This window comes from Polyodon spathula, chromosome 7 (genome assembly GCF_017654505.1).
Source record: "Polyodon spathula isolate WHYD16114869_AA chromosome 7, ASM1765450v1, whole genome shotgun sequence".
In the NCBI taxonomy this organism is placed as follows: Eukaryota; Metazoa; Chordata; class Actinopteri; order Acipenseriformes; family Polyodontidae; genus Polyodon; species Polyodon spathula.
The window spans coordinates 17,018,593-17,090,681 of record NC_054540.1 but is presented as its reverse complement, the minus strand read 5'-3'; positions in this window follow the sequence as shown (position 1 = coordinate 17,090,681).

The window sequence follows — 72,089 nt, the reverse complement described above, 5'->3', positions numbered from 1 at the left end:
TGAATAACAAGTAAGGAGATTAATAGAACAAGTAGGAACCTAATAACCCATACGGGATGCTGGCCTTGCTACATCTTTTTTCAATTTTGGGGAACTTCACTTTGTAATTTAGACTAATAACTTGCCTAAATATATGCAAATGAAAATTTGAGAAATACTATTTATGCATGGAGAAGGCTTCTCATGCACATGAAGCAAAACATTTGCATAAAATTGGATGATAAAATCTTAATCCCAAAATACATACATGCATATCTGACTGACCCATTTAGAGCTTAATGTTGTTTTAAACCTGCCCTCACTAGGTGACAACTGGAACCATGCATACTTTATACTCAGATTGATAACAGCAGGCCTACACAAAAAGATTGTGGTGATTTATTCATTTAAATGAGTAAAGTACATTCTTATCCTAGTCTGGCAGTAGAACTGTCTTGTTATTATTAGGCTTCCAAACTGTTTTGTGAAGCATATGTTATTGCTGGGATTCTTCTTCTTCTTGTTCTTCTTGGTGTTTGTAAGAAGGTTGTGTCGTATGGCGATGTCACAGAGACGGCCGAAGTGGGCGGCGTCAGAACCAGGAAAGGTAATGCAATACACAAAACACAGGACGGATGAAATGAAATGATGAAGACGCCTGTTGGCGCCGGTTTAATACAAAATAAAAGGTTTAACAAACACGAAAAACACAGGACACGGCACTCTACGCCAAAATAAATAGACAAACAAAAACAGACTAAACTTAACAAAACGGTGCACGAACAGACACTGACAAACACGGTGAGCGGATACTTTCTCCTCTTATTATTATTATTATTACTACTACTACTACTGCTGCTGCTGCTGCTGCTGCTGCTGCTGCTGCTTATTTCCTCCGTCTCCAATCCCGTTCTCCGCTCACCGAACACCCAACCCCAGTATGTGCCAACGTGCATCTATATATACTATTGTGCTGGGATTCAATTACCAATTAATTATTCACTTGAATCCCAGCACGTGAATTAATAAAGTGCAGTTCCCCGTGCTCACATATTACTACATTTTACTTGCACGTGAAGTGCTGTGCAATCCTCGTGCCTAAATACACATATACATTTTTAAACACTCGTGTTACAGACCCGTTTATATCCCGTGTACCAATGTCTATACACCAACATTTAAACACACCACACGCAACACATAACAGATAATATACACAGGGGCGGGCACTTTGTTACAGGCGACCATGCTGCATGATGTCATAATCACTCGGTACAGACTTCATAATCACAAACTACAAAGATCTTCTCCGAAACTGCTAGTCCGATTGAACCAAAAATGATCACACATGAACCTACTATGGTTGTCTTAAAGATGTGGTCAAGGGAAGTTGCTACAATAAAAAGCATGGTGGCCATGTTGGATGACACCATCAACATACAAAACTGGCTTACAAAAACCTTCTTTAAAACAACATTAGTTGAAAAATGATTTATTTTATTAACTCTATAGTTGACAAGCATCATCACTGTGTCAATACAATTGACATTTTCCAAAATAGTGTTTGTACGTAAATCAATATGGCCATCTGATGCATTTCTTTGAAAACCTTTCAAAATCTTTGGTCAAATGTAAAACTAGCTTATAACTCCTTACAAAGTGCAGATAGTTTAATGGTTACTATGGAACACATATATGCGTTACTATGGAACACATGTGTGCTCTATCCAAAAATCACCTTGCCTGTGACTTTTGACTTCTCTAAGGTCAAATGTAAAACTATCTCATAATTCCTTACAGTGCACATAGGGTTATTGTTACTATACAACACATTTAGGAACCCATATATGCTGTATTCAAAAAATACCTTGATTGTGATCTTTGACCTCTCCTTAAGGTTAAATGTAAAATTAGCTTATAACTCCTTATAGTGTGTAGATAGGGCCATTGTTACTGTGGTGTTTAAAGTTATAAAGCATCGTGAGATAATGAACTAATGCAGGATTTTGAATTGAAACTGCTCCATAAAACTGATCTGTTATTGACTTTGTGCTGCGATGCTACAGCTTGCCAAAATTGCCAACTGGTAGAGCTTAGGAGCCACTGCCTGGCAGTTCTAGTTATTATTATTATTTGTTTATTTAGCAGACACCTTCATCCAAGGTGACTTGCAGAGACTAGGGTGTGTGAACTATGCATCAGATGCAGAGCTACTTACAACAACGTCTCACCCGAAAAACGGAGCTTAAGGAGGTTAAGTGACTTGCTCAGGGTCACAGAATCAGTCAGTGGCTGAGCTGTGATTTGAACAAGAGACCTCCTGGTTACAACCACTGGACCACACAGCCTCTTACAGTTATAATGGTTTTTGCTCTCAACTTACCCATTCTGATGGAGGAGGACATCTTCAGCTATGGCCGTTTTGCTTTACCTAGAATTTTAGGATTGAAACATAATAAACAAACAAACAAACAAAAAACAAACAAAAAAAACTATATGAACATAACTAAGATATTTTATTTAACACCATGTAATCATAGAAACTACAAAATTATATTGCAAAAGTCTACCAGAAGCCATAATAGTAGTATGGTATTTCATGTTAGATTTTGAAATGTCACATTTTTCCACTTATAGAAGTTTGCCGTTAAATATGGAAAACTACAAAGTGGTATGTAATTCAATATGTTAACATAAAAATTATTCAGCAGGTTTAATTCGACTTTATGAAGCAAATTTAGTTGACTCTATAGGGTGATGCAAAACTTTTGGCCATAGCTGTACTCTATTAGGATTTTTGGAAGTCAACAACTATTGTACCTATTGTCATTTCTTTAATATCACAGTAAGTCAATCCCCTTTCACTGATCAGACCAGACCACTGTACTTCAATAGACTGATGGCAACATTCTGACATATGAAATTGAATAAATAGCAGAAATGTGGGTAAGAATTTTTAGAAATGAATGCCTTCCAAATGTAACCTTTCTGAATTTCAACAAAGTCAATAACAATTTACTATTTATTCTACACTAATTTGAAAGCACATTTCCGATTATACTTGTTACATTTAACAAATCTGTTCTGTTAAAATCAGTTAAGGGGTTGCACTTTTACCTTCTCTACTTGGTCATTCATATGTCTTCATCCAACAAAACCCTCCAGGGGTTTGATTAAGTGGTCTTCATATACAATGAATTACTCCCACAGCCAACACCTCCGAAAACTAAATTTGAAAACCGTTGCATTTTAAAGTAATCCATAGGGCTCATAAGACTCCAAGTAAACATTTCAAAATAAAATATATTCTCGACTCAAACTGACCTAGATGCCAACTTGGTCAGTCTTGCAACAATTTATTTATATGTATTTTAGGAGTGCCACTCAATGGGACATTTCCAGTCTCAACTGCCCTTAACTCTATCAGTCCTGCTTGGAATGAAAGTGTCTGTATCTCTTTCGCTTTTAAGGTGCATATTCGAAAAATGGGGATCCTAATTTACTGATCGGGGTACTGTTCAATTTTGAGGACCCGCTGAATGTGCCTGATTCAGGGTCTCCAATCATAGAATACTACATGTTCAGAACTACTTTTCTTTGTGGTCTATTTAAAATTACTTATATAAATTGCTTAACTAAAAAAAAAAAAAATCATACATAAACATGATATAAACAAAAATCTGTAACATATTTAACTGAGAGAAATGTAAATACAGGATGATTTCATTATTTTTATTCTTCTATCAAAATATTGCAAAATATATAATCAGCCCATGTCCTAGTGACAAAACAAAACATGCATGTAGTTGTCGTTCCAGAAAAGAAAGAAATATGCTGTGTTAAAGCTGTAAACATTTGGCAGTATACTGTAGATTAAGATGCAGACTATTTAAAACTCAGTCTATTTTATTAATGGCAACATTATTTAAAAAATATTAAATTTTACTTCAAAATTAAACTTAGTCGATCTGCTTACAGTCCCAGCATATACAGTGTTGAGATATGATAGCCTACCAACCTCCAGTTTAGTCAGAAGAATCCAGACTTGGATGGCACTCTGTCTTCAGAGTCTTATTGGAGTGCTGTATATAGTAATGAGTCTGGAGTTCCGCCCATATTATTTCTTTGGTCTATGGTGCTATTCAATAAAACTTGTAGAACACAACTTAATCATACCTCTACAAAAATAATTAACCCATGTAAACATCCAATATGTTCGAATACATTCTTTTTTTAAATCATTACATTTTTTTATTGATTTCCCCCATTGGGTTTCACTAATGACAATTTTCTAGCAGGTACAGTACCAGGAACAGCACTGTAATAAAGATTACTATATTGATGTGCTTTATTAAAATGTCTGTTTTACCAACATTGATTAGCTAAGCCTTCAATTCTTGGAGAGTCTGAAATGTTATCACAAGCTCAAATAGTGTAATGCTAACAGCTCCTCTTCTCTATTCTTACTGCTGATGGATATTCTAGTTTTATTAAAGGTCGCCCATTGCAGAAAATAAGGATCCAAGCTTAAATGACACACGATTCAACTCCATCACCTTTTTTTTTTCATTTATCAGCATTTCTGTTTTTATAAGATATGCATAATAACCTGCATTGCATTGCTGAGCCATGTGGAGAAATAACTTATACAGTTCCCTGAATTCTTTATAGGGTATTTTGTATGTATATTGCAACATAAAATAAAATCAGGAGGAATGGGAATACTTCAAATGTTACAAGAGTCCATGTGGGAAATGACCTGTACATGAGATAAGTTGACAGACACAGTAGGGGATTTCATTACAGCCTGGGAACTGACTGACATTAACCTCTGGCAGTGCTTGGAATTGAATCTGTAAATGTTAATCAATATTTCAGCCCTATTAAATAAAGGAAGGCCTGGTGGAAATCAAAGTGCCGCTCTTCTACTAATGGCTGATGTGGTGCACTGGTCTTACTCTTCAGCTGTCAGGCAGGGTGTAGGAAAGCAAATGAATGAAAAGCTTTCCTGCAGGTTTTGCATTTTAATACCCACTGTTTTCTTTCCAAATTGAAATCTACAAGACACATGCTTGTGGAAACAGCAGTATTTTAGCCTAATAAAAGAGATAAAGAAAAAAGTAATTAGAGCGTAAAGGAAAAATGTCATTCTCTGTTTAAGAACCACCTTACAACTCACGTCTTACTGCTGCTACACTGTAGTAACACATGTATGCTGTGCTATAATGTCAAAGTGGGATCGATCAGCACTTTTCCTGGCTGGGATATTTAAATGATTTGGAATTGTGAGTATGCAGCACTGCAAACCAGCTAATGGTGTTTCAGTTTAATGATCTAAAATGAACGTACTGTGCTTTGTGAAATTTTCCATTTTCAGACACATAATAATCCAGGTTTGTATAATTTACACCACTGAACAACTCAGAAGATTAATGTAATTGTTTTCTCCTACAAATAGGATGTTTTCAACTAGTTTTTATACTGGTACAAATATGTCCACTCTGAAAATTGGACTTTGCCAATACAATTACTTCACAATAAGAACATTGGGGTTTCTGTTTCTCTGCACAAGCAATGTCATTATAATATTCACAAGGGCTGTATCCAGCCATTAAAAATGATTTGCTTATGTGCATTGGAATATTAATAAGCTGGATTTGCTAAAATGTGGACTACCAAACAAATGTATTATTCCTTATTAGGCTGATATGTACTTCTTTTTAATCAAACACTATTACGTTGCCTCACCTTGTAAAAAAGTTGCTAATAAGCCTTGGTCATTTTGAAGCCATGTGGCTGTGGTGGTATGAACTGAGTTCTACAGTGTCACTGTAGCTCAGCAGGACTTGAGAATTCATGTATGCACACAATGTATACACATGATTTTAAGCGAGGCTTGTACCTCAGTGCCAGACTGACGTGTTGCAAAAACTGGTTAAATAATGTACCTGTAATTTCTCTTTTCTTTGTTAACATCTTGACAACTTCTGGAGTGCAATTCCACAGTGGCGTAATCAGTCTACAATGTTCTGCAAATTATTCTCCCATTTCTGTAACTGAGTGGATGTTAGACTGACACTATCAGTACATTAGAGTGGTCATTTTCAAATGAGCTTTGAAACACACTTTAAAGTTATAAGTGTAAAATGTTGTCAGGATGTTAGCAATGAAAAGAAAAAGTACAGGTACATTATTTAAACAGTTGTCGCAACACCTGTGGACATTTAACTTTATATTTTATTACAGCAACAATAACATTAATCACATTCCGTATTGTACTGATACAGTTTCTGTACCCAATATAATCTCTTGTGATGGGATGTTTACCATAATGGAAATAATGAATCCTTATTTTATTAATATTGAAAAATCATAGAAAAAGCAAGCGCAATAAGAAGTATTCATTGTTTAAGGGGAAGTATGTTTCTCTTGATTTTGTGACGGGACGCTACCACCCAAACCAACAAGGGTGGGGGTGAGCCTTGCCAACTCGGAGTCTGAGCAAGAGTTTAATAATATACTAAAGTAGCCTGACTATGCCAGCGTGGGATTTCACTGTACAAAATAGTAAGAGGTGCAATAGATAATTGTAATATACAATTCCCGATAAGCACAGGTTTGAGAAATACTCTATAGGGGACTGTGACAAAGTGCCCGCCCTGTGTGTATTTTCTATTATATGTTGCGAGTGGTGTGTTAAATGTTGGCGTATAGTCATTGGTACATGGGATATAAACGGGTCTGTGTTTTACTGAGACTCCAATTGAATGATTGATTGGCAGTCGAGTCTCGGTACAGCTGCATAAAAGCTGCATGTTTTCACTCTCTCTGGGTTGTGTGTTCGGTGAGTGGAGAACGGGATTGGAGACGGAGGTAATGAGAATACATAATAAAATAATAATCGTTAAAGAAGCTCACCGTGTTTTGTTTAGTGATAGTCCATTTTGTTTATCTCTTTTGTTTTGGTGAATGCGCTGTGTCCTTGTGTTTTTGTTTGTTACCACCGTTTATTTTCTGTTCTGTTTATTTATTATATGCTGAGCGAAAACATTCGCTCAGCTCCATCAAACTCCACTTCTCTCTTTGTTTATTTTCCTGTTTCTGGTCGGACGTCACCCACTCCGGCCGTCTTTGTGACACGGACCAACACCACTTCAGACCCCCCACCCAAACCGGAGAGGAACACAATATTTGTAAAAAATTTAATACAATATAATGACGAGAAATCTGACAAAAAATAACTTCAAACGGATCTGTAACAATAGACTACTCTAAAAAAATACAGACTAATACTGTTTTGCCTTAAAGTAACTTAACTAATAGAATAGTGCAGAATATTGTTATTTTCTTTTCAAATTAATTCACTGTATACGATAAAGGCATAAAGGCATCATCTTTTAAACAGCTTTTTGCAAGGATTACGTTTCCCATGTCAGATTCGCTTGGTATCAAAATAAAGGTTATTAGCTACTTTGAAATCATATGTAAAGTGACCTCTGGGACGTTGAGGTTTGATAAATTTGAGGGGTGATCTTGCTTCCCTTGCCACTGACTAATTGTGAACCCCTTTCCCATAGTAGAACTTTTCAATCTGCTTTCTGTATGTGCCTCTATCTGTTACACACACACACACACAGGTTTCCTTTGTAACTAATAGTTATTTATTTATATTTATTTAGTTATTTTACTTTTTTTATATCTTTTAGTGTTCGCTAGTGCCATAGGTAGTTTTAAACAAAGGCAACTGGGAGACAAAAATATAAGAAACCCTGGCATTATAGACTCAGCAGGAAAGACATCGTTAAAATGGAACTGAACCTTTAAGGGTTAACAATCTCTGGGGAGAGGTACATTTTCCTTTTAAAGCACACAGATTCATCTTTTGAAAAGGTTCCCCTCTGGTCTGGAACCTGTTTGATCAGCAAATTGTCAAGAATAAAATGTAAAAAGTAAATTACTTTTCATGCATGCGGATGCGGATAAAATTGGATGGTTTCTTTGGTATTTTTTATTTATTTAATTGCTATAGGATAATCATCATTATTCAACAAGGTAAGCTCCATGTTGCAGCATGTATGTACATATGCAGCATATGTATATATTTTTTTCTGGTGTTTTCATTTAAAAATAAGAGATTGATTCAAGAACATACAGGCTGGATTGAACAAAGAAAACCCTGAATATGTCTCAGTATACAAAACGTAGGTTTTCTTTATTAACACCCAACATCCTTTCTGTAAAGATCACAAGCTCTAGCCATTAGGTGACCCCCTTTGGGTTTCAGTAGAGCTTGGTGTCCTAAATGAGGTTGTTATATTTAATATCCTCCATTCTTATAAAGGCTTAATTAAAACATATGCTTTGCTTTTATCTCCATGGTCCTTAAAAATAAAACTTAAATTTGCTCTCTCAGTCCCACCTGTCAGACATTATTTATCAAAGAAGTCATAATGTTGTACCACTTTCGGTCCCGAAGGCCACATTTTCAACCAGAAATGAGCCAGCTAATTGGAGCCCAGGCTTTGTTTTACAGCCACAATAAATAATGTATTTGGCAGGTAACTTTCAAAATTGTTCCCTAGGTGACCTTACTGCCACTTCTACCTTTCCTCCCTAGTGACTATAAAGTGCATTTCCAATGACAGTGATGTTTAGTACATTATTCTTAATCCCATTCACCCCAAATTTCCTAAAACAGGCATTTGAACTGAAATATATAGACTGTAATCCAAAAAAAATAAAAATAAAAAAAAAGATTGTGCCAAAAAAAAAAAAAAAAAAAAAAAATGCTTGTGCCAATAATAACATACATACTTCTGGTCAAACTATCATTTTATTATAATAAATTGGTATAGGCTTTGGACTGCTATGTTGCTAAACAAAATCGAACACACCTAGTGGAGAAACTTGATCCCTGGGGTTCCAGTGTATTTAATTAAACAAACTGGAGTGCTTATTGTTCATCCTGATATTGCTGTACATAGTTACAAAAAACAAAATTGGATCCTTTGAGAATTTCACTGTTACCATTTCCTACAACATGCCACGCTGCTAGATGTTAGAAATAATCATTTGTACCAGCTGTCTACAACATATCAAAGTGCTGGTTCAGTTCTATTTATTGAGATTCATTATACAGTACATGTACAGGCATGTCACTACATGAGTGTGCAATAAGCATTTGATTGACTAGAAAAAAAGTTTTTTGTACACAAAGAGATTTCTACATCTTCTATTGAGCATCCTAGTTTTATGCAAAAAGGACAAAATTGATTCTTGCCCTTGCAAGGCCTACATGAAGAGAGTATATTCCGATGTCCAGTATTTCCTTGAACTATGGTTATTCCATTTATTTTTCTTTTTACAGAATGTTTTAATTATGGGTGTGCTGTTAATTACTTAGTAATTGGCTTTTAGAAGTATTTGTCGGCAAGTATTAAATAAATCCAAACACACCTATTTATTGATTTCAAGACATTTATTGATTTCAATAGTGTGCTTCCATCCATTTATCAAGCAAGTTCGTAAGTTACTCGGTACAATTGCTACAGAAATAGTAGTGACATAAGGGCGAAGAAAGGAAATTCCCTGTGATGTTTCTTGATGTCATAGCCTAATTTGCATGTGTCACTATGTTTTGTGGATAGTTGCAAGAAATATACTCACTAAATGATTTTCCATACATTTTCTTTACTTGCTTGCTAGTCTAGCACATACACCCTCTACCAAGTTGAGCTCTTTTAAAATAAATAAATAAATAAATATATGAACCTTGACCCTGTTACCACATATGCAGTTCACAAAATCAACAATAAAATGTACATCCTGTATGGGAGAACTGAACCTGCAGTGAGTGTCAAAATGATGTCAATAAGTGTTGCTGCATAAAAGGTACTTACATATTTTCCCACTAGTTTAAAGGTCGCTTGTTCTCTTTCTGCTCTTTTGTTAGAAGTCGTCCAATTTTGCGTAAGCAGAAACAAAAAAGAAAAAAAAAAAACAGTTGTATTATCATAAAGCCATTTAAAAAGTATGTGTGTGCTGTATTATATATATATATATATATATATATATATATATATATATATATATATATATATATATATGAAACTCTGATTAAGAAAAAATACAAAATACATATTGTAATTAAACATTCAGTTTGTTTAACTTAATTTTAAAGCTCAGGGAACATAGAACCACTTTGTCGCTTGGAACTTGGTTTCAGGAGACTAGGTTTCAAACCACTGCATGGCACACCAGTGGAGACTGGTGGTGCCAAATCAGCCAATCAAAAGCCCACTTTTAAAATGGGAGAAAATAATTAATGAATAAAGAATAACAAGATTAACAAATTCCAACATTATTTCCCAGTTTATGTTATTATTGCGTACATCCGAAATGATACAAAATAATCCTGAGAGTTCTCTCACTTACCTTGTGTGATTGTCAGGCAAATCAGCGCATTTTTGGCAGCGACACAATAAAAAAAAGAAATAAAAAAAACCCCTAATACTTCTGATTGATTTAGATTTGGAGACACCCCCACCCTCGATATAGTCCATATATGGATAGTATTCATCACATGTTTTGAATTAACGTATAATATGAATCAGAAGGATTCACTAAAATAGTTAGGGAGCACACTACTTGTTTGTAGAAAACAAATTCATGATTTCAAAAGTACATTTTAATAATATAATACACATTCAAACAACTCAAACACTATTGGTATTTTTTTATTGAAATGAATGGGTAGAAACTTAAAACGTAAACTAATCAAATGCAGACAACATCCTGTTCGTTCAGTAATTGTAAAAATAATTGTGTTTCTTCTTTGCTCCATGTCTGCCAACTTGTTTTTATCATCAGAACTTGAGCAGTAACAATTTGACGTCACTGAAATGGCAAAGAAGTGGGCTAGGACCAGAAATACGCCTGTTATGGTTTTCCATGCAAGTGTCGAATAAAATGTTGCCGCAAGTAAAAAATAAAACCACCACTAACAAGCGAGAATTAAAACTTAAACCGTTTTCTATAGTGTTTGTTTGATATATTTTCTTATTTGCATAAGTTTTACTGAGCTTAAAAGTTGGATGGAAAAAGGCCTATTGAGTGGTTTAAAAAAATGATTGGATTTTCTAATTTTCCTCTTATCCAGGGTGCTGATATTTTTACTGCTATACTGCTGTACCAAGGCCGTAAACTTACTATTTAAATATATGGCCTACATACTATCAACCCTACCGATTTAAGCGGTAGACTAATGATTTTTAAACCCTTTTACCACATAGCAATTTTCAACCCTAATCATAAGTCTGTATAAAACTATTGAAAAAATAAATAAAACAAATGTGAAAATGGTAATAAAAACTGGCCCCCCAAATTTACATTAAAACCTGTAGATCCGCCACAGTCATTGCACACCCTCCAAAAAAAAAAAAAAAAAAAAAAACTTTTATGTAAGATTCGATTTAAGGTCAATCTTACCTGGTTCTCAGTGTCAGCACACTGCACAAGACTAGAGTGCAGTTATCAGCCACAAGGCGGTTTGGAGGTTTGCTCATTCACGCTGGTTACAAATGCCAAACCAATTATTTATGTAAAAGAAAGAAAAATCACTTTCAATATGTAGAGGTGATGTGTGTGTGTGTGTGTGTGTGTGTGTGTGTGTGTGTGTGTGTGTGTGTGTGTGTGTGTGTGTGTGTGTGTGTGTGTGTGTTAATTACTGTTCTAAAGGTTGAACATTAAAAACAAAACAAACAAATAAATAAATAATAATAATAATAATAATAATAATAATAATAATAATAATAATAATAATAATAATAAAATATCTGATTCTGCCATTTAATTATGGAATACATTTTTGTATCCTTTGATAATACCATATGGAGGTGAAGCTTCCAGCTCTGTGAATCCCTACACACATCTCAGTTTATTTTCCTTTGAAAAATAATTTAATTAGAAAGTTGTTTAGGTTAAATGATGAGAATTTTGCCATGTATATGAGTATGATTGGGTCAACAACTCTGTGAAGACTGTCAGTAATAATATATAAAACTGCTGTGTTATCTTTATCCAGTAGACTGAACAGAGAGCATATATTGTCTACATTGAAAATACTTGATTCTGCTTAAAATATCACTGTCATTTGACAAGATGATATTAAATCCCACCATTTAGGTCAAATGAATAGCAGACTGGAAATTGATTTACTGTTAAATTCAAAGGATCATAACTGTGACATCACCAGAGGAACTTTATTTAACAATTTAGCAAAGCCATGAATACAGATCATGTAGATTTAATGTGTAATCAATTGCTGACATAATTACTAGTAGATTCAATTTACTTTTGGTATTTGGAGATTATTGTTTTCCCTTTGGCGAGTACAAGCCAATATTAAGGGCCATTTCTTGCCTGCATTAAAAAAGCATAGCTGCGCACCTCTTGAAATTCCTTTGAACTGTAAAGTCCATTAAAAACTGTGATATCACAGTCGGCCACCTACCTCAGCCACTTACTCACTAGTCCTGAAGTCACACTAAGGTCGCTATCATCCACAAAATCATCCAAAACAACAGAGTAAGCCATTATCGCAGCTAAATTAACACTACTTGATGTAAGCGCCATATTTGAAATGTTCGTGGAGCACAGAAGTATTCAACTAGCGTTGTTCATAGTGAACACGGTTTGTTACAAATGTTCTTTTAGTTGAATGCACCCCCAGTATTCACTTCATCAACCTTTTTATTTCTTAAAGTCTGCTCATGAAAACAAATACATACATTTTTAACAATTAATAAAAAAGCTGTATTAATTAGTACAGTACAGCTGATACAGTAAATTAAGGGACAATCCCTGGCAAGAACTACACAATTCCCTCCAAGGCTGTAAGCTGGTTTTAAAAACTTACGAAATAATGGTTGGCTTATGCTGTGCAATACCATGGTTTCAGGACTTTATCTTTTTATTTTTATATTGATTTCTACATGAAGAAGACGTCCAACAAGGGCCATTGACCTTCATACATTGTTCAACCCAAGTCTTCCAAGCAAACTGAATACTGTTGTCTTACCTTTGGGACCATAAATATGTTACCTTTTTACTTCTGAGACTCGTTCAGCTGAAAAGCCCTTTAGTAAATGTGTGCTTAGTGTAGAAACGACATAAAATAAAAGGGCAGTTTTAGAGCACATGTTTCCAGGACTGCAATGTAAGCAAAACTAAAGAGGGAAGATCACATCACTTATTTATATAATTTCTGAAAGGTCACCAAAAGCTTGTTTCTAATGAAGTGATAAAGAATGGCATTTAATTTTTTTTTTTAAATTAAAAAATCAGGGCTGAGATTGTTATGTTTTATGCTTTTTTTATATGAAGACCTTTAAAAGTATCTTTATGTTCATCATTAAGGTACTGTCATGTGAAAAGAGTCTTTACATTAATTATTACCTCTTATTACCACCAGACACTGAGCCTCTTTTTTGTGTTAAAGAGTTCTTCGATCCCTATCACACCCTGTTCTAATCGTATAACTGCAATCAGACCACATGACCTGAAGAAAAGATTAGTACTCAGGTAAAAAAAAAAAAAAAAAAAAAAAAAAAACTGTATAGCAATAGCAGGCGTGTGTACTAAAATACAGTAAGCAGTTTTGTCCATGAATGACACCCGAGTAAGAATGCAGGCCTATCTGCTCCCCTGTGAGTTCAGAAGATGTGCTGAGCCTGAGAGTCTAAAGAACTGGAGCGGAGAACAAACAAAGGCTTTTAAAATGTAAAGGTACAGAGTGTCATTATTGTAGGGAAACAGTCATTTCAAACATCAAATGTACATATCAATGTGTATAACACATAAGTGAGCATTTTTCTTCTTGTATTTAGTTTACTTTACTTTAAAGAAAACCCATACATTCAAGCAGCAGTATGAAACTAAATAAATAAAATTTAAAATCTACAAAAAAACCCCAAAAAATAACAATTAATTCAAGCCAATTTGTAGTCTCTACAGCCAAAGTATAGTGGTTGTTTTGCACTGCTGGAAGTGACGACCTTCCTATGAAACTTTCAATTATATTACAGATATATATATATATATTATATATATATTATATATATAATGGTAAAGGTGTGTTTCGGTAAAATTTCGGATCGAATAGCTGTGGGTGTAAGTCAGACATGTAAACTACATGCATTTGTACTGTTGCCGTGTGAACATACAGGAGGCCTTTACACATGAAGGCACTTGGCTTCACCTCGTGCCTCACCATACCCAAGGCGCCTGTATATTACAGTACAAAAAACTACAACCATACAGCTGGTCGGGTGTTATTACCAAGTTGCTGAATTAAGTCAGCAGGGAGAATCTGAATGGCTTTTAAATATTTGGTCCTGTAGAGGTGTAGAGGTCAGGATTGGTTGTGAACAGACAAAAGACCCTGGGCCTCAAACATTACTTCCCCGTTGCAAAGAATTATAGCGTAATTGGACAACCAAACATATAGGACTTAAGTCTTCCTGCTTGGAGTTTTACTATAAAAGGGTGTACACTGATTTTAGAATAAATAACTAACAAAGATTCAGTGGTGCCTATGATAATGAGAAAACAGAGTCGTTTCAGTAATTTCTCTAAAATACTGAATATCGAGAAAAAAACATGCAGCACTGTTAGAGCAAAAGTGCTCAGAGGTTTTGAGTTTCCAATTCTAATCTAGCCATGTGCTCGCCATGAGACTTTGGGAGTACAATTTACCTCATTAGTCCCATTCACCATGAAATCTCCATTAAATTGATAGATACATTTAAAATGATCTATCTAATCTTGTTAATTGGAAGAAACCTTTTTAGTCTTTGCACCTCAGGCTTTGTGTACACTGCAATTCCGGATTACTTTATTGGTGGCAAGTTGGCCTTTGCAAGTGAAAATTTTAATGAGGAGCTATCCTCATTAGTTATACTGTGTCTTATCTTTGTCATTAAATAACAAGACAGAACTGCTGAAAAAATGGAGAAAACATTTATTTTTGTTTTTTAAAGAAGCACTCAATTTATGTTTCATACAGTATGTTAAATATTTAATTTGCACATTCCTTCACAATGTATCTTATAGGTTCAATACTGAAATATGTGGAAGGAAATTCAAAGGCAAATTTTCTGTGAAGAATAAAACAAAAAAATTGTAGTTCCTGCAGGAGCAGAGGCATGAATTGATCAAATTATACCACTGCGGAATCACATATCCTACATATTTTTTACACTTACATTTCCTTCAGGGTTTTATTTTTTATGCTTTTTAAATCATTTTTAATTGTTTTATATATTATGGACATTTTAGGACTTTTATAATGAAATATTTTGTAACTCATCTGTGTTGTCTGTCCCCTGGGTAGGTTGTTCCTTGGTCTGGGTCACAGACTTACAAACCTGGTAGTTATAGCAGTGGAGAAATCTCATGTCTTGGTTCCCAAAGTTCACTAGGTGGCATAGCAGCAATGACTACAAGTGTGACATCTGCATTTAGAAATCAAAAGTGGTGAAATATTATTGGGATTCATTTGTTTGTCTTTCATTCTTATTTACACCGATAAACAAAAAAATAGTGAAGGAAGAAAGTTGCTTACAGAACATGCACAGATCAATGTCAACTTTTTTGTTTTAAACCATCAAATGTATCTAGTGCATAAGGCTGATGCAGAGCACTGAAAAAAATTGTATAATATTGGGTATACTATCCTCTTGTATGATTTGATCCAAATTTAAAATTGTCAAGATCACAAATGTCAATTTTTTTTTTTCTTGGGGGTATAGATGATTGAAATGACTGTTGAAGTACTGTGGATAGTTTTTAGATAGTGTTAAATACACTCTTTCATGTTTTAATAACCCACCAGTATTTGACTGCTTTATTAAAAATTTTATGTATTCAGAATTCTCAAAAGTGGTAATTAATACCTTATTCCAAAGTATAAAACCTTTCAGCTTGCATATGTCAAATCGCTTTAAAGTCTAGTTGTTATTCCATATGTGTAAATATGTTATTGTTCAGTCAAAGAGTACTAGATGTACTTTTAATTTTAAAAAAATCAAGTTCATTAACCCAGTAACAAATAAATCATAGATATAATTTGTTTTCTTTTTTTTTTTTTTTACTGACTTTTTATATAACTTCTGCATTATCTATATCAGGGATCTCCAACCCTGGTCCTGGAGAGCCCCTATCCTGCAGGTTACCTAGGTATCTTTACATTATCAGAGCTAAAGATGTGGAACACCTGTTAATCTTGACTAATTAAGCCAATAATTAGTGAAATTAAGTAACTGAGAACTCTGTTAAAATGAAAACCAGCAGACCCAGTAGATCTCCAGGATTGGGGTTGGAGACCCCTAATTTATATTATTTGCTTTCTATTTCTAATGCTTGCAACCTTTTTTTCTTTCATACATCCACTCGCACACTGGATATATATTGGCAATCGACTGATACTTCCTTTAAAATGCCCTGTGGAATTTGATCACAAATTTGACATTGTTCTATTTCTAACTATTAGGAAGTGCTGTAAATAGTGACGGTCGGGGTGGTTGGTGGACTGGAGGACCTCCTTGGTGGCTTTGAGGACTAAGGTTGTTGCCTTACCTGTGGGGATTACAGAGACAGTGGCCTGCTGCCCTCTATGGGACTCCGAGGATGAAGAGCCACTGTGGTCCGAAGAACCACTGCTGTTCCCAAGTTCTAATTCAATTCTCAGTCAGTCCAAGTAAGAAAAATATAGACTGCTGGTGGTGAGCTAAAGCAATTAGATGCCTGTGGCCTGTCATCTCGATATTCACAGGCCGCTGGGTATGCCTGCAGCCTCCTAGCTAGGTGTAAGAGACACTAATCCGGTTGAAATATGTAGGTTATTTATAGAATAAGCTCCTGGATCCTCTTCCACTGTGACCTTAAGACAACCATTTTTTTTTCCTGTCTAGAAATTAAATATGCAAGCCAAATCAGTTTGAATAAATACGGCTATACAAATTCCATTAAAAACCAATAAGGCTCATTAATGCTGGCAAATAAACAGGAGAAAGTACATTTATTCTGAAATCTCATTTGTAGCAAAACAGTTTTGTTAAAGGAAAATAAAACTGTTGATGTTTTAGAACTGATAATGATTGATGTGAGATTTAAATTAACCTTCCACTGTATCTGTTACAGTGCTAATTCTATTTTTCTGGGTGCAATTTGAAGTAAAGTCATTGTGGTTTTTATTTATTTATTTATTTATATGAAACTAATGAATTACTATTATGTGCCACCTATGTGTTTACTGCTTTAGTCAAAAAAACATTTGCTGGATATTTCTCTTTTATAGGTCAATTTAAGCTGTGGAAAAGTGAACATTCTGATACAACAGGAAGTGTGTGTTGAACTACTGTTAGCCACTCTGAGCCCTGCAGGTGAGATGGTGTTAAACTCTATAACAAGTCTCTTTTAGACGGTTTCTAAGCAGCTACGGGAAATCTGTAACAATCTACTCATACCCTGACTATTGGACCTTTTATTATTAAAACTAGAATAACAAGACAACATTTCATCTCTGCCACACAGATGTTATAGCTGGATTTGTTCAGAGAATTTTACACCACTGGGGACTAGGACTGCATCGACCACTTAACTGTGGTTGTCCCAAAATGTACCTAGGAAATAAGTGGTTGATGCTGTCCTGGGGGATTCCCTGGTACAGTAATCCTCTCTACAAAACTTGGCAGGGTATAGGTTGATCAGATCATCCCCTGCTTTTAGGACTTAGCACACTGTAGATTACATGCCATGATATTTAGAACAGTTTAAGATCCAAGGTTATTGGTGCTACTGGATAATTTAACAATGTATAAAGGTGGTATAATATTTTACCCAAGATCGCCTTATAAACAGTTTTATAATCCATGGCTTGCAATGGAATGTGAAACAAGCATTGTGATTGGTTGAGCAATGTTCTAGCTGTCCATATATTGGATGGATACGGACAGTTGGAGCCTTGTCTCATATTCTAAATCACTCCGCTGCCTCACAGAATTTGAAGTATCGGTAGCCATCTTGCTTACAGTTACATATGTACAATAGCTATGAAACTGAGTGATCAATTACCTGCAAAAAAATCCCCAAAGTAGTAAGTAGATATGCCGATTTGGATGATAGAAAAACAGAGAAATAAAAAACAAAATTTTAAAAAATGTGACGTTTTTATACTCAGTCACCCTGTCTTTCTCACTTTAATGTATGTTTTGCGGTTAGTAAATGCTAAAAAAACCCATAAAGCTACTTCTGTACATTATCTACCCTTCTCTGACACAGGCCTTGAACAAATTACTGAAATCCAAGAGGTCGTTGAATTTATTTTTATTGTTTTATTCTGCTCAATGACAGGAAGAAAAAAAAGTATGTTCTTTTCAATGGCAATGTGCACAATATCAAAAATAAAGATGCACTTTTTTTGCATGTTTTAAATTAATTTACTCAGCTTAACTTAGAATGTAATTCAAAGTTATAAATGAGAGTACATTATTAGTGTGTGGATATTTAATTAAAAAAAATTAAAAAATCATTTTTTTACCCTAAACATGATTTCTGCTTCTTTTAATCAACTGTTTTAACTGGATTATAAATGCAAAAAGTCTTTTTACGCTGTCTGTATATGCAAACTTCATCTCGTGCCTCCAACGCCCTGAGGCATCTGTTTATTCGACGTATGCGGACACATTGTTGGCCCTTTTTGCATACATATAACCATGTTTTAGTTTTTCAAAGGGTAAGTCAGACAACCCAATTTATACTGTATACTGTCAATGATGAGTAGAGCAGTTGGTTAGAAACTGCAATACAGAGTAATACAGGACATCTGGTTTCCTCTATTGTCAACCAATGGCCAAAAAAGTGGGGCAGTCAAGCTCTCAGAATTCTTGTTTGTACTAAAAAACAAGATATCTGTCAATAAAATTCCTTAGTTGTCCAGTTAGGTTTGCAAGTAAGGACCAACATCATTTTTTTAAAAAAAAAAATTATTCTGCTTGGAGTTAGTGAAAATCACGTGTTCTGCGGCTGGCATATCTGCGGATCACTAACTTATACAAAGGTAAAAAACATTCCAACATTGCCCATTTTTACTATCATGGTTATGTGGTGTTTGTGTGTATGTATGTCTATTATTTATATGATAATTTGGGTGTGTGAGTTTTTATGTGTCCCACACTTGCCAACATTTGGAAACTGTTTATGTTTTTTTTTTAAACTTTTTTATTGAGTTTAAGGGCAGTCTTATTAGAGTTCATTGAATACTTGAAATAGAAACCTCCTCCGAACTAACAAAATACTTTTAGAAAGGGATGTATTGCCATGTTAATAATACTTGGTGAAATACCAAATAGAAATGTTGATATTTCTGAATGAACAGTTATTATAATTGAAATATTTGAAGTGTTAATTTGTGGTAATCATGATTAGAAAGCCAAATTGGAGTAGTGGAAGATATGAAGAACAAAGTAATTGACGACAGAAATGAAAATGAGTTGAGTCTGGAAAATTGAAAATTCAAGGAAAACATTTGAGCTTCATCTGATTGATGTGTTTTAAAGGGCCTGCTGTGGTATAAAAATATTTTTACATTTCAGTGGCGCAACAGTGTATATGGTATTTAACTCTTCCCACCATAGAGAATGATGCCACATTCAATAGCCTGTGATAGATACAAGCAAGCCTCTTTTTGGCTTTTTTGGCATTTTGCATTTTATCTTTTGCTCATTTTCTTTTGTTCATGTGTGTCGCAGAATGCCGTTTTGACTTCTTAGGTTAGCTGTACCTGAGAATGCAGTGGAAACGCAGCCAGCCATTTTCAGGTACACCTCAGCTGGACGGATCAGCTGAGGTGTACCTAAATGTCACTAGTGAAAGATATCTTGATGGGATCAATGAGTAAAAACAAAATGAGCAAAGTATAAAATTCAAAAGGCCAAAAAAAGCCCAGATTAATACCAATGTTTACCAAGGCAAAAAGAGGCTTGCTCTTATCTCACAGGTTAGATAAAATAAATCGTGGCCAATCTGACACTGTAAGGTAGATATTCAAAACTTTGAAGTGCATAAGTCAATGCACAGGAAAAAGGACTAATAATTATCTTTTTCCACCACACAATTTTCAGCGTAGGGTACAGGCAGTACAAAATTTGTATAATCTGTGACAATATCAATGAAAATTGCAGTGAATCCTGTCTCAGGTGACAAAAAACACAAACTGACCACTGGTGACTTTCCTTCCTTAATTCAAGATTGGTGAGTCCCAATCGTTTCACTCTGTGCTGTATGCTTTTACTAGGTAAGCCTTTAGGGACCCCTGACAGGTGGGAATCTAACAGCAAGACACTTGCAGATTGTGAACTACAATTCGTAATTGGGAGCCCCCATGAAGCCTGGAAACATCTTGGTTACCACAGCAAACTCTGTATATGTGTGTCTATGAACTGTATCTACAGGCATCTAATACAAGCCTAGTTTTCTCAAAACATCATCATGAGCAATGCTGTGCTATTGTACTTCCACATATTGGTTAGATGATGAAGAGTTCAGTTCACACATACACATCAAGGGGAGATTAAAGGTACCTTGTAAAGAAAAAAATGCACTATGTGTATTAACCCCAATAATATCAATACATTAACGTGAACAATGTATTTTTTGTCACATCCATCTCAATTGACTTCAATTGAAGGCTAGAATTCACAGTAATTCCTAGAGTCACCTTTAGTAAAACAGCATCTATAATGAAACTGGTTTTTAAATGCTTTTGTTTTTTCAAAACCCCACTGTTTGTAATTTTTAGAGTAACTAGTTTTAAGTTTTAAATATCCTTGCAAACAAGGTTGAATGGTGTCACACATCTTATAAATTAGAATTAAAGATCGCTAATAAATTTAAAAGAGCATATGTCTGTGATTAGTCTCCCAGAAGGCATCCAGTTTATAGATTTGTACTCAACAGTGTGGCAAAAGATTACACTGTTTGGAAAGGTAGAGGGTCTTGCTTACTGATTGTACTGATTGATTCGTTAAAACATGCTTTCTTGTATGCTGAAAAAGTAAAAGCAAAAAAATTCTGATACTCTTATTGTTATGCATGTTATCTTACATTGGATATAGTGGATATATGTAATCCTGGCTAAATAAAGACATTTGGATGTTACACAGAGTTCTATATACAGGAACTGTATTTGATGAACTGCCTATCTGATTGTAAGGAAACTTGGTATTCTTTAGCACAAGCTGATAATATTAGAATTGGGGATACAAGGAAGTAAATGTCTCTATGGATATGCATGTAACAATTATATTTTTTACTGAACATATTTTCCATGATGTTGATACTCTAGCTTAGTATTTACAGCTGTGTAAGGAGGTATGTTTAGGGTTACTATATGACTCTATGTTCACTGGAGCAGTTTTGGAGAGTTCAGGCTTTTCAACTCGTTGCGCACTGCATTCTAGTATTTTAACTGTCTCAGGGCTATACTTACCAGAATGCATTGGGGTGTGTTAAAAATCCTGAACTGTCCCAGTGGAAAAATGGGAGTCTCCAATTCTAACATCTTCACAAAGACATTAAAAAATAAATTGATATTTCATAAAGGGTATTAGCAGTTTCTTTGTCAACATGTATTTAAAATGCAATTGGCTGCTGTTTTATTTTAAGAGTGTTAAATGCTGTTGTATTTTCCTTCTTTAAAGGGGCCAGGATAACATGTATTCAGAAATCTTTTCATAAAATATTTGAATCTGTATATCTTTTTCAGGGTTGTTCCCTTGTCAAGTTTCATTAAAATAGTCTTACTAGAAGCAATAAGTGAAGCAAATATTAGCTTGGAGATCTTCAAACGTAGCATTTATTATACCTCATGAAAATGTTATTAGCTGATAATTCCATCTTGTCTTCTGTACACAGTGGTGCCAAGACTCGAACAGCAGATGCATAATTGATCTATAAATGGAAGGGTGACAGAAATACTGTAGTTTATTATTTAGAAACCAGCTTTGTACAGGTACATGGTTAAAATATAGTTTATTCTTATAACAATTAAAACGTTATTTTCAATGTATAATTCAAATGTGCATTATTTGTATAATCTTTAATATTAATATCAATAAATAGAACTGTATCAAATACATTGGAATACAAATAATTGAGTAATATCTGATTGATAGCTTTATAAAGACTTAAAAGAGAAAAAATGTGGTATGAAAAACAAATAAGAAAAAGAGACTCTTATAACCTAATTCCTTCAAAATTGTTTCTCATCATTGCATTTCCATTCTCTTGACGCCAATATAACAAGCATTATCTTTTATCAGATGTAACCAAACCTGCATATATTTACAAACCCAAGTGAACTGCTATTGATCATTTTGACTTGTGCTTTCTTACTGAACATACATACGACAGATGAAGATAAACAAATATTTCTACATTAGAAACACATGAATTAACACAAAAATAAATAAAAATAACAATCTCTACAAAAGCAGAAAGTGAACAATAAACACAGTTAAGTGAAATTTAGATTTGCAAAAATAAACCGAGAACTTTTGATTATCTTGGTAATAAAATTTTAAGTGTACATGAAATAAATAAAAAAATAAATATATATAAAAGCATATTGTCTTAGCACAGACATGCTCCTAGGTTTTGTGTCACTATGCAAAATAGACTATATGGAATTTGAATTGCAGTTGAATGTGCAAAAACTGCCATATTAAAATTGCCTGCAGTGTGATACCATTTTTTAATACAGTTTAATCCTCCTCCACGCTGAGCAGGTGCAAATTCCCTCCACAGCTGCTGCCTGTCAATACCCTCTCTTGATTTAGGAGAGTAAGCTATCTTAAATTCTGTGGGATATATATCTCATGTTCATGTTTTCCTTTCCAATGGAAACATTACCTCCAGGTCAATGCAGCTGGTATCTGGAAACTAGCAGAGTTCTCATTGCAGGTTTAAGTTTTCTGCTGGCGCTTAGCACTCACAAGGTGCAGTGGGTCATCACACTAAATCGTATACTTTGAGCTAAATGTATATATATATATATATATATATATATATATATATATATATATATATATATATATATATATATATATATACACACTCACACATTTTAATAGCAGGGTTAGGGTTTAGAATGAACATTGGCTGTGTCCCCTGGTTCGCATTCCACTTCTACACACCCGTGAAAAGGCAGTTTTACCGGTTGTTCTAAAAACCCACCTACCCTGTGTATTCTGAAAAGTTCTAAAAATTACACACTGCTGAAAACATGGTGGGACCAATTTAGTAACGTTCGCAAACCCCAAAGGCAATCTCAAATGCAGACAGTCAGCGCACCAAACCACCTGGCAAGTCAACGTTAGCGCTGGACATGGGGTGAACTTTAGCAAGTGTCCTCATTTACATGCAAATGTAGCGATTTAGCAAACCATCAACATTGTTAGAGAGAGAAGAAAAACAGAAATAAAAGAAATATGGAGTGTGGACTGGATTTCTACATGGCCAGACAAAGAGAGAGGAGGAGGAGGAGACTTCCCCCAATTATTTAGAAGTGATCTCTTTTCTGAGCCTGTCTGACACAATGTCTGCAGCAATTCTGCCTCAACACATAAACAATCACTGACATCTGCCAACTGCTTCAGGCTGATCTGGAAGGAGACATGCGGAGAGCACACTGTTTGCCTGTAGCACTAATGGTACCTGCTGCTCTAACATTTTATGCCACTGGCTCGTTCCAGCGTACCTTGGGTTACTGTAAAGCCATAAATATTTGTGACCAAAATATTTGGTGAATCACACCCATAAAACCTATTTTGCTCCAGAAATGTTGGCTACCTGTTGCAATATATGAAGTTTGTATTATTAGTGGAGTTTGATTTCTTGCCAAAAATGTTTGTGATATTTTTTTTTTCATACATGAAAAATGCATAATAAAGGCTCACAAATATTTATGTCTTTACAGTATACTGCAGAGATGAGCCCGTCAGCTGTGTAGTGTGAGATTTGCCTACAGCTTTACTAAAGCGGGCAGGAGAATTTATTCATTTTCCTGTCTCTCATGAGCTGCAAGAAAATACAAACAGGGTTTTCTTGGAAGGTATGGGTTTCTTGGTGTCCAGGGAGTCATCGATTGCACACATGTGCAGCTACTCGCAACACAGAATAGGCACCTCTACATAAATCTTAAAGGGACCTATTCTGTAAACATGCAAGAAGTTGTGTATACAAATGTGTATACAAAGTTGTGTACACAGATGTGTATAAAAACCATCCTGGCTCTATTCATGCCTCGCTTATCCTCACTAATTCATAGGTGGCATCTGTGTTTCAGAGGGATGAGAGGCTGGTTTCTTCCAGGCTATGGAAAACACTCCACCTGGCATTAGTGTAGCACCCTGACCATTTAACATAACCATTGTACTTCAAATCCTGTCTGGCAAAGAAAAAACTTCATTTCCCACTAGCCCCTGCATCAAAAGACTATATGATGGTGTCATAGCACAGCATGTCTTTTCATACTACAAAACCGTTTGTAAAAAATAAGTAAAGAAAGTGGAAATATAGCAAATTATATAGCCAGTGCAACATGGTAATAGAGTAAATGTGCTTCAAAGAATATAATAAATAGAGAAGAAAAACTAAATATGTATAAATCTAATCTAAACGTGCACACAAAACAAACTAAGGGTAATCTAAGGTCCTTGTAACTTGTCACCGGGTGACACATTCCCCTACTTTTTCTGTGCCCGTCCAATAACGACATTTTGTAGGACTTTTAAGTTGGGTACTCGCTCTTTACTGGGGAGATTTCACAAAACATTTACCCTGGTGCTGGGTTTTCACACACATTTTTATGCCTAAACAGCTCTTATATGCACTTAAATTGTTTCTTTCGAGTTGAGTGAATGGCAACATTTCCAATTCTACCCTTTTATTTGATATGGCCCTTCTGTGGCAAAGTGGTTTGCAGTGTGCCGATGTAGAGGTGATGCTATATCAAACAAATAACAAACAAAAAAGGTCACGGTCCAAACAATCTTTTATAATAGTAACTGGCAATACACAACAATATGTACTGCCCAGTTAAAGCCATGGGATTCAGTTCCGAAATAATAATAAGAGTATAAACATACTCAGAACACAAACACGATCACAAGTCCAGAGTGAGTGCTATACATGCAAGTGGTGGAATACAATTTATAGTGAACAGCAGTTCAGTGTTATCCGTGTTTGGTGCTTGCCACATCAACGCCTGGTGTACTGTGGCTCCGCCCCCCCTTTCTAGATGGCTGACTTCCACTTTTCCCTAGAATGAACTGCCAAACCATTCTGTCCGAGGCATACCTGTTCATTTACACAGCACCCTCGCAGGTCGGTCACACATTCAAATGAATTAGTTTGACCAAATACCAACAATGAAAACTGTACTTAATGTATAGATATATTAGTAAATATTCAAATCAACAAATGCATTTGAAATGTCTTCAAAAAAAAAAAAAAAAAACTCATATATACAAATGTCTTTAAAGGAGTGATAATCTACAATTTTTAAAGTGTCGGCTCGCTCTCCTTATTCATTTTATTGACTGAAGTATATAGCTATACCCCAACATTGATTTACTTCCGAAATTACAACATGCAGAGGTTTTGTTAAGTTCATCTGGGTTAAACAAAGTTCAGTTTTCTTTTTAAAATAATGTAGGCAGATACAAATAATTAATACAATGTCTACCCGAGGACCATTGGATTACTTTTCATATTGTATAAATCTGGATAGAAGGGAATGTACTTATACTGTAAAACAAAAACAGCCATTTAGGTTTCTCAGTCACTAGGTTATCTTAGTACACCATCCCTGTCTACTCAACCTGTCTACTAACTCCATCTCAGAGAACAGTTCAGCTATAAGAACACTTTGCTTGCTTCCCAAAGGGTGTTCTCTTAGCTGGCGACTACTGTATTTCCAATAGCCTAAGTATTACCTCAATATAAAAACAACAAAAAAAATCTTCTACTTACATGGAGCTGTTCTTCACTTCAGGTAACTCATACAGAAACATGAACATGGCTTGTGAACTGTTTGTAAAACATATAAAAGAATAAAAGAACAGTTAACCGTTTTATTTTTTAATAAGGATTTGAGTGCAGATTCGTGTAATAGTGTAACTTACCGTTAGGTCCTCCAATGTATTTGGCGAAATAAAAAATTGAAAGTTTTAGTAATTAAAAATATATGTTTGTCTATGTGCTAATGCTGATCATGCTGTTTGTCCAGTAATGTGTTCATAAAGTTTATTCAAAGCCTCATTTGTGTCTTTGTTACAGAAGACAGCAATGTTTCTTCAGCAGCTTGCCTCGCTTGCGTTGCAGGCTGCCTTTTCTTACTGTTTGTTGTATTTGAGCGACTGCCTGTGCAGTGTTGATTTAAAGTAGTGTGTGTGTGTGTGTGTGTGTGTGTGTGTGTGTGTGTGTGTGTGTCTTTTCTGGCTACACTTTTGGGGAGAATGCAGTTCCTCCACCGGGGCTAGGCCTTGCTGTAAGCCCGCTGTTGAGTGATTCAACTGACTGCTGTGCATGTGTAACGGATGTGCAATGGATTGTTTTTTTTTTTTTTAATGTAATTAGATTGAGTTTTATTGTGTGATTTTTATTATTTCTTAATGTTGCACTGTCCCTTTAAACCCCAGGGAAACTAATGGTCTCCATGGTAACTGCAGTGCTAATTTGTAATGGGGCCAGCTGTATAAAAACTAATGGGGTTAATCAAACAGGAGAGCTACCAGGTTCTGAGAGATTTGTGAGCTGAGAGCATGGGCCGGGGAACTACTGTTTGGTAAGGGTTCTAACTTTTGAAGTGTGATACTGATGCGCTGTGAATTGGCTGAATTGCTAGAAGTTAATGGTAAACTACGACTATTCATATTGAATAGTTTGGTCCGCTCTATATTAGAGTGGTTTCAGTGAAGTAACCCTTGTGCTGTCAGACTTTGGTAGCAATTGTATGGGTTTGATTATGAAAGAGAATGTGCACTGCCTGTATCCTGAGTTTGTAGTTACGATCTTGTGAATTTCGGTGTAATAGCGCTGTATATGAATTCCTTTCCTGTGTTAGTGGTTGTTTTAGACTTTTAGAGTAGTGTCTTTGTCCTGATTATTCCAGTTGTAACTGTGATTGTGTCTACAATATATATTTACAAGCGGCCTGTTAACTCTTGATTGCACCCTTGCACTTTATCAACCTGTGTATTAACTAAAATAGCGCCTACTGAAATGGTTAGGCATTTTTAGATTGCAATAAGCTTTTTGTCTTTCTTTTTATATGAAAATCACTGTCTATTACTAGTTTTTAAAGTCTGTTATTTAAGTGTTTCATATTTTACTGTTTGGAATTGTGCTTGTAGAAATCACTACTCATTCTGAAGGGTGTTATTTAAGTGTTTAAGATTTTACTTTTGTGCTGTGAAAATCATTATCTTTTTCTTACTTAGAAGTGTTGGTTGATTATCTAGTTTAAAGTATCCTAATACTTAGGGTCTGATGGGATCACTCTTGGTTAAAAGCCTGCTGTTATAGTTAAAGGTTGCTGCTATCGAATCTGCTGCTATAGGTAAAAGCTGTAACATTTTGTCTGAACGTTGTTGTTGTTGTTGTTGCGTGACCCGGTCGCACAACCCAGCTTGCCTGCATTGTGCTGTGGATTGAGCTGCAGTGCAGTTTAAACAACCAGTCAGCTGTGTGTTTCAATCCATCAGCGCTGTGTTTTCACCTGCCCCGCTGTAGAGTAGACCTTGCCGGCTGCCTCAGCCTGCCCACCCTGGTATGTTGGGCCTTCAAAAAAAAAAAGTGTGTCTCCCTGGTTTATGTTGTGTGCTGTGCGCCCCATCCTAGACCTGAGACTCCTCAATGAGTCTTTGAAGGAGAGGAGGTTCGAATGCTGACTCTGTCACATTCTTCAGTCAGTCCGGCCGGGCGACTGGTTTACCACGGTGGACAAACGGGAGTACAGGAATTTACTCTTGACGAAGCATTTACGAGATTTCTGTGCTGCTGATCGGCCTCTCATTTGCTCCTTGTACGTTTTCAAAGTGTGTGGATGCTATCCTGGCTCCCTTGCAGTTGCAGGGGATCAGAGTATTGAACTGCCTCAATGACTGTTTAATTTGTTCCCAGTCGCTAGAAGGAGCAGTGGCCCATACGCAGATTATTACAGAGTATCTGGCGAGGCTGGGCCTCACCATCAGTGACGCAAAGAGTCGGCTTACACCGTTGCAGACTGGACTCCAGTACGATGCGCGCATATCTGTCGGACGACAGAGTAGCAGCTATTCGAGGTTGCCTCTCCCTGTTTTGACAGGGATCGGAGGTTACTTTGGTGTTGTGTCAAAAACTATTGGGCCTGATGGCTGCAGCTGTATCAACCACCGAGCTGGGCTTAGTCCACATGCACCCTCTGCATGTGTGGTTCAATGCGTTTCTGTCACAATGCTGGCTGAGTGGTGACATCAGACCCGGAACAATAACACACAGGACAGAGACGTGGAGTTTGGTGAAGCTGAGCGCTTGCTTATGCTCAGCATTTAATAAATGAACAAATGGAAAATAAAAATTTGAACAAAAACAGCACATGGCACTTGAGCCAAAATAAATATTCAAACAAAACGTACTAACACTAAACACAGTCAAACCAGTGGATGAACACTAGAGACTCTATTGCTAATCAATCATTTAATTGGGGTCTCGGTACAACTGCACGTGAATTAATCTAGTGCAATTTCCTGTGCTCGCATATTATTAAGCTTTACCTGCACGTGAAGTGCTGTGCAATCCTCATGCCTAAATACAGATATACATTTTAAATTACTCGTGTTCATAACCCATATTATAGCCTGTGTACCAATTACAATACACCAACATTAACACACTACACACAACATACAACACAAATAAATAGCCCTGGGGCTGTCGGCTTACAGTGTCCCGCTTGTGTTCTGCAGCCCTGCGCTGGTGGAGGACGACCTCTCACCTGCATGAAGGTGTGTGGATGGGAGTAATTGAGCCGTCTGGTGGTAACGATGGACGCCTCCGTCTTGGGTTGGGGGGCAGTCTGGGAAGGCAGAGGGGTCTGCGGAACCTGGTCAGGCCGTTGGATGTCCTTGCACATAAACATGCTGGAGTTGCAGGCTGTTTTACTTGTCATCTAGCACTTCCTCCCAGTGCTGCAAGGCACACATTCCTCCCGGATTGTCAACATAGCAGCGGTGGCATATGTCAATGATCAGGGTGGCCTCTGGTCACCAGGGTTGCATCGCCTTCTGCTCCTGACTTGGGCACACCAGAACCTGCTGTCCCTACGGACGACACATCTTTCTGGAGTATCAAACTGGGCAGCGGACCACCTGTCGAGGGAAGATGCGCATCCTTCAGAGTGGCGGCTCCACCCTCAAGTGGTTTAGCGCATTTGGGAAGACTCAGGTTGATCTTATCGCCTCGGCGGACATGACACATTGCCCCCTGTGGTGTTCCCTCCACTGCTTAGGTGGTCCACTACACGTCAATGCCCTAACCCACGAGTGGCCCAGGATGCTCCTTTACATGTTCCTACCGATACCGTAGCTCCTGGCTTCGAAACAAAAAAATCGAAACATTGATTCAAAATCGAATTTTCAGAGTTGTGATAACTCAAGTCAATGACTCAATGACTCGAATCGACATCATATCAAGTCATATTTTTTTGTGACTCAGCTCCAGTCATTGCCATCAAATGACTTGACTCCACTGATTTTCAATGGAGACTTACGCGTCACTCCGTGCAAAGTGTTGTGGTATATAGAAAGTTAGGCAAAAAAATTATATGGAGAGTCAGTGCAGGCGTACGAAATGTTGCCTTTCGTATTAATGAATTGACAAATGAATTAATGAATTAACAAATACATTTATGAATTACTGTATGAATTGACAAATTTTTGGACGAATTACTGGACAAATTGACCAGTTCACGAATTGACGAACTAACGGCTGGATAGTTTTGGCACAAGTGGCGCTTCATAAAAAGACGTGACTCGAGTCAGTGTCTTTATGATAAAATCAATAACAAATGTATTTCATTTTCAATACATGCAGCCCCTCTTCATGCAGTCATCTTGTCATGTTGCATTTCATAAACAGGTTCCTGTCTGGTTGTTGGTTGTTTCTAGCCTATAGCACCATTATGTGATCATAATGTCACAAGCAGCAGGGAGCGGTGGGAAGCAAAGATGGATCATCCTGCCAGCACTGTAAAGAAACAATATGAATAAACTGCATTCAAAACATAGCACCAGTAACTGCCACTAATTTAAACAGGTATTTATTTATTTTTTTTTCTTTTTCAATGGCTAAAATGAGAATCTGAATTAAAAACTCAGGCACAATGCAAGCGGTTTCCAAAATGAGTAGGTAGTCGATATTCAATATTTAAAAAAATAATGCCAGGGCTGTTGCGTTTGGTTGTTCTGTATTTTGTTGCTGTTCATGATGTGTGTGTGTGTGTGGATGTCATGCTGTGTGGTTTGTTTGTGTTGCCGTAAGGTAGAGAGCGTTCTGCTTTATGGCAAGGGATGACATGTTCTTTTGGTAAGATGGAAAGCTGAATAAAGCGTCTTGTGAGTTCATGATAACGACTTGTTGGAGTCAGTTTTTACACCATAACATTGGCGACGAGGATGGCTGAAGTTGCGCTTTCACCCCCGCCTGTCTTCCTGGCACTACCCGGTGAGCCGTCTGTTCCCTGGACTCGCTGGATTTCGTCTTTTCAGACGTACCTGCTTGCTCTCGATCTGGCTGATGTGAGTGACACCCGCAAGTGCGCACTGTTGCTGCACTGCCTGGGGACTGAGGGACAGCGCGTATTTTACACTTTGGGACCGGCAAATACATACAGTGAAGCTGTCGCTGCACTCCAGGGGCATTTTGCCGCCGCCCAGAGCGTCCTCATCCGGCGTTTCAACTTCAGACAGCGGGACCAGCGGCCTGGTGAGTCCATTCTCCAATATATAGCGGCATTGCGGGAATTGGCGCTGCCATGTAAATTTGGAGCACTGTAGGACGAAATGATTCGGGACTTCCTTATTGAGAAAACCTCTAGTGTGCAAGTGTGTGAGAGACTATTGCTGGAATCTGATGATTTAACTTTGGCCAAAACCATTCAATTAGCGTGCCAAGTAGAGTCTGCTGCTGCCTGTGCTGCTTAAATTACTGGGGCTCACTCTGTTGCTGCAACTACTGAACTTGCAGTGCAGAAAGTCCAACCTGCCTTACTGCAACAGGACACAGAACCTGGTCTCCCTGTCCGACAAGCACAGCAACTTCCTGCTCATTTAAGGCAGCGTTGTGGTAACTGTGGGTCCACCAGGCATGAGGCCAGAGTGTCTGACTATCCAGCACGGGTGCAAACCTGCAGGAACTGTAATAAACTGAACCATTTTGCCAGGTGGTGTCGCTCCGCCCCAGCACCAGCATTAGCACCAGCCACAATCCATACTGTGCTCACAAATCCTACTGAGTTTAAGACTTGTGCTGTGTACCTTAGGGATGTCTGCCTTCCCCTGCTATTGGACACTGGGGCTAAGGTGTCTCTGCTTAATTTAAACACCTACAAACAGTTTTTTTCAAACCTGCCCCTTCAGCGCCCCTCCACTGCTCTGAGTGGTTATGGACAGGCTAGAATTGAAGTCCTGGGCTCCCTCCAACTGCCAGTGCGCTATGGAACCAGGTCTCTGCCGACCTTCCCATTCCACGTCACATGCAAGGGGGCCAACTTCCTGGGTCTTGACCTCTTCATGGGGCTCGGTTTCTCATTGACCGACAACTGCGGCACGGAGATCCTACTGGTCACCTCCCCCCAGCAACGTCAGTGGCCAGAGCTGTTTGATGGCTTGGGCTGCCTCGTCGCCTTGCCGTCTTCATTCACCAACCCAGGGTTGACCCTGCGGTGACCCCAGTGATCCAGCCACTGCACCGCATCCCCCTCGCTCTGCGGGATCAAGTGTCAGCTGAGCTGAAGGCACTACTGGATTCTGAGATTATTGAGCCCATCAACACCTCACCCTGGTCACCTGTGATACCTCTGCCACGACGCTCGGTGCTGTCCTCTCCCAACTCCAGGACAGAACGGAGAGGCCTATTACTTTCGCCTCTCGAGCATTGAGCCCTACCGAACAGAGGTACTCAGTGGGGGAGCATGAGACACTGGCGTGCGTCTGGGCATGCAAACGCTGGCACATGTACCTCTATGGCCGGGCGTTCACGCTCCGCATGGACCACCAGGCTCTTACAGCCTTGATGTCCACCTCAGGAAGAGGACACAGACTGCTCCAGCTGTACAAGTGGGCAGGACGCCTGCAACAGTACAACTTTAAGCTCCGGTTCACCCCGGGCCGTGACAACGTGGTAGCAGACCTGCTGTCCAGAGCCGTCATTGCCGCTGACCCTGTTGGCCAGCAGGTGGACACGGAAGACGACCTGATTCAGCTGTTGCACACCCCTCTTCAGGCTGCAGTTTCTCTCCTTGAGCTCCAGCAGGCCTCAGCGGAGGACCCCCTATTCAGTACTCTGCGTTCCTAAATCACAAGTGGATGGCCTGCTCGGGTGCTTGACGAGCTAGCGCTGTTCGCCCAGATCAAGGAGGAGCTGTCGTGCTGGAACAATACTTGTCTGGCCCGGGGTCACTGCACAGTCGTTCCGAGCGCTCTGCAGGCATGAGTGCTGGCTATGGCACACGAGGGACACCTGGGCATCGTCCGGTTGAAGCAACGATGTTGGGACCTCGTGTGGTGGCCTGGTATCGACCACGATATTGAGGTGATGGTCAGGGACTGTACGGCCTGCCTGCTCAGTGGGAAAACTGGCCAACCAGCTCCGCCACCCCTGCAACCGCTGACCTGACCATCCAAACCATGGGAATACCTGCAGATGGACATCTGCGGGGAAAGCCATGGCATACCCCACCACCAGAGCTTCCTTGTGGTCATCTATGACCTCCATTCCAAATGGCCTGAGGTCTTCCCAGTGGGCTCAGTCACATCCCAGACCATTATCAATATCCAAGACATCGTCATCTCCCGCTGGGGGCTGCCTCAGGCAGTTACCGCTGATAATGGGACACAGTTTGTCTCCGCTGAGTTCTCCGCTTTCCTCAGTGACAAAGGGATCAAGCACAGCTGTCTATCACCCACAGGCCAACGGGGGGGTGAGCGGTTTAATCAAACCCTCAAGAACGGCATTCGAGTGCACCTGGCCCAAGGTTGTGCATTTCAAACAGCTCTCCTTCAGACCCTTCTGCATTACAGAGCAACCCAGCATACTACCACAGGGGTTTCGCAACTGTTGAACCGGATGGGTTCGTCAGCATCCGGGCTACTTGCAGGACTTTGTGACCTCCTTCCACACCTGAACCCTGTGCGGGGGAAGGGGGGGGGGGGGGGGGGGGGGGGTAAATGTTGCGTTTGGTTGTTCTGTGTTTTGTTACTGTTCATGACGTGTGTGTGTGTGTGGATGTTGTGCTGTGTGGTTTGTTTGTGTTGCCGTAAGGTAGAGGGCATTCTGCTTTACGACAAGGGATGACATGTTCTTTTGGTAAGATGGAAGGCTGAATAAAGCGTCTTGTGAGTTCATGACTTGTTGGAGTCAGTTTTTACACCATAACAAGGGCATTAAACAACACAGCAGAAAAAGCACTGATTTAGAAGTTATTTTTCAGGTTTGTTAGCACACAAACAAAAGTAATGAATGCATCTAAAATGTTTCTAATAAGTAAAATGTTGCGTAGTGAAAGCTTGAAAAGTATTGGGAAGTATTTGGTGCTCACTATTCTCTTTATTGTATGTATGGTTGTATGTATTTTATCAATTTATTTACAGACACCATATCTCTTAAGGGAGTTGGTGCTTTGTATTTATTTTTAAATTGCCCTTTAAATCCAATTCTGAGTAAAGCATTGTTTTATAGTAGAGAATAAAGGATTAACTTTTAACCTATGTCAGTATATTTCTCAATAAACAAACCAAAACTTTTTTAAATGTTTTGTTTATTTTATTTTTTTAAATTGTGGCCTACGGTATTCATTGCCTTTTTTAATGGTGGGTGTAGTTGTTTGAACAAAAAAAAAATGAAGAAAATGTTATTAATCATTATTAACAGACCAGAGTTTGAGACGCCTTAAAAATTGATTACACAGCACAACGAGTCAAAGACTCGCACATCTTGCTCTTTTATGCAAGTCCACCATGACATACTTGACAATCTAGATCAGGAGTCTCCAACCCTGGTCCTGGAGAGCTACTGTGGTTGCTGGTTTTCATTTCAACCAATCTTTGTTACTTAATTGAGCAATTATTGGCTTAATTAGTCAAAATTAACAGGTGTTCCAGATCTTTAGCCACTAATGATGTAAAGACACCTATAAAATCTGCTGGATAGGGGCTCTCCTGGACCAGGGTTGGAGAACCCTGGTCTAGTTGTTGTATCCCTTATGAGGAATTTTGTAATTGACACCTGAGCGCACATCACTTTTTGGAGTAGTCTAATCTAAACAGATCAATTTTGTTTTATGTACAATTAAGGAAGGGTTGATATTTTTTTCCTGACATGACACCTGTTTTATTCTATTACTGTTTTTAAGAGTAATGCATTTGAAATAAAATGTAAGCTTTTGGGATATTGTTTCTATAACTGTTACAAACATTTAGGTTCTTCTTGTTTTTCAATAGGCTACAATGTAGCTGCTACATATTGCAAACAATACATTGCAATGGTATGCAATTGTTCAGTTTGTGAATTGACAAAGTTTTGAACAGATTTAAAGCATTATAGTGCTGAAGATGAATGTATTGTATTTATATATTGGTATTTTAACAAGTCATCCAAGGAGGTTGTTGCATTTTATTTATGCAATGTCTGTTTTGTAATGTAGTTATTAATGCATTGCCTTGTTGGTTTTTAATGTTAGGCTACACAAAGTACATTTTTTGACTCAGGTTATTGAGGTTTTTTTTTTTTGTTATTATTTTGTGCCACTGTTTTATGCTAAATTTAGAAGGGAACCCAAATAATTAAAGCTAATGTGTGCATCTAGAATTGGCAGTTTAGTTTACCGAATTGGACTTGCAGAGTTGTACCTATGCGTCCAATTAATCAATACAGCTAGTCCCTAATAAATTATATAAATATGACAGTAATGTATTGTGCAACAGTTTAAATGCCATGAAAAAGATATTCCAATTAATAATAGGTTCCTTGACCTGTACTGATTAAAAAATTAAACTGGAAAAAATCTTAATCTGCATATACTTTATATGTTTATTATAAAATAGGAATGATCAAATATGATTTGGATTTAAATCCAGCATGAGATATCCTAAAGCATAATTTCATTTTAATAGCATTTCATTTTTAATTATTTTACCATGGCAGCCCTGTGCAAGCAAGGACCCTGACTGTTCATTATTCCACTCAGGCAGGTGACCTCTAATTTCTGCAGAATAAAATGTCACTTGCTGGTAGGAAGCTTTTTAAACTAGTCAGGAAGGACCCGTTGGTGTGGAAAGGGAGAGGGTAGGGGGAAGTCATAGGTTAGGAACACCCAGATGAGGTCTTTGTTAAACCTGTTTCTTGTTCATTGATGGAGGAAGTAGAACATGGGGGTTTGAATTAGAGACAGGCACAAATCAATAAAACTGCAAGAGCTTATCCTTGCACAGCAAGGAAGTCTGAACCAGCTGCCATTACTTTCTGCTCCTTTTGTTAAGCAAAATAAATGTATACACAAGCCTATGGATTTGTGGGTATGTGCTAATACAGTATTTACACATTTACAACTAATAAATGGTATATAGGGGGCATGCAATGTATTTTAGGTAGCTCTTCAAATACAGCATGAATAATGTATTTAACACTCAAGAGTGTTAAATTTTGGAACATTCCCCTCAAAAATGATCTAAAAATCCTAGAGAAGCTGGTCAGTTTACTAGGTTAGAGAGCATGCCAGTAGCTCTTTGCTATTACCGATAATCTTAAGTCTTGTTATTTTTCACCTTTACATATGTTTTATCTTTGGGGCTGGTTAATTGTACAAGGAAATAAACGGACTGCCGAATGGACAAACAAACACCCAAGACCTGTTCGAGGGCTGTTTATAATGTACTAGCCATTTAACGACAGGATGCGATTTGAATCTCTAACTAGGAACCCCCTACAGTACGCCAGTACTACATTTTAACCTTTAAATTTTAGAGAAATATGTCTCATCACAAACAAACTGGACCAATTATTTGTATCTCAACTACCTGATTTGTGGTTCTGAGGCATTTACAATAAACTCCAAATACTAAACAATCACTTTTCATTATAGCAGTGTCATAAATCTTTGAGGTATAAACTATACACAAATCTAAATTAATCATTTTAATAAAGGACCCTGAAAGTACTGTAACTGGTTTTCCATTTCTATTTTTGCTTCATGGATTAATCATTTAAAGAAAATATCCCCAGTATTTCAAAAATGTGCCATTTTAAGCTTGACCCAAATTTAGTGCTAATTTGCGGACACTGCATTCTTTGACTCAGAGGGCCATAATTCCATAATGAGAACAGAGTGATATTGTTTAGGGATTCTATTTAAAGTACCATCAAATTTCCCCCATGTGAGAAATCAAAAGAATCAAAGATAATGAGGTGGGGATAGTCTAGAAAATTGGTCCAATTAGAATGCTCTGACTCACATGGGAAATGCTGTACATGCTTTTAAGGGGTCTAGTTTCAGTAGGTGTTCATGTTTTACGAAGCCATTTTTATATAAAGGTCTTATCCTTTTATTTTGCAACTTTGCCTTTTCCTGGCCTATACAACACAGTTCTATAATTGTGGCAGGATGTTCCAATTCCATAAATCTGGTCCTTTTGCATTTTTCATTTAAGTTGTATTTAGCTAATTTAATCATGCCATGGATGGAGTTAGATCATCTTTACACCCGCAGCTCAACGACCTGAGGAACATACTTGTGTTACACCTAAGCCCTATACCAGATTACGTCCCTTACCATAAGGACTGGTTGCAAAACGGAAAGCTTACATATTCTATTTTAGAGGACAGCTGGTATTAAGTTAAAGGCCATTTAAATGGTAAGGTGAAAAAAGGAGCGTAACATCAAATACAGGTCACACCTGTTTATCCACCTCTCATTTAGGTCGGATCAACGCTGTAACTGATTGATTCTGTTATAAAATACTGGGTAAAACTGTCACATGGGTTTTCCAACCCTGTCTTTTATTATTTTGTTAGACTAGCACTATATTGCTTTTTATTAACAATTGCCTGGGTTAAAAACAACCAGGAAGCGGTGGGAATGCATTGTCAGTAACTCCTGAACTGTAAGTAGCCGACTCCACTTTTTAGCTTTTTTTTTATGATTTACTATGAAGGTTGTACTAGTTTAAATATCATTTAAATACCGTGGATGCTGTTTTCCAGCACTGTAACTTCAATTGCAGTATAAAGCGTATGCCTGTTATTGTAAATTTAACATTGTTTGGAAATTACATTTTTTATGCAAAACATACATTTTGTTAGTGATTATTTCTGGAAAAATGATGTTTGATATCTTATTTCTTCCGGTTCAGCAACGCACTCAAGTGGATGTTTCATAAAACCATCATGAGAACCTAAGACATAAAGGGTAGTATGCTGCCTGTATACTATTTGTTACAATTTGCCATCTAAAAATACAATTTTGACACTTCACAATATAAGCTAATGTTCAGCCACCATTACTTTAACCATTTTTGAATTTAAAAAAACATAACAGCACCGAAAATGATTAGCTACAATATCTCCCATTCTGAGGGTGTAAATTACTGTTGCAAATTATTTTTTAAAACGGTGCCTTAAGATACAGTTCCCACAGCATTCAATATCTTTTAGAATAAATTGTTTTAAAGTGCAGGTATTCATATTGAATTATAGAACATTTAGATTTTCACACCACATATTTAGTATTTAGCTTTACTTGCCAATTTTCACGTTTTTCCATCCTGTAAAATTGCTAATTAACAGTAACAAATGACAAGAGCTAGAGTTTAAAGGCTAATTAGCATATAAGCCTACACATTGTATTTTTATCATTCTTAATCAACACCCTCCCACACATTAATTTTTAGATCTGGAGAAAATTATTCCATGCAATTAAAAAATAAAATTTACTAAATCATGCTGGAAAAACTAGCTTTTTTCCTTACAAAGACTTAAATGAATGGTTTTAGTAATGCATCCTCCTCAAAAAAAAAGAAAGATTTTATTTAACGAGGTCAGACTAATTGAGAACAAGTTCTTACTGCATTTACAGTGGTGAACTGGTTTAAAGGAAAATAATTCTTGACCTTCCTTAATCAAAAAATCCAATGCTCAATTGCAGTACGCAGCTGTCTTCAGACAAATTAGTCATTCTGAGTTAGATACTAGTGACCTGCCATGTGCATAATACCACTCATTTTGTAATATGGGGACTTTTCTTTAAGAATAACTCTTCCTTAATTTGTGCACCTAATCATAGCTTATCTGTGCTGTACCATGAAACTATTACAAAAAGCTATGCTTCTAAAAACCTTCGCAATTGCCAATGGCTAGCAAATAAATTAGATGTACTAAAGTGTTGCAGCTGTCGCAAGTCAGTTGCAAATGAGTTGGAAGTCTAGGGTGAAATATAAGAAACATGTGCAATGCTTTTAGCGACTTTTTAGGGAATGTTTTGCAGCAGAAGTTTTTCTTTGTGGTTCAGGGTTCACAAATATTATAATGAGATGCACTAAAGCTACAGATAATTGCGACACTTACAATTTCATCAATTTAAAAGCATATTTTAAACAGTCGCAATTGTTGCTGGCATTTCCCAGTCCACTTTTTCTCATACGTAGTCAGTTGTGCAATGCATTTTTGAGCATCTAATTTTCACTAAAGTCAGGGTGTACTTACAAGCCTTAAACTCATTTCTAGAACACTTTTGGTTTTCCCAGCGTTTTGGGAGCAGTAGACTGCACAGATGTGCCACTAGCCCCTCCAACTCATTCTGAGCATCTGTACAGGACCATGATCTACTGTGTGTTAATTGTCTAGGCTACTAAGTAGGCCAAATTAAAAATAATAATTAAAATAAAATTTAAAAAAAAACCTAAAATCATTTATTTTGTGTTAACAGTAGGCTGAAGTAAAAAGAAAGTGTGCTAGGTATTTGATTTTGTTACTTTACTGTATACTGTATAGGCCTACTATAGAGATTTATATTTTTACATAATGTAATTTTGTATCCTACCAAAAACACATTAGTGCTATTTCAGCAGAATGATTTATAAGGGGCTACTTAAGATTATAAAAAGCTTTTTGGGGGTATAGGTTGGAGCCCCACTATAGAATCTGATGGGATTAAACTGCCTTTCATTATATATATATATATATATATATATATATATATATATATATATATATATATATATATATATATGATATATATATATATATAATCTATTAGATTTGACTTATGACTTGTACTGAACAGAATGCATTGTTTAGAGGAGGTTTACATTTAACAGAAACAATGTTATTTTGAGTCTAAGCACCCTGGCAAACGTATAGACTGTTATCCAAAGGAAGACCGTCTCTTGCTGCAGCAAACCACAACTCAACTCCCACTATTTATTTAAACAATGTCGCATGACTCTTGCAATGCCAATGATCTCACTAAGAAGATACAACAAATATTTAAATTAGTACATTGCAGTTCTTTTCATTAAAATAATTTTCTTTTAGAACAAAATGTATACATTGTGAACTGTCGCAACGAAAATGTAGATTGCGTATGTTTGCAATGCAACTGGACCATCTTAGTACATCAACCCCTTAATCTGCACTGTGACATTATGATGAATGAAATCTGGCATTTTTTTTTATTGTGTGACTACTCCCGACTGGAAAAGAACAGCCTTTCAGAGCTCTTCTTTCAACACAAAGTCAGACCTAGGCTGTTGAATTGTGAAAGTCTTTGGTGTAATCATTGTATAAAAAATCAGTCACATAATGACAAAACATTCTGTTATATGAGCCTATTATATAATGGTCATTTTTTTGATATGCTTCAGCTGAATTCTTCTGACAATCTGCAAATATCTTCACATTGAACTCAATTTTAATGGCATTTAAAATCAAGTCAGCTGTTTCATTGGGGAAAACTTGTGAAACTGTAGCTGCTGTCAAGCCAATTAGCACATCACTATATACTTACAACTTGTTAGATGCCTCTACTTTATTAGTATAGTTTATAAGAATGGAAAATTGCCATTGCTAAAAATACCACCTACATATTCTTTTATTTATTTTAACAAATTGCCATTATCCTCTAAGCAAGCTGCCATCTGTGCTGTTTTAACATCTGACCAAATACTCTAATCTCAGTTCCTGGAGGGTCACAGTGTCTTCTGGCTTTCGTTCCACCCGAGTTCTCAATTACACTGTACTTAATTGGTCTAATTATGTGAATAATTGGACATGTGTAACACTTCATTCCAGGCCTCAACATATTGTATAGGTAGTGTACCTTGAATCATCTGCAGTTTTTTTAATCAACTGTAAAATACATTAAGAAAATATTATATATGTCCAATTGAACAACTAATTAGAGTTAACTGAGAGCTTAAGTTGGAATGTAAACTAGAAGACTCTGCAGCCCTCGAGCACTGGAGTTTGACACCCTTGCTGCTGAAAAGCAGGCAGATGCATTCCAGAAATAAAGAGTGAATATGATCTTTATTTTCATCAATTCATTTTCATAAATACTTTAAATCAATATACATCCATGTGAAACCCAAGTACGCAGTAGTTATCGGAAGAACAACAACCTTCTTATCTGGAAGGACATGTGTGACTGAGTCAGAGGACCATTCAAACTTCTGTGTTATACTTAAAATAATATTAGCATTTCTACATCGTGGAGGACTAGCATATAGTACAAACATCCTTTTGAATGAAGATTTGTAATCGTGTTTTGTCACGTGTCATCAAAATTGAGTTCTTAATGTCAAAGACTTGGAATACCATCAAAAAGATCTTCACCTTCTACGGGTTAATCCCGATGTGCCCAACCATATAATGAATCCTCCTTCATGGACAACTCGGATCTCTAAGGGAAAACAACTCTCACAAGAAGTGAATCAAATACCTTAGCTCTTAGGAATAATCATAAAAGTACTTTTTAGTATTGTTAAACAACTGAAAAATGTGTCACTTCTTGTGGAAATCAGTGTCAAGTTAAATTATAAGAGCTTGTCAAGGCACCAAAAAATTGTAAGACAAAAAAAAAAAATACACAAAAAACTGGAATGTCTGTAAAAGCCGCTCCTGCTGCCTTGCATGGTGACGATGAGCTCACAGGAATCCTTCTGACAATTAGCAGGTGTTGCATGGAGCTACTTTTCCTAGCTGAGTTACAGAAACCACCCTTAAATCATTCTATGAAATAACAGGATGTTCACTGGGCCCTGACAGGAGTTAGTACAAATGGTTTTCTGTCTTTATTGGTTCAGTAATGATGTGTGGCTCTGAAGTATGTGGGTTTAATACTTGGCTACAATTTATGTTAACGTTTTCAGTCAAACCTTTGGGGATTCAACAAGCAATTTTAAGCTGCTAAACGAGGAAAAGGTCATAATTAGTTTCACTGTATTGACCAGAAACAATCAATAAAGTAATGTTCATGGTGTAACTACAAATCATAATGTATTTATGATGGTAATTTTCCTTGCCGTCATTTCAAAACTGTTATTTAATGGAACACATTGTTTTTGTAGCCAGATGGTATAAAACCCATCGCCATCCTGTCCTTCCAATAGTAAGACAGGCTCAGCACTAGGCTACTGTTTATAATGTAGCTTGTGCTTTTTCTTGGTACTTTGGATTTATGTACGGATGGCCAGCTGACAGCTGCCTCCACTATATCCTATTCAAGTTTCAGAACACATTGCATGATACCTTTTATATGTTCTTTTTTTTATTAATGGCCTACTCAACTAATTAGTACTTCATATGGTAAGTGTTCCCATTGGATTAGTGGCCAAATTATATGCCCCCCCCCCCCCCCCCCCCCCCCCCCAAAAAGGTTGATTCTAACAAAGTGAAAATATGTATTGTGATAGTTTTAGGGATATTTTGAGTAAATATAAACTATATAATACCTTCTGACTTGGTTAAAGGTATGGTGAGCTGGTTTAAATGTCTGACTTTACCCAACACATCAGGTTAATTTTAATATCAGCTGTTTAATTCTATATTTCAGTCTTCGCTTTAATGATTCCGATAGAATTAAATATACCTTGCTGTATTTTTTGCTCACAAAATATTTATCCTGACTGCTGAATTACAGTGGTCACACTTCAGTAGCATGTCCTTGCCATATTGTTTCTTTTGAATTGCAGTATGTGATATGCAGGTTTTAGGGCATTCAAGTTTATAGTTCACAATCATACACAATTCTATTTACTTATAACTAAAATTGAATTTCTGAAGGCAATATCCTCTCTCCAATTCAAAGTAATATAACACATTCCTCAGAAACCTAAGAATGTAAATCTGCCAAGCAAAATAATATTATATACATAGTTGATCAGGAGTGGTTACTTTGCAGAACAGAATTATACTGTATGAATACATAAATGATTTATACTTTGAATGTGGCATACAGTCTAATTTGCAATACATATTTTACACAAATAGAAAATCTTAATGTAATTAATGTAAATAATTTAATAGGAGGTGACATACCTATACACACACAAAGCAAAGACTGCAATAAGGCAGAGTATGCATGTTATCAGTCTGAAGGTAGAGCACAAAGAAAGTTCAATTATGTATTCAAATTTTAATTAAGGATGACACCCTCCCCTTGATTTACTTCTACATCTGCATCGTTTTTTTTTTTTTTTTTCTGCACAGCATGTAACCTGTGTGACAGAATTTGTGCCAAGAAAAGTTATTTTCCCAGACCAGACAACAAGTGATGTATGTTTATTACGATTATACTGTAAATTTACAGTATAATTGTAAATCTCAAAAAACTACTCACTTCTAAATCTTTTGTAGTCATTTTTGTATTACTTTAGTATAAATACATGTTAATTTGGATTCATATGTTGTTTTTTTCTGACTTTATGTGAACGAAAAGACACACATTTGCTCGTATTCCCACTGGAAATAATGATATTTTGAAATATATCAAAATTTGAAATATATCCTGGTCACAAAAGCAAAGTTTGTGGGGAATAATAGCCATTTTCTATACTTTTGAGGGATAAGCAATTAGGAAATAACACTTACTACCCAGGAACAAAAAAATAAATAAAAAATTGTTACACAGTGTTAAAATGTTGCAATGCCTTTGAGTAAAAAGCAAAGTAACGGAGAACTGAATTTTCAGAGTGTTTACATCCCTAGACGCAGGTAATATGGGTTGACTAATATTTGCTGCATGACACATTTTAACCAAACTAAAAACAACTATCCCACTTCGGATCCATTGTGTGTAAAGAAGGTTGATCATCTTTACTATATAAGAAGAAAATAGCCTCTTTCCAAGATGTTCTATAATTCTTTGTTTTTGTTTTATGCCTCATTTTTCTCAATCTGAAAGGTGCATGGTAGTAGTTCTGCAAAAATAAATACAGAATGTCTTTTTTTCTGAACATGAACTGCTAATTTATCCTCCACCAAAAGTTTTCCTGCAGGCATAATCTTTGGAAGTGCTTTTGCTTTCTTAGTATAGGTCTCAGACTGTGATATTGCCATGCTACAAGTCTGTGTTATTGTTCAAGGGCAAGGCAATTCAAATTTATTATGGTAAAAAAGTTCTAGTATTATACTGCAGTCTTTTAAAATCTTTATAGGCAATCTATGCAAATCATTTATTCCATATTATGGATCAAAGGTGGGATTAGGAGCGTTACAGAACAGGTGAATATATGGTGAAATCCAAGTTTGTCAGGTGTTGTTGTCCCTATCGCTATGGTGCAACAGATATATCGACACTCTAGCTCCACCCCAGATCATCATACAGAACTGTCCATGCCTTCAGCCTGTGGGCAACAAACAAATTATTCGCATCAAGAGCTGTTGGTTTTAACCCTCCCCACAGAATCCAGTCCGAACCAAACTCTGGTGAGCCAGCAGGAAAGACTGGTATAGGTATGTCACAATAATAAATAGTGAGTGCAACTAGCATTTGTAACAATATAAATGTGTTCAAGGAGCAAGCCGATGTAGCTACTTATTCCAGTGTAATTTAAAATTTTGATGTTAAACTTTGTTTTTGTGTGAAACTAATGCAAATGTGAGCCGTGTATTTGGTGGAGGTGGAAGGTGAAATTAGCTTAAGGCAACTCAGAAAATCAATCAACAACTGTACTTGAAGCCTTAATCTCTCAGTCATTGGGTCATTTCTATCCCAACCTAATACTCACCAAATGATACTTTTTCAGAAGGCCTTTTTATACCAACAAAATACATAAATGAAGATAACCGAATGGTCTTAGCCTTTTCAAAGTCAACAGCTACAGCATACAGATTGTAACATCTAATCTACAGTATGTTAGCAATGTTATTCAGAAGAAAAATGGACAGGTATGAAGACTGACCTACCTTCTTTACACGGCAGGGTTGAATAACATAGTTGGGTGTGGATTATGAGAGGAGGAGTTCATAGAAGCTTGTAATTTAGCAGCTCATATTTTGTATGTTCTGTGGGTAAAGAGTGATTTTTTTGCGGCTCTGCTCCTTAGAGATGGCTTATTATACAAAAAAAAAGAACTACATCCTTTAGCTGGTTGACAGTATTTGTTCAGACAAGGCATTGGTGTGAAAAGTACACAATCTACATTAGTCTCTGGCCTTTTCAAAGATAGCCCCTCCAGAAAAGCCCTCAGGCAAAATTGAGGAGAAGGTCAGGCATCCCTATACTGTATACCTACTTATCTATCTACCAATCCACATATTGTATGTAGGTGTACAGTGCAGAACCACAACACATGTGTCATGCTAAAACCAATGTAACTTTGATCTACAAAGGAATGCTGCATCCCAGTTAGTTCCAGCAAAATGCATCTCATCTTTTTCACAGTAAGAACACTTCCTTGTGCCATATCCACACATACAGTAAATATGGCCTTCTGTGAGAAAAATGGTAAATGTGGACACCTCTAACCATTCCATAGTCTGCCAGTCCGGTTTCATTGTAATATGCGCATTGCACTAGACTACGACTGCAACTAGACTAGGGATGTATTCTTTTTCCATAACAAATTAAATGAACCATACAAAGAACAGCACATTTACACAAGTGATACAAACAGAATCTGTTTCCAATTGTGCTGTCAAGCTCCTGTATATGTTCTAGAAAAAAAAAAAAAAAATCCCATAGGGTTTAGACAGAGATGTGGCAAAGGGAGGTTTTTGCTTTTCAAACGAGACCTTGACCCTTCTGGATCTATGTATAAGGATATAAGAAATGTCATCTTGGTAGTACCATAATCATCCCTGACAGGATATGTACTGTAGGTAGGACTGCCACATATCTGTGACTTGTTCAATTTAAGGATCTCAGTTAATTGAAAACCCAATAGAATGACTGACATCTTTCAGCAAGGCAACCCAAAATTGTAGGAACCTACCTAAGACTATACAGATCTTGTAGACTCCATACCCATTGTGTCCAAGCTGTTATAACAACATCTTCAAACTAGCTATGTTTTGGTTTAGTTTTTTTTGCTAGAGGGTAGCTAACCCTTTTTATTTAGCTGAAGTTACTTCTTTGCATTGCACTGCTTTTTAATGACTAGGGGCCAACAATGGCTAACATACACATGACTTCACAAGGGCATGTCTACACAAGCCCACTCAGGATCTCTTCCCACACAGTCGGTTAGAAGTGCAAGATTTGAAGCAGTTTCCTCTTTTTACTTACCTCTTCTCGATGGCAACCAGTAAACACAACATCAAGAAACGTGACGCCTTACTGTGCCTAATCGAGAAAGTAAAATTGCCCCAAGTGTGCTCAGATACTTGCCTGGCAATGAAATGCCATTCAGAGGGCCATTAGTTTGCACAATATTATATGAAACCACTGTTCTTGGTATTGAAACCCCCCCCCCCCCCCCCCCCCCCCCCCAAATAAAAACATAAAACATTTTAAATGTCTTGTATAAAGTTTTAATATTTGCATCATGTACAATGTCCAAATTATATTGTATATTCATCCATTTGTATCAGATTCTCTATCAGAACGAGCATCTTTGCTATGAAATGAATGACAGCAAAAGAAGAATAATAACCTTTAACAATCCTGAGGTCCAAGTGTGAAATAAATGAAAGCTTTAAAAACACGATAGGAGAGTAAAATTATGTGCATCACGACTAATAACACTGAAAATAAACAGACATCCAGAGTGTCATATAAAATACTAATATAGAGATTTATTTACTTAAAACATGAAAAATAGTGGGCAGCCTAATGAAGGACAAAAAAAAAAAGTACACGTTCTAATAGTGTACCAAGATGAAACGTATATTCTTGAAAACAAAATCTAACACCCACCATCAGCCCAGTAAACCACTTTAGGATTTCAATAGAACACATTCCTGTACAAAATAATTTTTATACCCAAAATATGACTACTTAAAAGGTGTTTAGAAACCAGTATGTTTGAACAATACATATTGTGCCCTATTCAAAATATCAGTATAAATATGCACATAATACACTGAAAGCACAATGATTCTCTTTGGAATGTATAAAAATAAATGCTTATTCTTAGAATAACCTCGAAGGTATCAGTAGAGTAATGCATAATTATTTTACATCACTTCCTAATCCAGAGAGTCCAAATCCTATTTCAAAAGATCTCACTTGATACCCCCATTCAATTGTATCTAAAATTGGATTGACTGATAACCTACAACAATTTAACAAAAGGAAATTGCCCTTTGAAGCTAAGGGGGCATCTGAACTACCAATATCTGTAAATTGCTATTATTTGATGAGTTAGACAGTTTAAAAAAAAAAAAAAAAAAAGCATTTCCTAGATTATTAGAACCGGCAAAGCATAAAACCTACAGTATATGGAACAAGCATCCAGTTCCTCAAAAAAAAAAAAAAAAAAAAAAAAAAACTTTGGGAAATTTTGTGATTATCACCATCATCTTAATTTTTCTTTTTTTAAACCATTTTTTGTTTATTTATTTATTTTTTTTACTGTTTTATCAATAAATGATTACTACACTCAATAAACTTGGCAATGATTAAACATACAAATATTGTTTACTATACTAGGCTCTTGTGTGTCTTTTGTGACTCTGTTGATGCTAATCACAGTACTCATATTTTTATTTTGTTTTATCTTCTTTTAATCACGCCTGCACATGAAGCTTTTCTTATGTTTGCTTTAAAAATATTTCCCTTGTGTATCACCTGCAACTGATCTTCGACAAAGCTTTTGCATTATTTAAATGTCTACCATGCACCGTTCTTGCATTCTCATCTAATACAATACACATCAAGGGGATGTGAACTTAAAGCTTGAACGGATTCAGCTGACTGACATCAGAACAAAGAATGGCATTCATTTCTCATTGATATAAAAACAAGAAAATGGCACCAGATTTCAAATCTAAATGCCACATCACCCTTAAAATGAACCTGCTTCACTTAAACCTTTTAGCTTCACAAAGACAATACCCTCTTATAAACAGGGAGTGCTGGATTATTAATCATGTCATTCTTGTGGCCAGAATTTTCTGCAAGGTAAGTAAATTACTAGCTGTTGACTTATTTCTTTGTGTTTATTGTTTTTTGAGATGTTGCATTAGATGTTCATATTTGTAAAACATCTTTCAGCATAGATATGATATCCAAGCACATGAATGACTATAAATAATAAATTAGTCAAATGACCTAATTAATATTAAAATATATATATTCAAATATTTCTGTCAGTGTTCTAATTCGGCCATGCACTGTGCAGCTTTCTTTTAGGTTGTGTTGAAGAACTGCCTGTACAGCCTGCCTTATTTGGCCACAAAAAACAGAGTAAAACAAAAACAAAACAGATTATATATATAACACACATATATATATATATATATATCGATATTATATTCTATAGATATATATATATATATATATCAAGTAGGGAGGCGACAGATTGTAGTAACGTCGACAACAAACAAACAGGGGTACTTTGAAGCGGCGGTGACAGATATACAAAAAGGTGGTGCTGTGTGTTTAGTTCTTCCCCACTGAATTCCGCCACTGCTTTTTTTGGGGGCACTGTGGTTGAGGGAAAATATATAGTGCCACGTATAATGCGCAGCCTTTTTCCACCTGAGTTTTAAATGTGGGTATTTAAGGAAAGCTAAAACTCTCCTCACTGCTCGTTTTGAACTAGGCTAAGGCTGATGTGCTGAAGGACCCACACAACCTTTTTGTAGAAGGTAACAACTATATTAATAAACAGCATCAATATTTGTTTCTGAAGCGACTGGTAAGCAACTTAGCTGCCTGGTTATTTTACAGCGGAACTTTTAGTTTAGTTAGCACTCCAAGAGTTCTGTTTTTTTTGTTCTTGTTTTCTGAACATCTGTAAATAAACCACACAGGCACTGACCTGTTTAAACCACTACTTCAGCTGTTCTTTTACACTGTGACAACTCTGACACTTGTTGACACACTGTGTATAATGTAACCTGTCTGTTTGTCTTTCCTGGTCTGTTACCATTGGTTGTTCTCTGTCTGTCCTCATTGGCTGCTGTTTGTCTGTGCCCATTGGATCTAATGTGTAGCTGAGGACCAATGGGATGTGCCTGAACACTGTACTGATATTTGAATTAATGGGCAGGGCTAAGGTTATAAGAATGCGCTGCAACGCCATTTTGTGTCTTGTTATTGGAATAAAGTGGTTGAATGCAGAGAAGCGGGCAGAGCAGTGGACTCTGGTAGGTGTGAGTTTATGTCAGAAAATTTAAAAGCATTGAACCAAAAACAAAGTGTGCCTCCTGTTTTCTGCTTGTTGAAATGCTACTCTATATCTATATCTATATCTATATATATATATATATATATATATATATATATATATATATATATAACTATATATATATATATATATATATATATATATAGTATATATACACACACACACACACACACACAGAGTTGCTTACAAAAGTATTCAGACCCCTGAACAATTCTCTCATATTACTGAATTACAATTGGTACATTCAAATTTCGTTCTGTTTGATATTTTTAAACACTGAAACTCAGAATCAATTATTGTAAGGTGACATTGGTTTTATGTTGGGAAATATTTTTAAGAAACAAAAAACTTAAATATCTTGCTTGCATAAGTATTCAACTCCTGTGCTGTGGAAGCTCCCAGTTTGCACCGATGAAAGAAATTGCCCTAACAAGAATACAATTACCTTACCATTGGCCTCCACCTGTGAATCATTAAAGTTGCTGTCACATTTTCTGGATAAAACTCGACTGTTGAAGGATCATTGGTAAGGCTGTGAATCTGAAGGAAAATGAAGACCAAAGAGCATTCTATAGAAGTTAGAGATAAAGTAATACAAATGCATAGATTAGGGAAAGGGTACAAAATAATATCCAAGTGTTTGGATCTCCCACTGAGCACAGTTGGATCAATAATCACGAAGTGGAAGCTGCATCACACCACCCAGGCACTGCCAAGAAAAGGCCGTCCCTCAAAACTCAGCTCTCAAACAAGGAGACTTGTGAGAGAAGCCACAGAGAGGCCAACAATCACTTTGAAGGAGCTACAGAGTTCAGTGGCTGGGAGTGGAGTAAAGGTGCACCAGTCAACCATATCAAGAGCTCTGCATAACACTGGCCTGTATGGGAGGGTGACAAGAAAGAAAGCGTCATCCAACCAACCTGAACAACCTGGAGCAAATCTGCCAAGAAGAATGGGCCAAAATAACTACGACACTATGTGCAAAGCTGGTACATACTTACCCCAAAAGACTCAAGGCTGTTATTGCAGTGAAAGGTGGCTCTACCAAATATTAACGTGTGGGGGTTGAACACTTATGCAAGCAAGATATTTCAGTTTTTTTATTTTTCTTAAAAATATTTCCCAACATAAAACCAATGTCACCTTACAATAATTGATTTTGAGTTTAAGTGTTTTAAAATAAAATATCGAACAGAACGAAATTTCAATGTACCATTTGTAACTTAGTAATATGAGAAAATTGGTCAGGGGTCTGATTACTTTTGCAAGGCACTGTATATATATATATATATATATATATATATATATATATATATATATATATATAATATATATATATATATATATATGGAGAGAGAATTTAGAGTTTCCATATCACTGCATGTGAACCAAGTCAGTAGTCAGACAGCAGCTACAGTCTATGTTCACATGGAAGATGTGAGGAAGTAACAACAGTAAAAAAAGGGAAGCTACACAATTTGTATTCCAATTGACGAATAAAATAAAAAATAACCTAAACATCTTGCTAGAGCCCATAGAAAGTTAACACACCTTTAAAATCATAGATGTAAGCATGGCTTGCTTACTGTTTTCTATATCTTACGCATTTTTTTCATAAATGTGAATGAGCCACAGTTTGTATTAAAAGGACCACATTTATTAGGTCACTTTCAATATTTGTCAATTTTACTTTTAAATAAACATACTGATAATGCAATGTTTGATAGCACTGTGATTCTTTCCAAATAAATTATTTCTTGCCAGATTAAATTAAAGCAATATGCTCAAAAAGCTGTGTCTTGGGGCACAAGACCTACATTTCATTTCTACTTTGGTACAGGATGTGTATCTGTAAATAATCTCTGCAGTCATGTAACATCCATTGGAGACTTAGTATAGTAAAAACAATATTAATTAGAATATTTTCCCAAGCCTGTGAAAAAATCCTATACATAGTTTTGTTCCCACATAATGCTCAGCATTTTTCCAGTTTTTCCATGGTTTCCCCATGGTTACACTACATACTTACCATAGTTTACCATGATTTTTCATGTTTTTTAATAAACTTTATTACATGTTGCAATGCTTTTATTATGGTAAGGGTGCTGGCATTTGGCCATGTACAGAACTTTGGTTAGACATCTCTAATAAATATAGACATTCATTCCAAAATATTTTTTTTAAATAATGGATAAGATCTATATTGTAAGTTCTTAGTCAGTAAATGTGGAAACCTGGGTGAGGAGAGAAAACTATTAGAATATCTACTGGTACAATTGTGTTGTAACATCAACAAACAGTGTCCTTATGTACAATACAGGCAATATAAGTTATCTTCATATTCTAAGTGCATTCATCAGGAGAGTCATACTGCATATCTACTTTAATACTCAGAATGGGTTAGCTCAGGTATGTGATCATCATTAGGGCAGAATTTCTGAGCAGTATGTTATAGACCATAAATCCTGCACTTGAAGCAAGATTTACGTTGTTTAAAATGTTTACATTGGCATTAAGGTCTAGATCTATTCCCATTGTGGGAATACATTCTATGATTACAAAAACCACAATGAATACACAGGTGCTTATCATAGAGGAGTATTTCTAAAGGTCTCCCTTGTGTTTAAAAGGCACTTGATAATTTGCCCTTCTGGGATCTATAAAGCTCACACAAAGCTGAATTAATTGTTTGTCAATGTTTTGGCCTATACTCATGAGATGATTTATACATTCACAGGTTGATTGATTTTATCTGAATTTCATTATTTAGTGATGATCAACAAAAGTTGGTCCAATTCTCAGTTCATTGCAACTTGATAATGACCATCCACATGCTGCTCGAAAAACATCCAGTTGCTGCTCTGGTCTGCCTTTTACTTACGAAAATTCAATTTAGGAATTATCTGGCGCATTCATTTTGCAGTTATTTCTAACAATATATGATGCATTTTTCATTTGAAAAAATACTAAATATTTCATGCTAATAGGTAACCCAATTCTTTTGCTAAACCTGCAGATTTTTTTACACATAAAATATAAAAATGTAGTCTGTCACAAGCATGCCAAAAAATATTGCTAGAGGCAAAAATTTATTTCAGAAGCTCTACCACAACCCATTCGCATGTTGTATTCACTCAAGTCCACACATTTGTAATATTCATTTTAAATCCAATTGCATTTTATCTGTGTTCAACCACCCAAGCATGCAATGTTAGTCTGCATATAGTGAAACAATAATAAAAAATGCAACAATTTATGTTCAACTCCCGAAGACATGGCACTGTTTCCATCACAGTATGAAGATGGAATTTGATCATTTTTCTTTCTCTGGTTATAAAGATCATATCTGAGAATTGCTCAGACCCCAGCTGCCATTGTGTCTCATGCAGTCCACATTAATAAATAGACATGTCCTGTTTATTCTGTTCTTTGATTTCTGTATGCTGCTGATTTAAGTTTGAACCACATATGTTTTTTATTGTGTTGATTGTATTTGGAATGGTCTTTTTATTGTTTGCAGGAAACAATGCCTCTGTCTCAGTTGGTAGATTCCCTGGTTAAATAAACAAATTAATCAATAAATATTCAGGTTAAAAAAAAAAAAGAAATATAGTCACAGTTTCAAAATTTGCCAAATTATATTATATATATATATATATATATATATATATATATATATATATATATATATATATATATTATATTCTATTTTGAGGTCAGCATAATTAAACTATGCTTTATTTGACCCAGCACATGCACGCAGTGTACACTAGATTTCATTATAGTGCAATGAGAACAATAGGAATATCTTACAAATATGCTATATAACGTTTTAATGAATATTATTTTTCTTTAAACAATAAAATAAGGATTTACAAAACATGATGTATCAGGCCAAATTCTCAAAGCTTTTATTTGAGTGCTGGGTTGGCACCATTTTTCTTCTGAAGAGAAAAAAAAAAACAAAACTAACTCAAAGCAATGAAATGCTTCCAAGTGGCAGACATTCGAGTAGCTTAACGCACCCCGTTAGGCTGAAGATGTGAAACACCTTCAAGCTGAAATATGTTGTCTTCTTCATTAGTTTAAAGATTTTAGCTAAATAAATATCCAAGCCAATGAAAAGGGTAGATTTCTTCAATGTAAGTAAACGCTGACAAAACTTGATTCTCTTGGCGAACCATTATTTCAACAGCCCAGATTGAAAAAATATATATATTTGAATGATTTAACTGATATCATGGGGATTACTTTGAAACAAGTTTATTTTGCACTAAGCTGTGGAAATGTATACACAATTGGGTACAGAAGGGTTAACTACATGAGATACTAAGATATAACAATCGTTACTAAGCTGGGATACTTTAAAATTATCTCCATCAGGTAGTTACACAAAGATGTACTGTATATAAGTTTAGAAACGCTTCTACCTCCGTCCACACATACAAAAGCACACCCACTTTGATTGTTGTTATTTTTTTGTATCTCTTTCCATTCAATTCCACTTGCAGTAATACTGATGAAGCTAAACACCATTAGTATGTCCCCTAAATATCAACCCTCCTATTCTAATACTCTCAATAACTTACCACCACTATCCCCATTGTCAAGGATAATGTAATGTAGAAATTGCAGCATTTACTTGTATGCTTTTGCACATAGACCTGAATCAGTTGTGCGACATAATCTGCAAGAATGACTAAATCCAGGTTTTCAGGGAAATAATTGGAAAACAAAATCATCTTAGGAGAAATACAAGCTACAAAAAGTATTAGCATCCAATATACCCCAGTAGAGCCCACCAGTACCTTAAGGTCCAATTCTACCCCAGATGACTATGTAAGACAACTACTGGCAACAGGCAAGTGCTCAACTGGCACAAACTTCATTTTTCTAGCCGCAATATTGGCTGGCTGTTTTAATCAGTATTTAATCATTCTGACATGTAATCATTAAGTTATTTCAATTCCACAATCTGCCTTTTTTATTGCTTTTCAGAATCATTCCAGCTTTCCCATTTGGTTTAAACTAAAACATATTGTACTAATATCTTTAAATTCAAGAATTCATTGGATCCTTTTCAGATGTTATAAGAAAGAAAAAAAAGGTTCACTAAAGTTCAGGAATTCAGTGGCAGGGTTTAGATATGAGTTGTGAAGTATAGTACTGGAAGTAAATCTGAGGATTGTACCATTCTCTGTTCTGTATTCAGCTTTCCAACGATTTAATTATACAAGAAGGTAAGTCAAACAACTGTGGCTCTCTATCAGCTGGCTGGATACCCCAGGGCTTGCAATACTATAGATGCATCCTAAATGAAATAAAGGTGGCTTTACTGGCAGTGCCAGAAAAGAGGATCAGATACATTGTAACGCCTTTGGTGGCCAAGGGCTAGACCCAAGCAAGTCAGAAATAATATCTATATTAGGAACAGATTTGCCAAGATTAAGATTTTTGTGTATTTTACTGTGCAGTGTTGACATACTGTAAACATTTAGAAGGATGCAAAAGGTTTAAGTGATCTCCATTGTAAGTTGTTAAAGCAGATCTATGCAAATAATTATGAGTTGGTGTATGCATATTTGTCCTGGCACACAAGGTGACACAGTGACATCATGATAATACAAATAGAACAATCCACTTGAGTTGTTAAAGATTTGGCATAAATGTAGCCATTGTGCACTATGCAAAAATATGTTTTATATCAAATATAAAAACAAACAAACAATAAATAATGAAGTTATTTTATCATAGTTGTATTATGCTAAATATGCATTACAACAAATAACAAAAGGCAAAAGTTTTTTTTTTTAAAGAGTCTCTTACTATGACTGAAAAATGATCAGGCAAGAACAGATGCTGTAAGAGGAGAGTGTGTACCAGCTTACCATGGGGAGATATAAATGGATGTTCAGTAAGGCACTTCAGCTACCTAATTACCAGAACCAAGGAGCTTCACACAATCCATTAGTTTTGAAAAATATTTTTAATAGTGCTTTGTATCATAGCTTATGAAGATATTTAAAATAACAGATTTCAGGCAGATGGGATTTTGCTTTTGCTGTTCCATTTTCCAACAGAACCTCTCGACTTACCTGCTTGTGTCCCTTTGCTCTTGTAATTTGTTTAATACTGTACTTAATTTACTTTTCCATTTTTACCAGTTTATCTTAACATTATTACATCCCAATTGTTAAGAAAGAAGTAAAAAAAAAAAGAGAGATTTCAAAACATTTAATGAGTTTCCTCTTTTTCTCATATACCGGAAAAAATGATCTTGTAATCTCGACATAACTTTTTTTTTCCCCCGATTGCATCAACGAGCTGCCATATACATGGGATAATAAATAGGTAAAAATATTATTATGAATATTCAAAGGGTAAAACATTGGAATAGTATTAAAATGTGTATGACAAGGTAAAGTCCTGGAATCAGCAGGGAGAAATTAAAATCAAGAGGCAATGGGGTGGGTCTATATCGGACACCGAAGATATTGTGCAAATTAACTGTGTTACTACTCTACAGATCTGAGGTTCAACATGCACCTCTACTGGCACACTGTACATTCCTGTCTTTGGATTTACCCAATCCCAATACAAGGTGCATACATTAGTCGTCACATGCACAATTTGGAAAGGCCATTGCACTCCATATCAGATAAATTTATTATTTGTTATCGATCATGCTGGGCACACAATTTTTTATATGCACATTCTTTAATATACTCCACTGTGACACCTTACTAGAGGAGTCAGAACTGTTATGGGCATGTTATAGTAAATAACCCAATAGGTGTGAGAAAGTAATATTTGACAATATAGGGATAAACATCAACATATGATTATAATGTAATGCAATAATAGGTACTTTAAAAAGAGCTTGGTGCATATGATTTTGCAGTTTACTGTAAATGAACATATTTCTGTGTGTGAAGCCACACTGACCATTCTGGCATATTAAAAAATCTATTTGAATGGAATACATAATATCTGCATAAGAAATTAAGTAAATACTTAATACTTATAAAGCTACTTTTAAGGAACATTTGCTAAATTATATTTACATTTGCTTCTGTTGTTGGTTAATGAATGACACATTGCTTTAGTCATGATCAGCTAAGTATTTTAATCAATACAGCCCTGAACAAAGTTGTACAATTTTACAAGCAATTATACCCATTACTGCAATCATGCTGTGTGATTTAATTGAATGTAAAAATCCCTAGAAACAAAGACCTTTAATGTAGGAGGATGTTTAAAAATACTAATGGCTGTAGTGTTATCTGAACAAAACATTCTGACAGGCTTTCGTGATTTATAGGTTCTGGTAATCACCACAGTTTCTTTTTTTTTTCTGTCTGGCAGATGCTTTTGCTCAGGAGGCATTTAAACACGTGGAAATGTACTGGATTTAAGCAATAAATAACAGTGGCACGTACATTACATACGATTGGAGGGTTGTGAAAAAGAATTGTGGGACGAGACACTGGCAATAATTTTAAATAGCAATACAATTTAGTGTCCTTCTGCTATGCAAGTCTGTAATACAGTTTAAACTTGGGAGGGAAATTAAGCTAATTAAATATAAATACTGACACCTGTAAGAGTTAGCTAGACATATGCTGTATTTTTTTTTAAAGGTTAATAATTATGTGTGACTAAAATTATTTAAAAATAAGAAAACAATGTGTACTGTAATTTGAAATGACAAGTAGTTCTGTCTTAGCTTGAATTGTGAGATGCCGTTCAGCGTCATCTTTCCTGGCAGTTAAATTGTTGCGCAAAGCAACTCATACTATTACAGAGGTGCAACTTTGGCACTATGGTGCTAGATTCTAGCACCAGGCTACCTTATATAGCGGCAACAACATTCTAGAGGCAGTAGACATGTTTCATTTTTTTTTCTTTTATTCCTTAACAACCATAGATGATAGTTTCTTTTGGGGTCTGGACTACTGACATACCTCACCCACATACACAAGAGGGAGGGTTTGTGTCGTGTGGGAAGTTGTGAGGGGACTTGATTAGGATGGGTTTGATCATTTTGCACCAGTTGGATAATTTAGTAAAACAGTTTAGCACCAATTTTCAAAATGATTTGTATACCTGTACTAACTTAGCCCGACAAATCATGTCTTTTAGAACTCAACAAACACTGCACAATCTGGAAAGCCAAACACATGCAATGCTTCAACATCTTAAACTACGTTTCGCCACAGAACTAAATATTGTCTAAAATCATTTATGCAAACTGAAAAAGAATGTCTTTTGATCTGACCATTTGACAGATTTGCGACACAGCACAAATTCAGACAGAAAAGATGACATACGTATGAAGGGGTTAATAACTAAGCTGGTAGAAAAAGATATATAGCTGTGACTGGTTGTGATACCGTGTCGACAGTTATAAATATTAATATTGGTTTATTTATTCGCTTCATCAAGTGATCAGTGGGATAATAATAATGAGTAGCTCCCAAGTATGGGCTCTATCCAAAAAGCCAGAGCTCTCTACATGGAGTGGAACCTTGTTAATTGAAGCCATTATGTTTTTATGAGGTTTGTGGAGTTGTGTGGTTCTACAGCAGCACATGAGCAAGCTGCTGACAGTAGTTACGGAGGTATGCTCAATTTGCTATATGTGTTTGCCATGTACGTATACCCTATCAACCAGTCAGAGAAACGATTTCTCTCCTATGTAATTGAATCCAATTTAATAAAATAATTTCTGGCCAAGTTCACCAAAATTCAGTTTTTGTTACATCTCAAGTGGTATTAGTTTGAAAATATTGATGTAAAGATACAGCATAGGTACAGGTGCTAGACCATGGGATGTCTATAATAATGCCAGTTACATGATCAAGGCATACAATGACATTCTTCGAGGTTTACTGCCAAATTGAATAGATTTGACTTGTAATGCCCACATAATAGCCCTTGTCAGCAATATCTGGTCAAATAATTTTCCGAAAGCAGACAAGTTGGTTGCAACCGTTAAAAAAATTGTTTAAACATCGCCCAAGCAAAAAACTACATTTTAAAGACCACATGACAGAAGCAATCCAACAAAAAAGCTGTACTTTACCCATAAAGTTGCCACCTGAGCCATGCATAACACGGTGGGGCACTGGCAATCTGCTACTGATTATCATTCCAAATACATTCCTTTTTACTTAGGCTTCATGGAAAAGGAAATGCACATTCCACCAAACACTGTAGTGTTAAAGGACCTCCAGAAATTGCTTAAAGATGTGCAAAGTTTAAAATCTCAAGTTTGAAAGCCGTGAAGTGAGAGTCCATCAAACATACAATAAAGTTGCAGAATTAATAAATATATACCGAGCAAAGGCACAAGAGGTACACAGCACAGACACTGCACTAAACAAACCATGTGTAAAAACCAATGACTTTTCTGAAAAACTGACTAATTACTACAACCCAGATCAATGCAAAAAGAAACCACATTTTTTTCAACCAGCGCATAATTTTCTGATGACAGTGAGGATATTTGACCCTGGAAGCCCTCTCATTGTATTCTATTCCAGGATTTGATGCTGACTGTAAATCAGAAATGAACAATTACCTACCATATGCAAAAGAAAACTGCAGTAGAATGACTTTGAATTAATTTTGGATTAAAGCTGAAGAAATATTTCCCAATTTAACACGAAAGACTAAAATATATTTGTCAGTTGTTACCAATTCTGTAGATGCTGAAAGAAGTGTTTCTTCTTATGGCCAAGTTTTTACAGAACAAAGTCAATCTATGAAAGAAGGTAGGTTTAACCAATGACGATGCTTAAGTTTAAGCAACATTTAATGCATGAGACATTTTCTTTCATGAAACTGTAAGTGGCACAATGTGCTCCTTGCAAACAACCTTGCATTATTATTATTATTATTATATTATTATTATTATTATTATTATTATTTATTATTATTATTATGTTATATTTATAATATATATGTCACAGCATTGATGTTAGGATTTCAGTATTTTATATAAATTGTTCAGGGAATCGGTGTAGGGTTCCTACTAGTAAACTGAAACATTTAAATTATTTATTTACCCTTTCTAAGAAATAATATTGAATAAGACGTATTAGTAATAAAGGGATGCATGACTAATTAAATGTTCATAGCTGCTGCTGCCACATAATCAACACACCAATGCAGTTAATAGAATGATTAATCAATAAGTGGTTTAATTAAGTAGACTACATGACCACCTTGCGGTGGGAGGAATGAAGTGCAGCCTAAGAAAGCAGGTCACGTAAAACTCAGGGCCCAAGTATAGTTGGCATTAAGAGCTGTCATTATTAAAATTAATTTCAAATGCGTTTAAACATTTCACAACACCCTGTGCCAGTGAGGAGTATTTCACAGAGTGCAGATTAACTGTATCGGCTAATTTACTTTCAGTTTGAAGGTATTTGGAAGTCCTTGGAGAACAAACAAAATGTGCAAAACTTGAAACTACGATACAATGTCAGACATTTTTACCAGTTGTACAATTTTTGTTCTGTGCAACTCAACAATTTGGGGTAGATATTCCCTTCTCAGTTGACCTGCTGTAAGAATTGCTCCCACATTTATTACATGTTTGTTAAAAAATGCAGGTAGTTTGGCATTATCTTTTTTTCCAGGGGAATATTAGCACAAACAAATGCCTCTGTCAAATCAAAAATTACATCTTGTCGGCGTTCATAATTTTCGTTCCCCTTACATGTTTTACTGGAGGATGTCGTCTCATAGCTGTCAATCTCAGCCTTTCGTTTTCTGTGTTTTTCTGATGATAAATGTCAGTCTATTGTTGAATTTTGAGTGTGGTCCAAAGATAAATTGCAAGTTGTGCAAAATAAATCCTACCCATCGGTGTAGAGAACACCAGGTGGATATTGTTGCGCGTGTTTGCTCAATGAAATGGTTTTTGACTGCAATGTCTTTGACTCCATGTTTAGGTCTCTTGATTTTTCTTTTAACGCATCAATTTATTCAATTACCATTTATACTCATCATAATTAGCTCTTATTTTTCTAATTAGTCAAAACGTAATGTGTTAATTTCTTAATTGTGCATTTGATTACTATAACTGGAGTTGCTGCAGGGACATCTACGGGATAGCAGTTGAATTACAATTGAAAAAAAAAAATAATAAAAAAACAGGTTGCATTAAACACAGGACCCTAACTATCATGCACTGTTTATTGTTGTAGTGTTGTAGAATGCTTTTATTCAAAGTGAATATAAAAAGGTATTTTTTCAATGGTACAATAGTGAAAATGCATCATTATTAGATCTGCCACAGTTTACTTAACATAATTAGATAAGAGGCACATTCAATAATTAATATCATTAATCAAAACAGAAGGTGTGTAAAAATAATAAAAAGAAAAAAAGAAATTTTATTCCAGATATAGGTTGATTTAAATAGAGAGGAAGGTCAGTAGTCATAAATAAACAATAACCAAATAGATCCAGTAAATAAAGAGAAGATAATGGGTTATCATAAATAAACAAATAAATACATTAACTAAACAATAATACACAATAATCAGTAATAAACAGCAAAAGCAGTACTAATCTTCCAAACAGAAGCAATTTGTGTGACTTGCTTTCACATACGCTACTCCAAAACATTATTATTATTATTATTTATTTGTTTATTTATTTATTTATTTATTTTAAATGTTATGTCAGGGCACCAAAGAAACAAAATAGTTTTTCCATAAATAAACACGGTGGAAAATATCTAATAAAATGTAAACTACAAATATCTGTAAGGAAGTATTATTATTATTATTATTATTATTATTATTATTATTATTATTATAGGGTGACCATATTTTGTAAACCAAATCCGGGGACACGGAGGGATGAGAGCACAGCAAGTAGCCAACATTGAAATGTAAGTAGTGGTGTAGCAGTTATAATCTACAAATACAAAACAACCCACAGAAACAAACACAAACTATGTACAATAATTGCAAAAAATCACACACAGACTCATAAGCCCGATATACGCGCCTTGCAAAGGAGCCGGCTCTTTTGTACAGCGGTATCGATGCTATGCTTTAGTGCGGCTGTCTGTTAATATGTAACTGGATCACACAAGTTTTAAGGTGCTTGCTTGGTAGAATGTGTACTCGCTTGATAAATGGATGGAAAGGGGTCTACAGTAGCATTGGGTTTAAACTGGTCTAAGATGGTTTGTTCAGTGTAAGTTACTAATACATTTTGTAATACTTGATGGGATGGATAACCACACATATAAAAGAACATGTTCTTACATTCCTATGCTTGAATTTCAGTTTTCCAAGCCTCTTAAACCAGGTGTATTGTTGATTTCCTTCTTCCAACAGGTGCAGGTAATTGTAATCTTCCACTTGAAATAATAATACAGAAAAGGACTCCTGAAAAAAGCAAGAAAAATTACGCACCAGTGGTTCCATTTCATTTACTACAGGTTAGAGAGGGTTAGTAATGTTACAATGACTAAGGATAATTCGTGTGGGTCGGTATTCTGCCAACAGCTGTATTTAAATGGAATTGAGCTCATTTCTTTATTGATTGGGAGGTAGGTGTAGGTGTAAGTTGTGTGGGTGGGTGTGTTATTGGGGAGCTGCTGGGGTCTGTAAGATGAGCAGGCAAAGGATGTGAATATTTATGAAAAGAGAAAAGATTGAATACTTCATTCTGTGTTAGTTTAGATCACCTAAAGAATTTAAGAAAAGTTATAACTTATAAAAGTACCAAGCTATATATGATTTTTTGTTAAATAAACAATTGGGTGTGTATATATATATATATATATATATATATATATATATATATATATATATATATATATATATATATATATATATATATATTGGCACTGGCAAAATCTATTGTCCCAGTATTGTCCTGATTTACAGTATACTGTAAATATTGTATTACAAGTACAATAAAAGAACCCTCTTTATCCAACCCTCATATCTGAATTCCATTCTTATCCAAACTGAAGGAGCATAAACTCTTTATCTGAATACACATATATGCAAGCGTTTTGCATGTTTCTGGAGCAGTTTGGTTTAAAGGGGGTTCTACTTCATTGCCACTATCTACTTACAATGTAAACAGTGCAGCAGCCCCTTTCATTGCTTTATTGCTGGGGGTGCAGTGGTCCACATTGAGAAGCTTGTCGAAGCATCTGTGCAGCAACAAGCTTGTTAAAACAAATGTACTTACAAGGTGGCTGGAAATCAAGCAAACACTGCGATTTAGTGAGGAAAGGGAAACTCGCTACCATGTCCATCTGTTTCTCGCATTTCATTCAATTCTGTTCTCAGAGCATTCAATAGCTCACAGCAGACAGCACTGCAAAACTCCAAGGGTTCACAGCTATCAAAATGTTCAAATACAATGGCTAATGTGTTTACCATCGTCCTGGCATTTTCACATGTAAAACTGACAGTAGAAGATATGGAAAAATACAGTAGTGTGGAATAAGTTGCAAGTACTAGTAAATGCGCTTAAACAGTCAGATGTTTTAGTTTTTTTCTTGAAGAGTCCAATAAAACATGTACTGTTTGGAATGAAAACAATTGTCCTTGTAGTAATATAAGTGGCTGACATTAGGCAATACTTCGTTTATTTAAGCAACCCACTGTTGATCAATTTCTTTCTATGTTCAATACTAGCCTAAACTCCTGCAACCAGCAATAATTTTTGCAAGATACTTAAGCTATCTGTTGCTATGGAGCAGTTTTTAATATTAAACAATGACAGTTTGCATATCTTGGAGCCTTTACAATATGGGGGTTGAGAACAGCATTCAAAATTGCATGCAATATTAATGGTTCTAGCAGCCATGCGTTGTTACATACAAATTGCTCCCATTACTCTATTATAAAACTCAGATGACCTACATATTAACCCAATCAAAATGGAGAACATAAGACCTTGTTTCATAATTAAATCAATTTTCATCAGATTTTTGTTTTAATAAAGTCACCAAGTTCGTTACTGATGGATTCTCTATATTAAGACTAATTCTAAACTAAACCTATGACAATAGCTCCCTCTATGCCCCTGAAAAGGGGATGTTAAACATCACAAAATGAGTTTTGTAAGTAAAAAGATGTATTTATTGTATACTCTTTAAAACAAATAAATAAACAAATGAGAATTATGACAAATCTTGACACTGACATTTGCACTGTAAATAGTATACAAAACCCATATGTCCAATTTAAAAAAAAAATAATTCACCCAATTTGGCACACTATAAAAGATGTGTAATTCCTGGATGGTCAGAATTCCCAATTGTGTTTAACAGAGGAGCAGGTGGGGGAGAGGAGGGGATGACTAAAACCTGAAGGATTCATAAATAATCCAAATTGAAGAACGTGTAACCAGTCATGCCAAAAATAACATGCACCGTATAACAGTAAACTAGCAAAAATATTTCTTACTGCAAAAGACAACATGTATCAAATATAAATGTATGACAAGTTCTTTATCATATCTTAAATTTACAGCTATTTGTACATTTTAAAGACATTTTTTGACAGTTATAACATATTTCCATTTAAGCACATCCATTTAATAGGCCATCCTTTTAAGCAAAGTCTGCTTTACCTTTATAATGTTAATTGTAATAAATACATCTTTAAAATGTAAAGATTCATTTTTAACTGTATCCTAGAGGGATTTTGTTCCAGTGCCATTAACTACCTTTATGCTTCATGGCTAATCAAATAAATTGATGTTTCAGAATGGCTTAAGGATGAAAGATGGGACTGGTGATTTACATCAATACATCATGTTTCATTCATAACAGCGAATCATGTCAGCTATTGAATAAAAACACAATCTGAATATGGGTTCTGCATATAAACTTGATCTAAAAATACAGAGCATAGTACTTGGCTAAAGGGTTTACTGCTAAATGTATGCTATATTTTGGAGGATCTCAGTTCTGTTACTCAAATGCACAGATTATTGTTCTGTGTCTGTGTACGGATCCATCAAACTGACTTTAAGCTTTCTTTGAGTCTGTGCTTCCTTAGCCAAGATAAATTTTAAGACACTGTAAACCTTATAAAAAGATCACTGCATCATTTGTGCTGCAGTTCAGTTTCCCAGCTCAAAACACTGACTGCATGCAAGTCTTTGATTTCTTACATAGGAATATACGTTAAATAATAATGACAATATCCATGTGACAGCAACATTCCAAATATGTTAAATAGAAACTCTCAATTAGATAACACTAGGCAAAAATGAACTCAGTATATCAAAGCACCCAAGGGTGGTGGAATAGTAGTTTGTAATAGTTAAGAGGACAGGATAGAGTTTGCAATGGAAGAATGGGCATGTCTAGGCTATAGTGCTTCCTAAATGTCAAAGGAAAACAGTGTAACTGCATTGTATATATCAGCAAAGTACAATTCCCTTACGTTTACTCAAGAGGCTGAAATCACCCTATGAGAGAGCTTTCACCTTCTCCGGAAGTGGCCTAGTCTTCCTATAGCAGGTAGAAACCTGCTGTCACCATATTGGAGGTTAGCCGCCACATGGCTTCCTTTGAGCCGGGCACATTGTATGTACATCACGTGGAGCCTTGCATCCTGAAGCAACAGGATTGCAGAAGACAGATGTCCAGTATGATTTGGGTGATCAAGAAAGATTTTCCCACATTTACCTGTAACCCCATTTGGTTGAATAGATGCAGAGGCTGGTCTCTGTGCATTATCAGTGTCCTAACATTCTTGCCACTGCTGCCATCACCTTGATGAAAATCCTTGGGGCTGTCAAGATGCTGAAGGGAAGGACGCAGAACTGATAGTTAGGTATCGCCTGTGGTTTCTGAAGACCGGGATGGGGAAAGTAAGTATCTGGGAGGTCTATGGAAATCATCCATTCTCCTGGCAGTGTGGAATGTATGAAATTCATCACTGTGACCATTTTGAACATTTCACATACACGTGTCCACTTGCGTAGGTTTAGAATAGCCTGTAGCTTGCCTGACGTCTTTGGAATTAAGACGTTTCTCAAGTAGAACCCTTGGTTTACCTGCTCCAGGGGTATATATTATGTTGTCCTCAGTCTTAGCAGGTTTTGTATTTTCTGGCAGAGAGTGATTCCCTTCTGAGAATGCCAATTCATTGCAGTGGGAATGATCACAGAATATGTCGCAGCCAAGTCAAATGCGATCCTGTAACCTGACATCGCCAGGTTTAGGACCCAGGGGCCCGTTGAACAAAAGTCCTGCAAGTTTGATGTGCTTGCAATGAGGTTTGCGCTGTGTGCATTTCATAAAGCACTTTGCAAGTGCCGTCACTTGCGATCACTCTTTTGCAATCTGCAATAAGTGAAATCACTAACTCGGTAATGAATTTTAAGGCACAGTGACCGATTCGGTAAATACACAATGGCAGGATTGCAAAGGAAAGTTTTTTTTTTTTTTTTTTTTAAAGAAAAAAATGATACAATTATTGAAATGGCTGGTTGACACAAATTCGTTCGATTTGGCAAATGTTCTGGAAGTTTTAGTCATGAAGAAAACAACATTTTCAGATGATCACTGATGCAGTAAACACTGTTGGGGAGGAACCAAGAACAGGAGTCAAAATAAGAAAGAAATTGATAGATCTAGTGAACAGAACAAAATTAAAAGAAGGAAAAAATGTTAAAGTTGATTGAGGAAAACCAAAATACTTCACTGTTGACAGATTTGGAGCTGTGTAGAATTGACAGGCTGTACTTTGAAGTTCAATACATACATAAGGAAAGCCCTTCTTCAGCTGTGTAAAAAAAACAAAAAAAAACAACGCTGTGCAGCAAACGTATTTAAAGAAAAAGTGTACTGATCTGTGTTTACTTTTCTTTCTACACAGCTGAAAATGGGCTTTTGGCTGAAACATATGTAGCCAGCTACACTTTTATTAGTCTTTATTAGGGGGCTTGTCTGGTAATCAAGCTGTGTTTAGCCTCATTATTTAAACATGTGGGATAGGTAATAACATGGAGGTAGCTGCTGCAACCCAGTTTGTTACTGCGGTGAACTGTAGCTGAGCCGAACTGAGGAAAGTACTTTTTGTTTCTCTGATTTGGGGATCTGACAGGTTTCATTTAGATAGTTTTTATCAAGTAAGGAGATGCTTGTCACTATTTTTGTCACTTGAGTTTGGTCCATTGTATTCATTTGTATCATGTTTGTGTGTTATTTAACTTATTTGTTGTTCATATTTAATTTTAATTTATATTATTATTATTATTATTATTATTATTATTATTATTATTATTATTATTATTATTATTATTATTATTATTACTACCAGTTAATTTCATAGTTTAAACTGTTGATTGCTAAGGTAAACCAGTTAAGTATATGGCTCCAGGCCTTCAGGATCTTATAAATTGGCAATGAGTGTCTTAGAGCTCGAGCCTTCTAAGGGCCACACGACCAAGGGCAGTGTGAGCTGTGGCTAACTGAGTGAGGACAGGTTAAGCGAGGACCTTTTTTCAGATCCCTCCCAATGGCTACTAGAGGCCATTGTGAGGGATTTGAACTATGACACCTAACGTCTGGATCCCCTGGACAAAGTGTGCTCACTCGTACTCCACTCCCTTTTCTTCATTTGAGCATCTCGCCATCAAGCTCCCCTCTCGCATGTCCCACATCCTTGCTGTTAACTACTGTCCACCTAAGAGCAACTCTGCTTTTATTGCAGAGTTTTCAGAATTCCTCTCCATTGTCTGCACTTCTACCGACAAAATTCTACTCCTAGGTGACTTCAACATTCGTCTTGACTTGCCTTCCTCCCCCCTAATGACCGACTTCAACATGCTTCTGGACTGTCTTGGACTCTCTCAATGTATCAACATCCCCACTCACACCAGAGGACACACCCTGAATCTACTCATCACCAGGGCCTTAATATCTTTAGTCTCTCCGTCTCGGGTATCTCTCTCTCTCTGACCATTTCTTAATCACTGCTAATATTAATCTCCCTGCTCCTTCCTCTGCTACTGATACTGTTATCTCTTTCTGTACCAAGAATCTGCTGAATCCTCTGAAACTCTCGGAATGTGTCTCTGTATCCCCTCTAACTGGTGTTCTCCCATCCTCAGTTAATGATGCGGTAACCCTCTACAAAGCTACCCTTACTCATATCATTGACACTGTTGCCCTGCTTACAACCAGAACCATCAAGAAGGATCAAAACTGCCCAAGGTACACCCTCAAACTTCGAGTGCTTAAGTTTGCCTGCCAGAAGTTTGAGCGCAAGTGGAGGTCATCTGGACTAACGTTTCAGAGAGAGATCTGGACCAACCATCTCGCGAGCTACAAGCGTGCGCTCGCCACGGCCAGGGTGAAGTACTTCAGTGAAATCATAACTATGGGATACAGTAAACCCAATGTTCTCGTTAATACCATTGACGAAATCCTACATCCAGCCACCGACAAATCCATCTCCTGTTCATCCTCCTCTCTTACCTGTCATGATTTATCTTCTTAATTTCGGAACAAAATTGACAACATCTATTCTACGCTCTCCGAGGTCTGGATGTCTGCCAATTTTCTTCAGGCGAACAACTGCTAATCTGAACTCTTCTAGTAGGATCTAAAACTCAACTTAAGAATCTAAATATAGCTGCCCTGAACCTCAGAAACTGTCTGCTGCTGCCTTCCCCCACAGTACGAAGCCTTGGTGTACTTCTTGACAGTAACATCTCCTCCGTGGTCAAATCTTCCTTCTACCATCTTTGAAACATCTCCAAAGTCCATCCCTACCTTTCCCTCATGGATGGGGAGATACTTTGTCATGCATTTGTCTCCTCTCGACTCGACTACTGCAACTCTCTGGTGGTCTGCCGGCACGCACCATAGACTGACTGCAGCTAGTTCAGAATGTTGCTGCCAGGATCCTTACCTGATTTATAAACATCATCACATCTCTGCCCTTCTTGCTCAGCTGCAGTGGCTATCTGTATAGTACAGGATTATTTTCAAAACTCTTCTGCTCACCTACAATGCCCTTCATCACACAGGTCTCGAGTACCTCCTCAACCTGCTGACCCGCTATGTCCCTGCCCGCAAGCTGAGGTCTTCCGACTCTGGCCTGCTTGTTATCCCCAAGCAAACATACACCACACTTGGAGAACACTCATTTAGTTTCATGGCTCAGACTCTTTTGAACTCTCTCCCAGCTTTGGTGCATGATGCTCTCACTGTCGCTCGCTTTAAATCAACCCTCAATACCAACCTGTTCTCTCTTGCTTTCCATGCTCTTTAAGCCTGATATCTGCTATTAGCTGCTGTGTTGCTGCTACTATTTCATGTATTATGCACTTTCCACTGTATTTACTGTACTATTTCATGTATTATGCGACTATCATGTATTATGAATTTGTCTGTATTTAAAGTATTATGGATTTTCTTGTTACTGTTGTTATCTTGTAAAGCGCTTTGTGATGGTGGTCCACTATGAAAGGTGCTATAAAAAATAGATTTATTATTATTATTATTATTATTATTATTATTATTATTATTATTATTATTATTATCCACATAACGGCATTGTCACCAGTTTAAGGCAATCTGCCCAATAATGCTATTATCATACTTAATAAATCAATACTTTTGGTATATGATTGTATTTAATAAATAAACCATGTTTGTTTTTACAACTTGACCTTGCCTTTTCACCCACATACCTTAGGGTTACATGTCATTAAATAAATAATTTTGTTTCATAATTAAGTTCATATTGTCATCAGAATGTTTTACCTGAGAAATCTGTTCAATAAAGTGTTCAATTTCACAGCAAGCTAGTAGTATGAGTGCCACGGTATGTCTTAAAACAGGATCTGCGATGAAAATTGTTACTTGCAGCTGCTGTCTTGTTATCATAGGTTTCTGATGAAAATGGGCCCAGGTGTTTGATGTGATGGTTTCCCACTTAGGGGGGAGAGTGGGTTATCCTACCCCCTACTGGAAAATCCAGTGGTGTTATGATCTGGGGGGGAAGGGAGGCCAATAGAGGGAGGGAGGGAGAGGAGGATGTCAGGAAGGGCCCAATTTTTGTCCTCCTGGGGGTTCTTGTAGATCCTGGGGATGCTAGGAGGGAAGGCGTTTCTACCAGACCCTAAACCTCATGTGGAAAGGGACCCTCACCTTGCCCAAAAAGGGCCAGACAGACGAAAGGATTTCCCTCATGTTCCTTTTGGAATGGTTCAGATAGAAGAATGTTAGCTACAAATTCACAAAGGGAGGATAAAATAGACACTGATACTTATTGCAGGTGGAGGTGCGCAAGAATTGCCATAGTTTTCCTTATAGAGTTTTCTCTTTTTTCAGGAGTAAAGGAAGAATTCTTCTCTGAGGTAACCCAGGAGAAAATAAACAAGGGACACTATGGCAAAGTGATTAACAGTGTGCAGGTGCAGGATTGCAGACGATAATCCAGGAGCAATGATATTTTATTTGTACAATCCAAAATCTGATGACTCCTTCCGGTTTAGCGTTTAACCATAACAAGGAACAGATCACTTCACAATGCCCCCTTTTGTACCGTCAATCATGAGCCCTTGGTTAACTAGTGCAACTGCTCCTCCAATCAACGGCTGCCATGTCATTTCCCTTCCGAGTCGATGATTTAGTGTATCGTCCCTCCACCCCTTTCTAGATGACCGACTTCCTTCTAACCCTGGGAATGAATTGTCTGGGCATCCAGTCCAGGGTACTCTGTCATCCAGTCATGGCAAATCCGTAATAAAACCTTTAGAATGAAGAATGTGTTGAGTACATTACACATCTCATACAGAATGCATTTTTAATTGTTTCATCCTGCTGACCCGTTTTAAATGCATTTTTAATTGCTTCATTCTTCTGACCCGTTTTAAAAACTGACTACAAATTAAAATGTATAATTTAAGATTAAAGCTTGATTTAACACAGTACTTTATATTTTTAAAAAGGAAAAATAAGAATATAATATACAGAAAGGTATTTTTATTTACCATTTACCTGAATTATATATTAATTTTGTTAGAACTGTACATTGGTATGCTCTTGAAGTTCACCAAATAAAATAATCTTGAGTTTAGTAAAATATTCTGTTCTTATTGAATTCGAACCCTCCTTCTGTCATCACACCTCAGACATTAATATAAAAAATTGGACTGAGGAATTACTTGCAGATTACTTGCAGATGCCAGTAATAGTAAGGCTTCACAGAGAGTCATCTGCTACCAAAGAATGAAGTGTGCATGATATATCTAGTTAGCACTCACATGATCCAACCCTATAAAATGTTGACTTCAGTGACGGTTAAACGAGTGACGTAAATCTGATTATTTCATTTTGGACCATTCCAACTCTTGTCCATTTTCCAGGGAACACAAAAAAGATACAATGTCAAAAATACATAGCTGAAAGGACTATGTTTTAAAATAAGAAGGCTTCCATTTAGATGTACTGTAATTGGTTTTGTTGGTACAGTACTTTATTTTCAACAGAACAATATGATTCTGAAAATATCACTTGCCAAAAGAGACGACTGTGAACACATGGACTGTACTACAGTACCTACTTTTAAATCTGGTACGTATATGTAAAATTCCCCATTAACGACCCAACAGCAAAATGAAATAAAAATGTTACCCATGCACAGAACTGCTTAAAATGTAAAAGGCAATGCAATTTAGCAAAAAATTAAAAAAAAAAAAAAAAAAACAACAGTTTCCAGAATTAAAACAGTATCCAAAGTCCTGGGGAAAAAAAAACAACAAAAAAAAACTATCAAAAAAGTACCATAACAGCCTGAAGGCATAGAAAGAAAAAAGACGGCAACTACCAAAAATGCACAATCAAGGTTTCAACAAAGCAAAGTTTTTATTCTTACAAAAATTAGCTTACGCATTTTAACAACATCTTAAATCTTCATCAGAGCAGTACGTGAAACGTGCATCTCAGTCCTTAAATACATACCGCACCCATTATCATAGCTGTGACAACTGGTTGCACTTGATCATCTATTATAAAATTAATACTCATTGTATCTTTAGGTTAAATAATTGATTGACTTGAATATTAGCAACCTTTTATATACAGTATACAGTCAATTAGTAAAACCATGATCAAGAGCATGTCCAGTTAGCATCATCAATTATTACAATTGTTTACAATCAGATTGTTGTGCAGAAGAAGCTAGAACGATATTAGTTATTCCATATTAATGAGGTCCAATTTCACTCATCAATTGGAAAATATGAAGGATCTTAATCAATATAGTAAAACAAAAATCAGGATCGGAATTTACAACCGTTGCAGCTGCATTCATACAAATATATAGCTGGCCATATTTCACAGTAATCCATTTGCCCCTTATAATTAAAAAAAAAATCTGGTTTACATCTTAAGTTAGGGGACATAGATTAACATCTTCATTCAGTCCAACTGGTTCCAGTATTTGTAGAGCAAATATCCGATGTGCTTCTCTTCCCTATAAATGGTTTACCAAATTACTCCCACTTGCTGAGACCTGGACCCTCTCCAAACCCACAAATCTAAGTGAGTGTGGAGCGGAGCCATTTCCAGCTTTAGTATAATGTTTAGCCATGGCATAACCCTGATTGGAGGTTCTTCTAGCTGTTTTATGTTCTGCAATTCATATTTTTAGTGGTCTTTTTGTTTGTCCAACATTTGCAGAACCACAAGGAGCATCTACACCACCCCAACGGATTGCAATTAATAAAACCATGTATCTTGATTTTCTTGCCTGATCTTGGATGCTATATATATTTTGTGCTTGTAATATTTGAGCAATGAATACAATGGCCACATTTATAATTATCATTGAGGGGATTTTTTGATAACCAAGTTTGTGGAGGATCCAATTTAGGACTACATTTTTGATTATAACCAATATAACCCGATAAAACACCCCCGATACA